Genomic DNA, 61,032 nt, shown 5'->3' with positions numbered 1-61,032 from the left:
TTGTTGCTTCGTTTTCATCATGTTTGGCCACTGATTTGGGTGTGGCCGAGGCCCATCCATCTTGGTTTAAGTCCATCTTGCATTTTGTATGCCATATAATCCATGTTGTTGCATGTTCGATCATTGCATTAAGTATGCCTTGTTCATAACATCGCGTATGTTAGTGCATTGTGTATGTATGCCATATAATCCATGTGCATTGAGTATGCCATTGATTAGTTCAGAGCATTATGTATGCCATTTGCGTGCTTGCATGTCATCCTTTGCATGTTTACATCACTTATTCACATCACATTTAGGATTGCATACTAGAGTTTCATTTTGTACATGCCATGCCATTCTATTTGTTGCATTGTGCTTGGAGTAGGGTTTAGTCCAAACACAGGAAATGAGGAATGTTTCATACTCCAAGTGATCAAACGTGACTGGATTCCCGGTCACCGACACTCTTGACCATCCATGATGGAGTTATTGGTTTTAGTTGTTTATATGTGCATTCATGTCCCATTGTGTCGTGTAATCCGACTCCTCGGCCATCATGCATCGAGATGCATGATTGGTGGCACGAGGATCGAGTACTACACTCCCAAGAGCTTGTGCAATGATGGGGAGAGTGGTCATGCACACATATGTTGAAAATACTTTGCCATGCCCCTTTCTCGCTCTCTGTTGCAGCAAACCGGAAACCAGCAGCAAAAATTGGTCGGTAGTATCCCTACAGCATGGTGGAGTTTCAGCCTTTTGGAGTTTTATTTAGTGTTTTGGGACCAGTTGCAAACAGAGGCAAATCGGGGCATCGCAATGGATTTTCCGGCAAGGCGACTCGAGCATGCATGCATTCCATGTCATTCAAGACCGAGCTGAGGCAGTCCATTTTATATGTTTTGCATGCTAGCTTATTTATTTTAGTTAATTTGTTAATTAATTAGGGTTGTGTAATAATTAGCTGTAATTCGTTATTCATTCGGTTGTGTATTATTTATTCGGACCCCCCAAGGAGGGCAATGTTGTAATAAGTGTGCGTGTGTGTGATGCATGTCTTCCAGCCCCACGTCTTTCTCCCTTTTATTTACCAGCTTCTGATGGTTAGTTTTAGGGCATGTTTCAATTAGCATCCTTATGCTCGCATGATTGCATCCATTCATTTGTTTTGCGTGCACCGGGCTCGGCGTATCATACTAACTGCATTGTATTTCAATTCCAAGTTGAATACGTGTATCAGTTGTTGCATTTCATATGCCATTTTAGAATAGCTGAGCCTATCTTAGTTGCATTTTTGCATGTGTTGCATTAGGCATTTCAGCATAGTTAGAAATCATGCATGATTTCTAATTAGCTTCTTTCTTTGGCTTGGAGTACTCGGTAAGTATATATGCTTTAGCATCCTTGCATGCATGTGAGTGACTGCCATGATAGCATGTTTACCATGAGGCTATTTGCTTATGTGATATAACTGCCTGAATGCTTGTCAGTGAAGGTTGAGTTATTTGAATTAGAACAATTCACCAATTGAGAGTTTTAAACCCACTTAAGAGTGGCAAAATCATGTTTTCTTAAGCCCACTTGAGGGTGGCAAATCCACGTCTTAGCCTACTTGCGAGTAGCACCATCAAACCATCTTTCAAATAAACAAATATGAAATGTTTTGTTCCAACTCAAATGATCCAGTCTATACTTGTAAGTTGTGTGCATCACATAGTAATTCTAGACTAATAACTGAAATCAGAGCACATAATGTTTTCAAAACTCGATATCATGGTTAGTAGAGGCCGATCTTTGATCGGGCGAGTGAGGGTGCTCACGAAGTGACCTTCCCCAATCGTACCCAAGTTCCCGAGCCGAGGCAACTTTGGTGATGATGGACACGTGGCCTTAGGCACGAGTCAGGGTTTCCTAAATTCCTCCAAAATAAAATATTTAGGTGGTGACTCTCTATCTAGCAAAGCAGTCCATGTTTGGTACTTCTTTCTAAAAATCAATTTTTCAAAATGATTTTCCGGATTTGGACTCTTTGATGATTCATCGATCTTGCATTGAACTCTGCGAGATTAGACACTGGACCGTGACATTGAGTCCGAACTGTAGTAAACCCAAATGAACAAAACGGGATTCCCTCCCAGGACGTTCGGGGACGTCTACAGTTTCTGGCGACTCTGCTGGGGAGTTAGAGGACATGACTCGAACTCATGATATCTTGTTTTGATTACACTTACGTGTTCTTTGCGTTGCATTTGCATTGGTGCACCTAGGACACCATGTTTGCCATCTGCTATTCCTGAACGGTATGCCGGAGGCTGCGTGCCATAAGGCTGACCGGTTACAGGCTCTGCCACGATGGGAACACAAACCCCGGTTTTTACCGGGGCACCATTTTTGACCATTCGACCTAGTGCATATTCGGAATTCATAATGACCATTCCAAGCTAGGACAGGTTGCTTACCCGATTATAGGTTGTTTGAAACCACTGTGTGCATAGTAAAATTTTAGCTCCTGACAAAATAGGACAGGGAAACCCTATCCCAACATAGCGGTGTTTTGGCTCTCACTTGCTTGCTATGTGCTTTTAGAGTGCGTCTCTACAGGAATGCATATATCAGTTTGCAAGTCTAGGTATCAGGCCTGCGGGCATCGGTATCAGTGTTTTGAGAATCAGTTATATCTGCGGGTATTAGATTTAATTTTGGGGCAGAATTCAGTGAAGAGTACAGTCATTCAGCTTTGCTCATATCTATTCTGGCGAAATTGGGTTGAGATGCTGCTTGTTTTCTCTTTTGCTAAGGTAGTCTTGGGAACCATAGCTTCAGAAAGCTTCGATATCCCCAGGGTACATTGGACTTGTGCTGATAGACTTTTTCAGGTCAGAGATTCAGTTTAAGGGCAATCAGTTTTACTTTGCCAGAGGCAGGGTAAAAAGGCCAGTCAGGCACAGATCATCAGTTTAACAGTCTTCGGATCAGTGATCATTATCCACCTCACCTGTGTGCAGTTGGGCTGAGATATCTGTTTCCACCTCAGAAAGGGGATACACACTTATTTAGTTAGATCAGCAGTTTTCAGTTAGCATGGAAGAGATGATGCGTCAGCTTTAGGAAAGTATGAAAACCATGCAGCAGGACGCTGTTCGTCAAGCAGAATTTGCCAAACAACAGGCCGAGGTCATGGCTCAACAGGCAGAGTTAATTACCAAGCTATAACAGCAAACCGGAACATCCGCTTCACACCAAGCTCCTCCCCCACCAAGAGTGCCAATACTCGAGGAGACAGCTAATGTCCAGGAAGATACGGACATTCCAACAGGGCCGGCTCCGCCTCCAATCCTACCCCAGCTATCCAAAGCACAGACCAACCTACCGGATTCTCTCTTTGAGTTCAAGGTGGACCCCACGGCACTAAAAGTAAGCAAGCTTGAAAAGTTATTCAAGAAATCTCAGGGTGTGAAGTCCATTTCGGACATAGAGGATGGATACACCGATTCGGCGGTGACATTACCGGACCGGTTCAAGATGCTACATATCGATCGTTTCGATTGTTCTGGAGACCCAATAGTGCACCTCCATCTATTTTCTGATATCCTAAGGCCAATGGGTTTGACCACAGCCCAAAAGCTGTCACTATTCGGTCGAACCATGTCTGGGATATCCACAATCTGGTATGCGAAACTGGAGGACTCTGTGAAACAGAACTGGGAAGAGCTGGCTGAGGCCTTCATTGCTCAATACTCCTACAATACACAGATCGAGGTCACAACTCGTGATCTCGAAGTCACCCACCAAGAGCCAAAGGAGAGTTTCTCAGAGTTCGTGACGAGATGGAGAGCAAAGGCCTCAATGATGACTACAAGGCCTTTCGACAAAGATCAGATCAGGATGATTGTTCAGAATTTGCATGGCAAGTTGCTGCAAAAGATGGTTGTTCTACCCCTGTTTACCTTTCTAGCCCTTCATGAAATGAGGGTTCAAATCAAGGATGCCATCAAATAAGGGATCTTTGTGGAAGATGATGAGCCTTTACAGAAGAATGTTGTTCTCAGTTCCAATGCTACTACTGATGGTAGCACAGCTGCAAAACGCTCAGAAGTAGACACTATCACCACTTCCCTCAATGGCCAAAAACCAACCACTTCAAATCAGCCCCAGGCCCGAAAGTTCAATCCTCTTTACATGAGTCTCTCCCAAGCTTTGAAAAAGCTGTAAGAAGAAGGGCACCTAGAACTCCTAGAACCCCAACCCCTTCCAAATCCTCTTCCACCAAGATATGACCCAGCTAAATGCTGTGCCTATCACCAATAACACAGTCATGATATGAACCGTTGTATCGGTCTCCGTCATAAGATTCAGGATCTTATTGACGAAGAGACCCTAGCTCTACCCAAAGGAACTCAGGTTAGTACTGACCCGTCACCTCGCCACCTCAACCTCATCCATACACTACCATCCACCTTCGACCCCAGCATATACATCACCCGGCCTATCTACCCAAACCTAAGGTGTTCATTCCAGAAAGCATGGACTTATGCATGATGGGTGCACCTGAACCCCAATTATCTCAAACCCGTGAACCCACTACTTTTGAGTGGATAAGAATGAGTGAAGATCTTCAAAGAACTGTGACAAATCTGGCCTCCAGGACATTGCCTCCCTCATCAACCACATCACATGCTAGGAGTCTCACGACAAAAGGCTCCCCAATCTTGGGACAGGTGGTATTTGAAGAAGGCCAATCCCTTGGCAAAGTGGAGGCCATTGGTAAGAACAAGGTAGGGGCAAGCATTGATCCCCATGAACACCTTTTGTGGGCTGTGGAGGCTTTGAAAGCGGAAGGGCTAAACAAACAGCAAGTGCTCGCAGTTGTTGCAAAAATTGTGGAGGATACTTTCGTCACTCAGAATGAGAGCAGTTCGAAGCAAGGAGAAAACCGGGAGAAGGGTCGTCGAACCAGAAATGATCTTTTGAGCTCTAATCCTGCACTCGGAAAAGATCGGCAAACTAGGCCAGCACCTACCAATCCCTTTGCTGGTGCGTCCAGCAAAAATCCAGAAACTTTGAAGTACCGATCCCGAGGTCAGAGGGTCTTCCATTCCCTCTATATGCCTTTGTCCAAAGCTCTCCAAATCCTTGTTGGACAAGGCCACCTCAAACCCCTTGAGCCTCGGCCTCTCCCAAATCCTCTTCCGACTACGCATGATGCTGCCCAGTACTGTGCCTTCCATCAACAAACCGGTCATGGCACCAACAATTGCTTTCGTCTTCGCCACGAAGTGCAAGATTTGATTGACAACGGGGTCATTACCGCGCCAAGCTCGGCAAAGTCTATCGGCACTGGATCGGTGAACTTGGGGGATAATGTGACCATGTGATCGGGAGATGAACCAGCTGCGGGTGGCTCTCGATTTACTCCAGACGTAGGAATGGCACGCACTGTTTTGAGCAATATGCAAATACTAGTTTTTGTACTTTCTGACTTGGGTATTGGGTCAGTTTTGTTATTTTGTATATAGTCAGTCCTTTTGTACTGAGTCAGTCAGGTCTGTCTTGTTGTATCGAGTCAATCCTGTTGCGTTGGAGTCGGGTGATTCCGGGGGTGTTACCTCGAACATCACTATCTTGTTTTGTGTTTGTCTTTTTACTTTCTTTTGAGTCTGTTTTTGCCTTGGAGCCAGTTATGCCAACAGATCTGAATGAAACAACAGTGATTTTCACACTCTTGTGTTTGCTTCTGCCTTGTGCCAGTTGTGCCAAAAGTTTGAATGAAACGACAGTGCATTTTACCTACTCTTTTGTGCCCTTAAGTCATTGTATTGACCTAAGTTTTTCAAAACTTTTCGAACAATGTGTTGAAAACAAAAAGGAAGGAATTCCTCGGGATTTGCAAAAATTTGATCAAGTGAGAGAAAGAGAGGCATGCTAAGCCCTTAATGAATGAAATCATGTTTGTTAATGTGAGTACTGAGAAGGATCCTGGCTTGATCCAGATTGGTTCTACATTGTCTTCAGCGCGAGCGACTAGTCGCTTTCTTAAAAGATTTCAAAAAAATATTTTGCGTGGTCCTACAAAGACCTGTGTGGAATCACTCTTGAGATTGTGCAGCTTAGGATCGCTCTCAGCCTCGAGACTCAACCCCTTTGTTTCCAAACCTTGAACCTTAATTCAGAATGCTCAACAGTCAACCACAATGTAAGGCCCTGTGGCCGGATCAGAAGCAGCCCATGAACTAGGGGTGAGAATATCAGATGTGATCAAAGGAAGCTTGCGAAGCTAGATCAAAAGCAGCCCTTGAACTAGGGCCAAAAATATCAGTTGTGCTCGAAGAGTAAAAAATGGGGTCATTGCTCAAGCTAATGAAGATCGACAAGAATGCCAAATCCCAGAAGGGAAGAAAGAAGAAAGTATTGCTAAAAGATAACCGAGTTCCTATCCACAACACTAGGGGCAAATTCAGCCCCCCATTAGATGGACTCCAGCATCGTCAGCGAATAGCAGCCATTCTCCTGGATTCAGATGGCTTCAAGATCTTAAAACCATTGGACATGGACAATGCTACACTTTTACCCTTGAGAGGCTCACTGGGCTGAAAACCCAGAAGGGCAACCCAGGCAAAAGTTAGAGCAAGAAAAAGAACAAAAAGAACAAAAAAAATAAAAATACAAAGAATGAAAAAAAGAAAAGAAGAAAAATGAAAAAAAAAATGAAAAGAAAAGATGAAAAAGAAAAAAGAAGAAAAGAAATGAAAACAATTGAAAAGAAAAGAAGAACAAAGCTCGCAAGGTTGAAAACCCAGAAAGGGCAGCCTTGGCAAAAGTTAGAGCGCAAAAGGAGATGTTAATACTCGAGTGTACCTTATCCCCCGAACTACGTAAGGCTTGATTCCCATCTTTGGGATACGTAGGCAACTTCATTCTGAAGTCCGTAAAACACTTCAAATTCGACTGTGTCCATGCGATGGTTCTAGTCATCTTTGTCTTCTCTATATCCGAGAATTTGGTTGTAATTGTCACTGTGAGGACTGGTTGCCATGTGCTGCGGCGTTATTTAGACTAGGGGCAACTCTCCGTTGCCATGTAGTGCTGCGGTGCTATTCAGACTAGGGGCAACTTTCAGTTGCCATACAGTGCCGTTCAGACAAGGGGCAATTTTCCATTATTTTGGATCTAAGGTTGTGCATCTCAAGAGTAAATCCTGCGTTGGTCGAGCAGTGGCCATTTGCAAAAATAGTTTTTGAGAACTTTTAGTGAGGTTGACTAATTCTCTCTAAAATTATTCTGTTTTTCTAAAACTGGACCATTTCTTGGACCCAAAAAAAAAAGAAGAGGGAAAATTTTCAGTGCTCATAACCTGACTTGCATGATTTCAAATCAGAAAATCGAACAAGCATGTTAATCTAACTCTCATGTTGGTCAAAATTGTTTAAGCAGAATGTCAAAAAATAAAAAATGGTCAAAATGATGAACTAGGGGCACAGTTGAGTCAGGTTTTCTATCTTTTCCCCTTTATCAAACGCACTTGCCAGAAAGGGCATCATACCTGCCGGAAAAGGGTACCACTGAAGCTAACCGCAAAAGGGCAGAAAGCTCTCACATCCTCTAAGCAGCGAGGTATCGAGCCAAGTGCGAAGCACGAATTAGAATGGATCAAGATATTCCACTCCCTCATCTGGATAGATCTGATCACATCCAAACTCCCCAGCAGAGCATCGTCAACCGATGTCAGCTGCAGATTTGCTACACACCCAGTTGTAACGCAACCCCTCTGTGGGAGAAATTCACTATTGTGAACAAGAACAAGAATATGGTAGAATACTAGGGGCAAGAGCCCACAACTTCCTACTTATCCATCAACCATCCAGGGGAGGGATAAAAACTGAGAGATTGAAGAATAGAGAGATGTACGCTGAGAGAAAAAGTGAGGAAAAGGGCTTTTTCAGAAAAACAGAGCTTGATGGCCGAGTGATGTAAGAATCACAAGTGAGAAAGGGTGGGAAACAATACCCGGAGAAACTGGCTCCTCGTGCACCGAGAGGTCTCTTGCCTTTATAACACAGCTGAGTGTTGTGTTTGTGTGTTTTTGTTTGTTTCGATTCTTGCTGTGAGTCGTTTGAGTGTCAATAGATGTGTTTAGGTTGTTTTACCTTGTTTTTCCTTTGATGAGTTGTGTTTAGGTTGTTCTACCTTTTGTTTTCCGTTGTTGAGTCATTTTGGCTGTGGTCAGTTGTAGGCTCAATACCCAATTGAGAACTTATTCTCACTCTCAATTTCAAAAAAACCATTTTGTGCTCAGAGCGCCGTGCTGTTCTCCACATTTGTACAAAACAGGATTTGTTCTTTCATAAAACTATGCAGTTCGACCCAGGTCACATGAGAACAATAGAGCAAGGACCTATCTGAAGCTATATAGATTCCAGACTGCAAAGCAACAGAAAAGAGGGAAACTTCAGAGCATCTGAGTGTGTTTCAACTTCTGCAAGTTTCGTCATTGCACCTCGTCCGTCCAGAATGAGCAGTGTGCTATTATGGGCTGTGTGTTCAGAATAAACCGAGTACTGTGTTACGAGCTGCGTGTTTAGAATGAGCAGTGTGCGGTACGAGCTGTATGCCAAATAAACTAGAATGCTGTGTTTTGAGCTATCTGTGTTAAATGAGCAATGTGCTGTATGAGCTGTGTGTTCAGAGTAAACAGAATACTGTGTTGATTGTTTCAATACCAGAGTGGCAATCAGAAGTGCTCTCCTTGAGGACCATTCTCCGTCAGAGTTACCTTGGCTTTGCAATGAGGGAAAGTTGTGAGTATGATCAAGAAGAAAATGGCGTTTGTGGTTTCTGCATGCAGAAGCTACCCCTTGTCAGCATTTCAGGACCTTTGTACTGTGAGTTGAAGGTAAGTGTTCGAACAACACAATGGAGGGGAGATCCCCGTTAGAGTAAAGCGGTTTACCGCCACTCACTCCGTGAGGTGCTTTCAAAAGTGCCGCTTTGTTTGTTTATTGCATTCCCTAAACATCATACTCTACATTGCTTGTAACATGTACTGTATCATCGCACTTATTGCGTTTATTTGCATCTTGTGTTGTCTTGTACCATTTATCCTTTTACGTCGAGCTGCGTTTAGGATCGTTGTCCTCTGGGACTTTCTCAGATTGCGCCGAGCACGCGCCTGATAGTTTATTTTCGGACCTCCTCTCACGATTTCAGCGTGGTTTGAGTGTCCCTTTCCTTACACGATTTCAGCGTGTTTGGAATTCATCTCAGGTTGTGTCGTGTATGCACCTGGGAGTTTTGTTTTCGGACCTCCTCTTACGATTTCAGCGAGGTTTGAGTGTCCTTTTCCTCACACGATTTTAGCGTGTTTGAAATTCATCTCAGGTTGTGTCGTGTACACACCTGGGAGTTTTGTTTTTGGACCTCCTCTTACCATTTCAACGTGGTTTGAGTGTCCTTTTCCTCACACGATTTCAGCATGTTTGGAATTCATCTCAAGTTGTGTTGGGCGGTTGTTTTTAGACCTCCTCTCACGATTTCAGTGTGGTTTGAGTGTCCATTTCCTCACACGATTTCAGCGTGTTTGGAATTCATCTCAGGTTGTGTCGTGTACGCACCTGGGAGTTTTGTTTTCGGACCTCCTCTCACGATTTCAGCGTGGTTTGAGTGTCATTTTCCTCACACGATTTCAGCGTATTTGGAATTTATCTCAGGTTGCGTTGTGTACGCACCTGGGCGGTTGTTTTCGGACCTCCTCTCATGATTTCAGCGTGGTTTGAGTGTCTCTTTCCTCACACGATTTCAGCGTGTTTGGAATTCATCTCAGGTTGTGTCGTGTACGTACCTGGGAGTTTTGTTTTCGAACCTCCTCTCACGATTTCAGCGTGGTTTGAGTGTCCATTTCCTCACACGATTTTAGCGTGTTTGGAATTCATCTCAGGTTGTGTCGTGTACGCACCTGGGAGTTTTGTTTTCGAACCTCCTCTCACGATTTCAGCGTGGTTTGAGTGTCCTTTTCCTCACACGATTTCAGTGTGTTTGGAATTTATCTCAGGTTGCGTCGTGTACGCACCTGGGCGGTTGTTTTCGGACCTCCTCTCACGATTTCAGCATGGTTTGAGTGTCCCTTTCCTCATACGATTTTAGCGTGTTTGGAATTCATCTCAGGTTGTGTTGTGTACGCACCTAGGCGGTTGTTTTCGGACCTCCTCTCACAATTTCGGCGTGGTTTGAGTGTTCCTTTCTTCACACGATTCCAGCGTGTTTGGAATTCATCTTAGGTTGCAATGTTTTGCATCCCTTCCTCATTGTTATACACCCTTTCAATTGCATTGTTTTGCACGCTCCTTCTTTTTGAAACACCGGAATACGTCCCTATATTTCTCCCTTTTTTGGTTTAGAGCATTTGGAATACGTTCCAATGCTTATGCCATTCCGAAACACTAGGACATGTCCCTATGTTTCTCCCCTCCACTTGCCTTGTTACGCACTTTTTACTTGCATTACTATGCATGTTTCTAATGATATTGTACTTGTTGAGTTTCTTTTTTTTTTCAAGCACGATATTGTGTGTACGTTTCATTCGAAGCTGGAGCAACCAGACGAACCGGACGATATTGTATTCTCCGTGTGAGACGTAACGAGAATTGTAATTCTCTTACATCCTTACTGCATGAAATGTAGTTTTGCTTGGTATTCTTACTTAAAACTGTTGCATTTATTATGAATATTCGCTTTATTACAGTTTGCTGCTTTGCATAATCGTGAGTTACGTTCGCCTTTATGCATGTCGTTTTGCATTTTGCCCCTGCCTACGGGCACGCCTGCGGGCCCATCTCTTGTTTATCTCGCCTGTTTGTCTAAGTCTTCGGCCTTGTCAAAAATGGGTCGTCTCTGGGCTTTGACATTCACTCCCGTCACTTATGACTTTCGAGTTTTGTCAAAGAGGGGCAACTATAGACACCCCATTTTTGACCGACCTTAAGACTCAGACATCATCAATTGAGCGCTTGGTGATGGCGCATGTTGTGCTCGTTCTGAGGTTAGGGAGTCCCGGCTGAGAGCCTTGCCTATAGATTTCGGGACTCTTTTGTGTTTTGCCTCGGTTTGCAAACCAGGTTCTGCTTTCTCTTCCCGAAGGGAGGGAGAGGTCTCGTAGACCATCTCTCAGTGGCCGTAGACTATTTTTCGTGGTCGAAAACCACTATTCCCGTTTGGAGACCAGTTTCTAGTTTTCGTAGCCGTCGGTTGTGCGCCTCGGTTCGGGATCGCTTAACTTTCTCCGTTTGCTCCGATTTTTGGCACACACCTTGTTTCCTCTCTCTAGAGGGACACTGTGGCCTGAGAGACCACCTTCATGGTCGCACGCCACTTTCGATGCTTAACAGTCAATTTTCGGGGCACCCGGCTGCGCGTTTTGGCCCCCGAACCCTCGTTTTGCATCCGTCTTGGTTCATTTTTGACACAGACCTTGTTTTCATTGTTTGGAAGGTGGTACAAGGGTGGGAGACCACCTTTTCACCTTGGAGACCACTTTTCTCCTGCCGGTTGATTTTCTTGTCAGGTAACTGGTCTCCCTCATTTTTGGGCCACAATTGTTGGTCTCCTACCACACCACTAGCTTGCATTTAGTTGGGAGAACACCAAATGGGGTTGCCGACCAGCTTTCATGGAGTTGGACTTTTTGAACTGGTTGGCCGACCACCTAAAGTGGCTGGCCGACCACCTGAACTGGTTGGCCTCTTTTCTCCAGTGTTGTCTTAATGAGTTGATTCCAGCTGTGCCAACTGGGAGACACAGACTACATCCTCCATACACGTGTATGGAGGATCTTTGCCCTTGTTTTTTAGCTTCTTGGAGAAGCTTTGGTCTCTTTTGGCTATAAGAGAGGCCCTCCTCTCCCTTGGTTAGGGTTCAGAAATTGGTTGAAGGAAAAATATATCTCCTTCTCTATATCTCTACACTGAGGCTTAGAAAGTGCTTGGTTCTTGCACCTTTGCACACCACCTCTTAGCGTAACACCTCCACCACCAAACTAAGCTTATTGGAGGGTCTTGAGAGGTCCTAAGGAGCCGCATTTTTGGTCCATAAGCTGCTGGAGTTGCTGAGCTACACGGGTAACAACCTATTCCCTCTTTTGAGCTTTATTTTGCACCATCTTTTAGCCATACTTGCAAGAATTTTTGAGCTTTGGTGTAAACTAAAAAAAGTCTTTTTTTGAGGTCCTTAACATGTTTGTTTAAGATCATTTTCCTGTTGGGGGTCATCTACCCCCTCGCATGCTTCATTTCACCTTGTTTTGAGCCATGCATTAAGGCCTTTGTTTTGAGCTTTGTTTGCCCTTTTGACCATTGAAATCTAGCAGATTTTCAGTGGTTATTATGTGTTTTTGAGAGCCAAAATCAGAGAGGGGTGACCCTCTCTCTCCTTGTTTTGATTTCTAGCATATTTGGCCTAACAAAGGAGCCCTCATTTGCACACCTCTAAGCCTTATTTCAGGCCCTTTTCAGTGACTTTTAGGGCCTGCATAGGCTCTGTCCAAAGTTGGTTTTGTCACCTTGGGTGTGTCTCTTGCATGTGTAGAACAACCCCTCTTATAGCCTATCAAAGGGGCATATCATTCTTGCATGCATTGATCATGTTTCAGTGGGTTTTTGGGCTTTATTTGGCATGTCATACCTCTGAATTTTTCTGGTTTAGTGACCTCTTGAATGCTTCATATACTTGTAGTGTAAACCCTCTTCACTAGCTTGTATTGCATACTATTTTGGTCTTTGATTCTAGCACTTTTTGGCCATGCCTTAAATTGATTTTATGCATTTTTTGGACTGCCTGAGCTCCGTTTTTATGCCTCACGGTCGAATGATGCTTGCTATGCATGGTTGTAGTGTAATACCCTTGCCTAGCCTTGAGTTTTGAAGCCTATTGCATGCTTATATTGAGGTGCTTTCATGTTTTGGGGCCATTGAGCATGTCATTTCAGAGCCTATACTTGTGCCATATTCCCATGTTTTCCATTCTTTAAACGTGTTTGAGAGTTGTGCATGAATACCTCATTTATGGACCATTGCATGAGCTTCATTTCTATGCATTTTGAGCCATCATTTTAGACCATTTTCCCACTGTCTTGGACTTGCATAGGGACTGTTTGGGGCTGGTTGGGTCATTTGAGCATTGCTTTGTGTACCTCTAGTGCAATGCACTTCACTAGTTTCGGTATCCGGGCCATCTAGCATGCATTGTGTGAGGTGTTTACATGATTCGGGACCATCTTGCATGTCATTTCAGAGCTGGAAAATGTGTGATTGTATGCCATATTTCATCCCTTGCCATGCTTTGGTAGAGTTGCATTTGGTGCCTTAGGTTTGGTCCCTTGCATTTGTGCATGTTTGCATGTGTGTTGTTGCTTCGTTTTCATCATGTTTGGCCACTGATTTGGGTGTGGCCGAGGCTCATCCATCTTGGTTTAAGTCCATCTTGCATTTTGTATGCCATATAATCCATGTTGTTGCATGTTCGATCATTGCATTAAGTATGCCTTGTTCATAACATCGCGTATGTTAGTGCATTGTGTATGCATGTCATATAATCCATGTGCATTGAGTATGCCATCGATTAGTTCATAGCATTATGTATGTCATTTGCATGCTTCCTTTGCATGTTTACATCACTTAGTTACATTACATTTAGGATTGCATACTAGAGTTGTATTTTGTACATGCCATGCCATTCTATTTGTTGCATTGTGTTTGGAGTAGGGTTTGGTCAAAACACGGGAAATAAGGATTGTTTCATACTCCAAGTGATCAAACGTGCCTCGATTCCCAGTCATCGACACTCTTGACCATCCATGATGGAGTTATTGGTTTTAGTTGTTTATATGTGCATTCATGTCCCATTGAGTCGTGCAATTCGACTCCTTGGTCATCATGCATCGAGATGCGTGATTGGTGGCACGAGGATCGAGGACTAAACTCCCTAGAGCTTGTGCAATGATGGGGAGAGTGGTCATGCACACATATGTTGAAAATACTTTGCCATGCCCCTTTCTCGCTCTCTGCTGCAGCAAACCAGAAACCAACAGCAAAAACTGGTTGGTAGTATCCCTACAGCATGGTAGAGTTTCAGCCTTCTGGAGTTTTGTTTAGTGTTCTGGGACCAGTTGCAAACAGAGGCAAATCGGGGCATCGCGATGGATTTTCTGGCAAGGCGACTCGAGCATGCATGCATTCCTTGTCATTCAAGACCGAGCTGAGGTAGTCCATTTCATATGTTTTGCATGCTAGCTTATTTATTTTAGTTAATTTGTTAATTAATTAGGGTTGTGTAATAATTAGCTATAATTCGTTATTCATTTGGTTGTGTATTATTTATTCGGACCCTTCGAGGAGGGCAATGTTGCAATAAGTGTGCGTGTGTGTGATGCATGTCTTCCAGCCCCACGTCTTTCTCCCTTTTATTTACCAGCTTATGATGGTTAGTTTTAGGGCATGTTTCAATTAGGATCCTTATGCTCGCATGATTGCATCCATTCATTTGTCTTGCATGCACCGGGCTCGGCGCATCATACTAACTGCATTGTATTTCATTTCCAAGTTGAATACGTGTATCAGTTGTTGCATTTCATATGCCATTTTAGAATAGCCAAGCCTATCGTAGTTGCATTTTTGCATGTGTTGCATTAGGCATTTCAGCATAGTTAGGATTCATGCATGATTTCTAATTAGCTTCTTTCTTTGGCTTGGAGTACTCGGTAAGTATATATGCTTTAGCATCCTTGCATGCATGTGAGTGACTGTCATGATAGCATGCTTACCATGAGGCTATTTGCTTATGTGATATAACTGCTTGAATGCCTGTGGGTGAAGGTTGGGTTATTTGAATTGAAACAATTCACCAATTGAGCGTTTTAAGCCCACTTGAGAGTGAAAAAAATCATGTTTTCTTAAGCCCACTTGAGGGTGGCAAATCCACGTCTTAGCCTACTTGCGAGTAGCACCATCAAACCATCTTTCAAATAAACAAACATGAAATGTTTTGTTCCAACTCAAATGATCCAGTCTATACTTGTATGTTGTGTGCATCACATAGTAATTCTAGGCTAATAACCGGAATAAGAGCACATAATGTTTTCAAAACTCGATATCATGGTTAGTAGAGGCCGATCTTTGATCGGGCGAGCGGGGGTGCTCACGAAGTGACCTTCTCCAATCGTACCCAAGTTCCCGAGCCGAGGCAACTTTGGTGATGATGGACACGTGGCCTTAGGCACGAGTCAGGGTTTCCTAAATTCCCCCAAAATAAAATATTTAGGTGGTGACTCTGTATCTGGCAAAACAGTCAATATTTGGTACTTCTTTCTAAAAATCAGTTTTTCAAAACGATTTGCCGGATTTGGACTTTTTGATGATTCATCGGTCTTGCATTGCACTATGCGAGATTAGATACAGGACCGTGACATTGAGTCTGAACTGTAGAAAGCCCAAATGAACAAAACGGGATTCCCTTCCGAGACGTTTGGGGACGTCTACAGGTTACAAGCAGAATGGAAAACAACGAGAAGTTAGAATGAATAAAGGAGGCTTGAAGTAAATTACAGAGAAAGAAATGAGAGAAATTAAACAGAAACAACTAAACAATTATGTCATCAACCAACAATAAAAAAATTAAACAGAAAGCAATAAATTGTAAAATAATTAACAAAAAACCGTAAACTAGTAAAATTAACAGAATAATAAATTAACAGTGAAATTAATAACAAAATTAAAACAATACCAACAACAATAATCAAAGGATAGATAACTGAAATATAATAATTAATTGACAGACATATAACTTACAATCGTAAATTGTTTACTAGAAATAAATTGAAAGCCTAACTTCAAAATACATAGCCTCAAAATACAATGTGAATACAATTTTTTGAGAGTAAAAAGCAAGAGAGTGAAAAGCAGGTAGATTCTTAATGCTTTTCCAATTTTTTCCTCCCTTTTTTCCCGGACTAGAGAAGCTCTTTTATAGGCCTAGCAGATAACTGTGATGCTTGTGACTTTATGAGCTAGAAGGTAGGAGGCACACTGTGAGGCTTGTGACTTCAAAAACTGGAAAGTAGGAGGCACATGGTTGCTGTGGGCAGTTTTAGTGATTGATGGAAAGCTGTCTATCTTTTACTCTCTTTTTCTTTTTTTTTTTTGTGACTGCACAGTTGATTGATGGAGAATTAATAACTCGTGACTACATAGTTGACTACTATTTATATATATTTATATATCATTTAATATATAGATAATATGCTTATTATATAATTTAAATAAAGAAAAACGAGCAGAGTTTGGCGAGCCGAGCTTTTGCGAGCTCGAGCTCGAGCTCGGCTTGTTTGCTAATTGAGCCTAATAAACGAGATGAGCCGAGCCCTTAATGTGCAGAGCCGAGCCGAGCCGAGTTTGTTCATGAACAGCTCCGTTCATTTGCAGTCCTACTTATATGTGTGAAATTATGATAACATATTCAAACCTTATACTTTCTTTTTCCTTTCTCTATCCTTTTCATGCACAATTTATAATTTATAACATTAATTCAATTAAATCACAATTAATCATATTTTTTTAATTATTTATTGTAACTCTTTACTTTTTAATCTAATTTTAATTTAGTAATATTTTAGATCAAATTTTAAATATTATTTATTTTATTTTATATTTTAAAACCCATCATTAATTAAATTTATCTTTTAGATAAATTGTTAATTATATTTTAATTTAATTTAATTTTAATAAACATCTTAATCTAATTTTGAGTTTGGAAAAGATGAGGTTAAAACTGTCTTTCAGTTGTGTTAATTTTATCTTATTAAAAAAAAATCAAATCCACTCCTTAAAATGGTGTGTGTGATATTTAATTATTTATTTATTTTTAGATCGGGAAGAAAATTTTCATTACAAAACTAATAAACAAAACGGATTAATCTGGTATAGTGGTAACAAAAGATCTCACAAAGAGATACCAAACTTTCATAGGAGGAAGAATCCTGGTCTCCATAGAGGAGGAGAAAAAACCCTCACAAAGAAAGAACACAACCTCCAAACAGAGAGGATTATTATAACAAATAATTTAAAAGTAAAAAAGAAAATTGAAAACAACTAGATCCAAGTCGCAAAACCCATCCCAAGCTCCATTAAAAAAAAAAACAAAAATTTATTACACTTTAATGAATTTTTTTTAAAAAAAAAATTTGTACAAATTTTATATTTTTTAAGTCTACCAAAATTAAGTAGATCCAATAAGTAATTTTTTTTTATTTTATAAAAATCGCTAAAACTATAAAAATACAAATTAAAAATTCAAGAAACTATTTTTAAAAATTCACCAAACATAAATTTTCTTTCCTTTATATTTTTTTCATTGATGTTAATTCTGTTAGGAAAAAAAAAATAAAAAATAAATAAATAAATAAAAAATCTGTTAGGCAAAACTCAGTTCATAAATTCTCAAATCAAATATGGCAATAAACGAACATCTTCCAAAAGATTTCAGTCTTCCAATCTATAACTAGGGTATAATTCATTAATTAGACTTTGTATTTGATTTTCATTAGGGCAAATTACATATACCCCCTCGAGGTTTGGCTAAATTACAGATACCCCCCTGAGGTTTCGGAAATTACATCCCGCCCCCTGAGGTTTGTATTTTCATAACAATTTGCCCCCTGAGGTTTATATTTCATAACAAATTACCCCCTAATTTCTTATGCAAATATAGCATTCAGGGGGGAATTCGTAATTTCTCAAACCTCAGGGGGTATCTGTAATTTAGCCAAACCTCGAGGGGTATGTGTAATTTGCCCTTTTCATTATTATGATTATAATTCATTAGGATTCATTATAAAATCATACATGAATAAAATATATAAATAAAACAAAAATTTGCGTACTACAGCTGTTCCCTCAAATCAAATATGGCAATGAAGAATATCTTCCAAAAGATTTGAGTCTTCCCATCTATAACTAGGGTATTGCTCTCTCTCTAGATTGTATCATCTAATTCTCTTTCACTCTACTTGTGTCTGTTGGTTGATTTGCAAGTGCTTCGTTTATCACGATGGAGGATGATGAAAAGGGTAAGAAACCCATGAAGCGAATTGAGAACAAGAAAGCTCTGAGAGTTACTTACAAGAAGAGAAAGGACTGTGTTATCAAGAAGACAATGGAGCTCTCGATTCTCTGCGGTATCAATGTCTTCACACTCTGTTTCGGCCCCAATGGAAAGGTCGACACGTGGCCCCAAAACCCAAACGAAGTGAAGGCTCTGATCAGGATGTACAAAGATTCTGCCAAGAAAAGCCCGGTTAGTAAAACTTGTGAATCTTCTTTTTCTGATTGTTGTTTGGGTGCTGAGAAAGTTGCCAAGAAAGTTTTGGTGGGGAATGAGGATGGTTATGGTTGGCTTGATGGGTTATCAGCAGAGTCGGTGATGAGTTTCTTGGGAAAGTTGGATTCAAAATTGGAGGTTTTGAAAGAATTGAGTTCTTGAAGATGGTGAATGAGCAGAAAAACAGCGTAGTGGTAATGGGGAAAGAAACAGAGAATTCAACTGAATTTTACCAACCACAACAACAAGATACTCAACTGAATTTTGAGATGGAGAACCTTTCAATGTTGCTTGACCTTTGTTACCAATACCAATCTAGCATTTTTTGATCTGTTGAGAGAATTCATACCCTTTTGTTGTTTTAGATTTATGGGTAAGCTTTATAATTATACTAGGAATTTAGGAAAGTATTGGAGAATATCATCGTATTCGTACCCGTATTTTATTTGAACTTTATATTTTTGTCATTAGCTATGTAACTTTTTTCACGAATTTCCCCCAAAACAGTTGGTGAATGTATAGAGGTCTGTCTCAGTTTTGTCCAGCTAGGGGTCTAGCATTCTTTAAATATGATAAATATGATGTATACACATTTTATTTATTTGGTGATCAACATCTGTTTGTGTCACTTTCTACATTGCCTCATATTATATGCATAACTGCTTTAGTGCAATGTTTTTTATTTTTTATTTTTTAGTGCAATGTTGATGGAGAAGTTGAGTTTTTAACCAAGCAAGAAAGGACCCATAATTTTCAATCACTTTCACAACTTCTACAATGGATTGGAATGAAGACATAATACAGATCTTAGGATCATTGAATAATCATAATCAATAAATATCAATGACAAATATTCAGTTGATCTGTGTTTGTCTTGAAATTTAAAAACAATATAATTAGTTTCATTCTTTTGATATAATTATATTAATCTGTTTTGAGGTTCTAATTTACGTCACTTTCATCAAATTTTTGTCAATCGTATAAATAAAGAAAAAATAATATTATTATATATTTTTTATTAAAATATATATTTATTTTTATTTATTTCAGTAATTATATAAAAAATGTAATAGTAATTATATATTTTTTTAAAACCTCAAGAGAGAGGAGAGTGTAATTTATCATAAAACTTAGAGGACTGACTAAGACCCCCTCAAAACTCTCACCCCCACCACCCCCACACACACGTGGGGGTTGGAGATTGGGAGAGAAGAAAAAAAAAAAAAGAAAAAAAAAAAAATGGACCAATCAAAAGTAAAGGGGGTCAAAGCGGGTGGGGGAAAAGGGGTTTTAAACATTTTTGTAAAACTTATTAGTTAAAAGAGTGATCAATTGTAATGACCCCAAAAGTCATCTTTATTTAATTAGGGGTTAATGTGTTTTAATTCAACTATATCTATTGGAATTGAGAATGCTTTTATCTTATTTTGGGGTATGGATTGAGGTGGTGGTATGATGGTAAAGTAAGATTGGACCAAAGAGTATAATCCGGATAGTTATTCTACGATTAGCCGTCACTGATTTGCCCTTTTCTTTTTCTACACTTTGAATTTGAATGTGAGGTTAGAACCATTGGAAAGCTTATTTCCGGGGCTTCAATGTGGACACAAGAACAACCTAGAACAGAGTCCCGATGAGAGAGTTATACCCGTTTGAAGTTTTTACATCTGTGCTAGAAGCAGAGCCACACGTGCGGGGAGTAGCGCCGCATGTGCGGGCTGTGCGGGACAACAGCTCAAAAACGAGATTTTTGGCTCATTTCTTACATTTTCTTTTCCTCTCTTCTTCTCCCCTCTTCCATGTCCGAAACCCTAGCTCCCAAAACCTTGATTTCCTCCACTTTTATCAACAAATCCACCATGGATCTTGCATCAAGGATAGAGAACAAGAAAGGGTCAACATTTCCAACCGATTGAAATTCGAATTTTTGGAGGATTCTTCTCAATCTTTGCTCCTTTGCTTGATTCTTGAGGTAGGGGTCCTTATTCCCTTTCAATATTTGCATTCATGGATGGAATTATGGAATTTTGTGTATATACAAACAAAATCTATAGTTTTGAGCATATTATGTCCAACTTGAGAATTGAGGGTTTAGAGTTGGAGATGTTGGAAGTTAAATTGGTGGGTTAAAATGATGGATTGTGACTCCTAGATGTATAATCATGGGGAAAATTGGAATAAAAAATAATGGGTTAATAAGTTTGTATTTTTCTTGAAATTTCAATATTTTCTTGAAATCCTAGGTTGGCCCAAATTGAAAGTAGAATAATGAAATTGATATATTGAATTAGATATGTACAAGTTTAATTGGAATTTGGAAATGTTTGAAAATTATGTTTAAAATTTGCGAATGAACTTTGTTATGAACATTGTAATTCATGCTGTAATGTGAAGGGAAAATTGGGGAAATAATCTATTAATGATATGGATGATATGAACTCGGTTTTGGAATATTGAAATGGAATTCAAGGATTTATTTTGAATTATGTTAAATTACAAATGGTGTTGATGAATTAAGTGATATCGACTTTGTTGGATTATGTTGTGTTGACTCATAGTGAATTGATTGGTGTTGTACTATGATGAATTATGTTTGAATTATGTGAATTGTGTAGGGTCAGCTACAAGGGCGGATCAAGCACCTGAATGCTGTGAGTAGTAGTACAGAAATGTACATCTTATTTATCGTTGATAATTATTGTCACTAACACTCTGTTCTTTGTAAGTGTTATCAACGTTTATGACAAGTGGAAATCAATATGAATTTCTATGAATATGGAAACATTTGCGTACGTCGGTATGACTTTGGAACCCTTTTGTTCTGTCAATAACAAGTATTAAACCTCTGTTATTTATCATTATATTATGTACTTCTTAAGAATAAATGGAGCTTATGTTCATCCATGAATAATGATACCTGTATGAGTCCAAGATTATTTTGTTGTGTTACGTATGGACTCGAGGTCGTTTAGAATCTATGATATGAAAACAAAGGTTTAACATCATTATGTAACCCACGTTAGAATGTAAACTGTTCTGTCCTTGCTAAGCATGCTCTATGTTTTGATATGTTACGTTTTGACTTAATGAACAGTTGACCATAAATGTAAAGTATTCATGGCATCTGTAACACACGGCCCTTACCCGGGGGTAATAATACCGTGGTTTAAGTAATTAAGTTACAAGTTTATTTACGTTACAAGTTTAAGTATGTTACAGATTTAAGCATGTTACAAGTATAGGTATGTTACAAGTTTGCGTATGTTCTAAGTTTACGTACGGTACAAGTTTAAGTATGTTATAAGTTTACGCATGGTACAAGTTCATGTATGTTACAAATTCCAGTATGTTACGAATATGACTTTTGATTTCTGCTTATGATTTAAGTATAAAAAAATATGTATGATTTGATTCCGTTTATGATATGACATGATATGTACGGTTTGGTCTGGAAAACCTATTAATTTCTGGTATGGAGCAAAGTGCTATACGGAACTAAGTGCTGCAGTGCGAGTTACCTCTAGAATCTGTATGGGCCACCTCTTGAGTCCATACATATGTGAAAATTATGAGGCTAAAAGCCATTCCATGAAAGTTATGAGGCTTATGGCCATCTATATAAGTTGTTATGAAATGAAACAAAGTGCTACACGGAACTAAGTGCTACAATGTGAGTCACCCCTAGAATCCGTGTGAGACACCTCTTGGATTCATACACGCATGTTTCAAGGGCTTAATGCCAAACTTTGTTTCAAGGGCTTTTATGCCATATGCTTCAAGGGTTTTTATGCCACATGTTTCAAGGGCTTTAATGCCACATGCTTCAAGGGCCTTGTGCCACCATGTTTCAAGGGCTTATAGCCACCATGTTTATGTTGCAAGATTGAACCTAAGGCCATTATGTACTTAGCACAGAATCAGACTAACTATGTGAACTCTACATCTTTATATGCATTGCTATGTGTTATGTTTCAAGTTAAGCATCGTTTTATTTATGTGTTACTATTCACTGAGCCCGGCTCACTCTCTGTTATGTCTGTTTCTGTAGGTCGCCAATTAGGTGATCAGTCCGAGCCGTGACGCCGCTTTCTTTTGTCAACCTTCGTATGTCCAGGCACTATACACAGCCATTGATTTTGTTAAGCTGATAAGATATTGGCTTGCTTTTCGAATGTCTATCTAAGTGTGATGTATATAGCTTTCGTGTTTTTGTCTATGCCCAATGATAGGGCTGGGTCGGTATATATGTATGTATATAATCGATGTTCAGGTGTATGTTTTAGATTTTATTTGTTTGTTAAAAGTTTGTGATCCTGGCATGATAGTAGTAGCTCGATGGAGTTTGTTTCCAGTGTCAAATTTTGATATTTAGTGCTTCCGTTTAGGCCCCATATACATAGATATAAAATAGGTTAAGTGTCCGTTTCTGAAGTGGTCATGCCCAAACTTCTAGGGGCGGGTTTGGGGTGTGACATCAATAGTTAAATGTTATATTTGTCTCCCCTTGTAGACAATTACCAATTTTAGTCGAGTAATTACCGTATATAGATGGACCAGACAAAGAGTTTGGTGGCAGTGACCCCCCAAACTTCACAAAAAATATTATTTGGCCAATCCTATTTTAAGTATTTATAAAAATAAGGGCCTATACAAAATTTATAATGTTTTATTTTGGTCCCATGAAAATCTATATAATTTTAATTTGATTCCGCCAAGATTTATATAATTTTATCCCGACATCATAAACTTCACAGAAATCTAATTCAACTCGTCTTATCAACAAAAAAAGATTAATTATTGGATGTAATGTTGTATCTCCGTAAATATAGACTTTTTACCGAAATACCTTTTTAAAAGGCAGTATTTCAAACAAATGTTGTGGGTGATAAAATATTGGCCCAAACCCAAAGCAATTAGGCAAGGCAAACCAAAATAAAAGGAAGGCCCAAGTAAATTTCTAAGGAGCCCATTAGAGACAATTGGAAATACAAAGACGCGTGACTAGGAACGTAAGGAGCAATGAAGAGTACAAGATCTCCTTCTGAAAAAGATCTGCAAAATGAAAGAGGAACGTCAGATTTATCTTCATCCAACGGTGGAAACATCAAAGCAGTAAGTACAAGAGTATAGATTAGGCCTACTAGACGGTAAGTCTGTCCGATCAACCTCATTCAACAAACGTAACACTTGGCAAACTGGTTACTAGCATCTGACATAATGTAAGCCGTCTATAGGAGGATGATCCAACGATCAAAGTCAAAGGCAACTTGACCACTTGTTTGACCAAAGCCAGGAGTGGCCAGAACCCTCAGATCAAATATTGATCCAACGAATGGGATTCAAGTCAGGAAAATTATAAAAGGCGAAACAGGTGAAGCAAAAAAGAACATACCATAGGTAATCCAAGAACCCTCTTTTAAATACAAATTCTTATGGCAGAACAATATTCTGACTTGACCGTCTGAGGGCCCAATCGACCAATCCTGATCAGAGGTTATCACTGACATTTGGGTTTCTTTTGGTAGAGTAAAAGAAGGGACATATCATATCGCTTTCTATATATAGATATATATATGTGAAATTACTGTAATACTCTGAAACCTTATGTTTTCTTTTCTCTTTCTCTATCCTCTTTCATACAGAATTTATAATTTATAACATTAATTCAATTAAATCACAATTAATCTTGCTTTTTTAATTATTTATTGTAATTCTTAACTTTTTAATCTAATTTTAATTGAATTATATTTTAAGTCACTATTAATTTTAAATTCTTAATTATTTATTTTAATATCTATCTTTTAAATCTAATTTAAATTTAGTTATATTTTAGATCAAAATTTAAATATTATTTATTTTAAAACCAATCATTAATTATATTTTAATTTAATTTAATTTTAATAAACATCTTAATCTAATTTTGAATTTGGAGAAGATGAGGTTAAAACTGTTTTTCTATTGTGTTAATTTTATCTTATTTTAAAATATATAAAAAAAAATCAAATCCACTCCTTAAAATGATATGTGTGATATTTATTTATTTATTTTTAGATCGAGAAGAAAATTTTCATTACAAAACTGATAAAAAATCGGATTAATATTGTATAGTGGTAGCAAAAGATCTCATAAAGAGATACCAAAATTCCATAGGAGGAAGAATCCTAGCTTCCATAGAGGAGGAGAAAAAACCCTCACAAAGGAAGGACACAACCTCCACACGGGGAGGATTGTTACAACAAATAATAAAAAAGTAAAAAGGTAAATTGAAAACAACTAGATCCAAGTCGCCAAAAACATCCAAAGCTCCATTAAATCGCAACCTTCAACTTGAAATCTGAAGACCCTACCTCTGCAAGTCAAGATGATGGAACATTGAGGTTGAGGTGGTTGCCTAGCATGAAACGAACGCGTTAAAAATCGTCAATTTTCATATTGTGAGAAGATCTGAAACCAGATCTTAAAGTTTTGGACGTGATGATGAAAGTTTGGGCGCAAGCAAAACATCAAATCCGGAAGATCGAAAAGAGGGAGAGGCAACGCCAACACAAGTGGCCAGAGACAATCTAAAGGAGATAAGGTAGATCTAGTGAGAATGGATCCATGAAGGCGGGAAGGTGGCAGCGCTGAAAAGGGTTAGAATGACAAGCTTCCAATATTATTAAATAAAAAGACAAAGAAAAGGAGAAAAAATGGGTGGAAGGTGGAGAGAAGAGGTTAGCGGCCAGAACCACTCCCACCTCTGGCAGCACATCCAGCAGAAGGCTCAGAGAGAGACGCTCTTCCTACTAATGACTGAATTAAGGGAAAATTACAAATACATCTACTAAAGTTTGCCTAGTATGAATTTTTCATTGTAGTTTTTGAAATTACAAATACCTCGTTTGTAGAATTTTTTATTTAACAAAATTAATTAAAAAAAATAAAATTTTGAATTACTCTCTTATGTAACAATAAAATTGCCTGAATTGTTAATTGGTTTAATGATTATTATTAAAAAGAGTAAGTTGTTATATGAATAGAAACTTGAAGGGGCATAATGTAATTTTCAAAATCACATGAGATAATTCATATTTTAAGCAATTTGTAATTTTCAGAATTACAAATGACATTTTAGTCCAAAACTACATTGGAACGTTCTGGTTAATATATAAATCATTAGAGGGTAAAGCATTCCAACCACAAATTACGAATTTTGCCCAATAAATAAAAGGCCAATATACACCGATATTCTATATTCCAACCACAAATTACGAATTTTTCCCAATAAATAAAGGGCCAATATACACCAAAATTCTTTATATTTAGCTCATGTCATTTTGGTCCTTATAATTTCAATTAATTTGATTTTGATCCTAAATTTATAATTTTGTCTCAATTTTATCTAATTAATTACAATTGTTAGTGTTTGTCATGAAAAATGAGCGTATAAAGAAAATGAGTTATGATTTTATAAGCAAAATTATGAACTTGTTAACCTCAATCAACTCAATACCTATTTTTCTTCAAAAATCCTAACTGACATTATTAATTAGATCAAATTGAGGTAAAATCTAAAATTACGAATCTCAAAATCGAACTAATTAAAATAATTAGGAACAAAATTTAAGAACACCAAATGTAATTTGGCCTAAATAAAAAAACACAACTTCTTCAATATTTTATTTCCTTTTCCCAGCAACCAACTAGGGAGCATTCATAACATTTACAAGAAAACAGAGAAGTGATTCCAAGCAGTACCAATTAGTTTGTATATGTATATATATAACTAGGGTATCATTTATAGTATCTAATTCTGTCTTTTACTTGTGTTTGTTGCTTGATCTGCAAGTGATTTTCTTTATTGCTTCGTTTATTGCGATGGAGGATGATAAAAAGGGAAAGAAAATTCAACAACCCATGAAGCGAATTGAGAACTGTTGAGTTTGATACACTGGTGGACCCAGAAATACAACCTTTATTGATAATACTCTAGTACACAAAATATTTGTACACAATCACACACTAATACACTTCACTTATCCACTCACACATATATTCAAGCACTTACACTTTGTTTCTTCCTCACACAAGACCTTGAGATTCCTCACACTAGATATTGCTTGGCCACTCACTTTGGAGTCACTCAATTGTCCAATTGTCCAATTTCTTAGTACATGCACTCATCTCATATTTATACTAGTTAAAGAATTTTCTAGAATACACTCATACTTTCCCTACACTCTAGAACAATATAAATTACTCTAGTACATATTAAAGCTTTATATTCTTCTCTAAAATATTGTAGAACCTTCTGGAACTTTCTAGATTTCTCTAGTTTTCTTCAAACTTCTTTAATGTTCCGGAACCTTCTAGGATATTCTAGAATCTTCCAGATTTCTCTTGGTCTTTCCAGAATCTTCTAGGTCTTTCCGAAGTATTCTAGATTCATGTGGAAACTTCTAGAATATTCTAAAGAGAAGATTCTAGAGAGTGAGGAGAGTTAGTGATGACTCTCAACACTCTTCCTCAGCACTAATTCTCTTTTCTGGATTATGTGATCATGCCATGTTGTTTCAGAAACTCTTCGTGATTATATTTCCACCCTAGTCCTTTGCCACAATAAACTATCTCTATCTCTTTCAATATTGACTTCTCTATTTTAAAGTGATTTATTCTTCCATGGAATACCACGTCCTTGGCCAGCTGTAGGATTCTCATCCTCCAATTTAGATAGCGAGTGTCACGTTTGAATATGTGTTGATGCATCAATATCTTCTTTTGTTTTCTTCCTTCAATTGTTAAATTTTCTTGTTTCCTGAAATGTTATTGGTTCCTTTATATCATCCATCTTAGCAAAGGTTGCATCAACGTACCTTGGATTAGGTTGGCATTGCCTTGTAGCTATTGGATATTGCAACTTTATCACTTCCTCAACTACTTCTTCTTTTGTTTGCTCCCCTAACTTCTTTAGTAGGTGAGCTTCTGAATCTTTAAATGTTGAAGACTTAGACTCAATTGCAAGAATCAACTTATCTGTGATAGAGTGTGCATCCACTTCCTTGGTAACTGCATTGCACCGCTCATGTACGCTTTCATTGAAGTCTATCTCCTCTTCTGAATCTGCTTCAGTAACCACGAACATTGCACATGAAGCTTGGAAATCCCATTCTTCTTCACTCTCATCTTGGTATCAATTAGATGTTACCATATTACCTTCAATTGGTCTTCTTCTTGACCGACATTCTTTTGCGTAGTGGCTAATCTTGCTATATTTGAAGCACTCTATGTTGCATCGTCCAAATCTAGTAACTCTTTAATCATTTTCATCCTGTCGAACTCCCCCTCGTTGATAACTTCTATCATCTTATGATTGTTCATCTTCTTCTTTCTTTGATTTTCCATTTTCTTAGCACTTCGGTCCATCTTTTTTCTTGCTATTGAATAACGTCTCTTCTTCACTTTTATTCTTCAATGTGACTCCAGTCATTTGCTTTGCTAGAGTTTCTTGATTTGCCAATAGACTTTCGAGCTCGACCAACGATGGTTGAGTGGACCATCCTCTAACAGCGGCCATAAGCCCACTATACTCTGGTCTTAAACCTCAAGTAATAATGCGCCTCATTCTTGACTCGCTTCGGGATCAAGTTGTGAAATTTCATTGCAAAGAGTCTTTACCTTGAGAAAATATTGGCTGATAGTCATTGATCCTTGTGTCACCGTTGCAAGCTCGTTCAAAAGATACTGACGTTGTGCATCGTTTGTCTTCGAAAATAAAATTCGAAGCATGTTCACCAATAATCATAATTATAATAATTTAATTTCTCCATACCACCGATGAAGTTTCTGAAATCCGCCATAACAACTTTGCTCATTGACTTCAACAATCTCTTGTATCAATCTCAATCGCTCTTCGTGTCAGTCCCCGAACGACCAAGCTTTGATACCAAATTGTTGAGTTTGACACACTGGTGGACTCAGAAATACAACCTTTATTGATAACACTCTAGTACACAAAACACTTGTACACAATCACAAACTAATACACTTCACTTATCCACTCACATATACATTCAAGCACTCTCACTTTGTGCCTTCCTCACACAAAACCTTGAGACACCTCACACTAGATATTGCTTGACCACTCACTTTGGACTCACTTTGGGCTCACTCTTCTTTCACTCAATTGTCCAATTTTTTAGTACATGTACTCATCTCATATTTATACAAGTTAAAGAACTTTCTAGAATACACTCATACTTTCCTTACACTCTAGAACAATATAAATTACTCTAGTACATATTAGAGCTTTCTATTATTCTCAAAAATATTCTAGAACCTTCTGGAACTTTCTAGATTTCTCTAGTTTTCTCCAAACTTCTTTAATGTTCCGGAACCTTCTAGGATATTCTAGAATCTTCCAGATTTCTCTAGGTCTTTCCAGAATCTTCTAGATCTTTCCAGAGTATTCTAGATTCATATGGAAAATTCTAGAATATTCTAGAGAGAAGATTCTAGAGAGTGAGGAGAGTTAGTGATGACTCTCAAAACAAGAAAGCTCTCAGAGTTATGTACATGAAGAGAAAGGACTGTGTTATCAAGAAGACAATGGTGCTCTTGATTCTCTACGGGATCAATGTCTTCACACTCTGTTTCGGCCCCAATGGAGAGGTCGACACATGGCCCCACAACCTAAATGATGTGAAAGCTCTGATCAAGATGTACAAAGAGTCTGCCAAGAAAAGCCCAGTTAGGAAAACTTGTGAATCTTTTTTTCTGATTGTTGTTTGGGTTCTAAGAAAGTTGCTAAGAAAGTTTTGTTGGGAAATGAGGATGGTTATGGTTGGCTTGATGGGTTATCGACAGAGTCGGTGATGAGTTTCTTGGGAAAGTTGGAGTCAAAATTGGAGGTTTTGAAAGCAAGAATTGAGTTCTTGAAGATGGTGAATAAGCAGAAAAACAAAGAAGTAGTGGTAATGGGGAAAGAAACAGAGGAAACTTGTTGGTTTGATGATATGAATGCGATCAACAATTTGCAAAAAAAACAGAGGAGTAATTGTAGTGAGGAAAGAAATAGAGGAAGCTTGTTGGTTTGATGATACGAATGCGATTGACAATTTGCAAAAAAACTGAGGAGTAATGGTAATGGGGAAAGAAACAGAGGAAGCTTGTTGGCTTGATGATACGAATGCAATCAACAATTTTGAGGACTATCTTGCAATGTTGCTTGAGCCTTATTACCAGCCACAGCCACAACAACAAACAAGTAAATTGGATTTTGAGATGAACAATTTTTGAAAGTTGATTGAGCCTTGTTACCAGCTGTGGAGATGTGGTTTGGAAATACTCTATGGATCCTGTAGGACGCTCTTGATCCTTAGCTAATCACCTGAAAAGGAATGAACACTTCGGTCAGGGGTGCCGGAATTAGCACTCCAACGGATAAGTTAGTGCATACTCTTTTGGTTGCTTGTAAATTAAGTTTCTTAGGTTTGTTATCACGTACCTCTCTGTGGCTGATGTTCCTCTATTTATACTCCCCTCTGGGCCTCAGGGTTGGGCCCACCTTTAATCCACCGTGTAATTGTTTACTCGGCTCATTCTCTTGTAAAGCAATTCCCACTCGGCTCCTTGCTTAACTGGTTCTTTGGCCGATTAGGATGCTCGGCTTTTGATTCATACAAGACGGAGCCGAATATAATATATATCCTGATCTTCTAAATGTTTATTCGGCCTCTTTGTATCCCCTGATATTCGGCTCCCACAATTGCCTCCCAAACACCCCACTAACAACAGTTAGCTGGCGTGTTTGGTTTCGAACTTGAGTAGTCAGAGCCGAAATTCGCCGGTTAACCTCATTCCAACACGAGTGTCAGAACGCACACGCTTTTCGATCATCATTACAATTTCCCACCCCTTTGTACGCTTCTTTCATTTATTGTAATTTAAAATTTTATTGTCCATTTGAATGTAAGTTTTTTGAACACTCAAAGCTCCTAGTCTGCCTTTCGATACACCTTTTCCATTTTGCGACCTCTGCAACCTCCTTCCATTTCTCATTGTCTCCTCTGCTTCTTGTAAGTTTTCTTCATCTTTATTACGAATCCCATTTCCTTATTCGTTTTTAGTTTAGCGTATTCCTTAGACTGGCTAGGATGGCAAAGCATTTGAAAGATCTCCTTTCTACAGATCGAATTTCTGGTTTTCGACGCCATTTTCCATCCCCGATGTAGACACCCCATTTTTGACCGTCCTCAAGACTTGGACGTCACCGTTTGAACACTCGGTGATCATCCATGTTTGTGTTCGTTTTGAGTTCCCGAAGGTCTCGGCTACGCGCCCTACCTTAGAATCTCTCGACTTGCCTGTTTTGTATTTGGTTTTCCACCAAACACTTGTGTTTTTGCTTCTGAGGGTGGGAAATGGCTTGTTGGCCATCCCCACACCTCACCGGCCATGGATTGAGGCCACCGGCCATGTTTTGTTTCCATCGGCCAAATGTTTGGTCGATCAGCACTCTTTCTGGTCGGCCAACCATTGGTTTGGTCAATTTGTCATTTTTGGATGGCCGAGAACTGTTCATTTTCTTTTGGCAGATATTTTATGCCAGCTGTGATAGCTGGCACCCACTTTTCACCCCCTCCCTACACGTGTATGGAGGGATTTCCCTCTTGCTTAGCTTGCTTTGTAAGCTTTGCAAGAGTTGGAATTCTATAAGAGGAGGGCTTCTCCTCCCTCCTCAAGGGTTCCAAGAAGTTCCAGAGGGCTCTGAGATTAGGGTTAGGGTTTGTGTATCTATATATCTCTATATCTCCCTCCCTTTTGCCGTTGTGTGTGTATAAGGTTGTTTTGTCCTTAGTTTTGTACTAAGACACCTAGTGTTACACCATACCTTGGTTGCTGAGGTGCCAAAGGGTTGCTCTTGGAGTTTTTAAGCTAGTTTTGACCTAAAGAAGGTGCTGGGGTGGTCTTCTTGAAGAAGGTCTTCTTGAAGAAGGTCTTCAAGGGTAAGAACTTTACCCCTTTATTCCCCATTTTTGCATAGGCTTTTAGCCATCCTTGCATATGTTTTTAAGCTTAGTGTATAACTAGTAAAATTTTTAATTTTGAGTCCTTAAAATAGTTGTTTAAGGTCAATTTGGTGTTTGGGGTTATTTGACCCCTCTTAGGTCTTCTTTGGCCTCATTTTTGTGCACTTTTTGTGAGCTTTGGGACCACCTTGTATTGGCCTCCTCACCACTGAAATCCAGAGGGATTTCAGTGGTGGGGATGGTGTTTTGAGGTCCTAAGAAGGAGAGGGCCATCCCCTCTCTGTGTTGTCTTCAAAATTTGTCATTTTTGCCTCATGTGTGAGCTCCTTGTTTAAATTCATGTTGGCCATGTCTTAGCTGGTATTTGTGGTTATTTTTCCATGATATAGCACTGTTTTAAGTTGGTTTAGACACACCATGCATGCTTTGCATACTTGTCTTGTAATGCCATGAAATTGCCTTAACATGCTTTGTGCTTTGAGCCTTGTTTTCAGCATGATTTTGGCTTAGCTTCGTGAAGCTTTTATGCATGTTTTGATGTGCTTGAGGTCTGATTTTGGTCATTTGGGTTATCCATGACTTTCTTTGTATAGCTACCATGCAATCCCCCTTTGTAGGCCTTGGGTGTTGGATCCTCTAGCATGCTCTACTTGCATCATTTCAGTGGTTTGGCACCATTAGTTATGCCATTTCAGTTCATATAGCATGCTTGTATACTTGCATTTATGACTCCTTTGATGCTTCAAAAGGTTTGTGTCTTATGCTCCATGTTTGGACCATTATGTATGCTTTCATGTGTATGCCATTTAGATGCCATCTAAGTGTGTTTTGGGCTTTGTCTCGACCTACATTGGGACTATTTTGAGTCCCCTCGACCCTTTGGGACTCGCCTTGCATAGCCATGGTTTAAGCCCCTTTGATAGCTTTGAGCCTTGAACCTTGCTTGCATGCTTTGATTGTTTTGTTTAGTTGGTTTGGCACCATCCTCAACATGATTTTCAGAGTTTATCATACTTGTGTTTTGTCCATGTTGTCCACTTTTAAGTGTGCTTAAAAGTCCCCTTTCTATGCTTAAGTTTTGGACCATGTGTGCACGAATGCTTGTGTGTACATTTGCCTTGCATGTTGTCACATACTCGGTCTATTGGCACGTTGTTGCATGTTCAAGTGGTGTTGCATTTGGCATGCATCTTGTGTTAAGTTACTTTACATGTTCCTATGCTAAGTCCCCTTCACATGTTGTTGCATGTTGGTCATTAGCGTTATTATTACATGTCTAGCATTCTTGTTTGCTTAGGTTGTGTGACTAGTGCTCATTACTCACTTGCACGCTCATATTGTATACTTAGGTTGCATTTTGCATACATGCCTTGCCTCTTGAATTGATTGTGATAGAGGTTAGGCCTATTGTTTGTTTTGGTTTGCATTTTATTTGACACCAAAATGCACAACTCGATTTCTTGGGCCATCATGCATCAGAATGTGTGATTGGTGGCTCGAGAGTTGAGGGCCATCCTCCTTTGAGTCATGAATATGATAAGCAGTGTGGTGGTGCAAACATTTGCTTTGAAATGTATTGCCATGCCTTGTTTGCCTTCTGCTGCTGTCAAAACAGGATTCTGCAGGAAGATATGGTCGACCGACCATTCTCAGTGCCGGCCGACTAAATATCTTTGGCCGAGAGCCATACCAATGGTCGATGATCAGTTTCCCTTGGCCGGTGGTGTTTTCTCCTGGTCGGTGACCATCCATAGTGATCAGGAAGTGATTCTAGAGCATCATTGAGACTTGCACAATTTTTAGAGGAGCAGAGTAGGGTAAACAGAGGCAGCTTGTGCATGGCGACGGATTTCCGAGCAAAGCCGAGCACACATGCATTTATCCCTCTTCCCGAGGCCTCTTCACTGATTTCTCAGCTTAATCAATTTGTTAATTAGTTAAGCGGTTTTGTAATTATTTAATTAGCTTGTTAGTTAGTTAAATTTGTATTATTCTTTCAGTCCCTCCCTCGAGAGGGCGAATTTGTAATAAGCGTGCGTGTGTGTGATGCATGTCTTCCAACCCCACGTCTTTCTCCCTTTTACTTACTTGCTTTCAATGGTTAGTCTTAGGGCACATTTCAATTAACATACTTATGATAGCATGTTTGCATACATTCATTCGTATTGCACGCACCGGGCTCGGCGCATCATGCTAACTGCATTTTATTCCAATTCCAATTTGAATACATGTATCAAGTTGCATTTCACATGACATCTTAGAATAGCCGAGCCTATTTCTAGTTGCATTTTGCATGTGTTGCATTAACCATCTTAACATGAACTAGGATCATGCATTTGATTACTAACTAGTTTCTGTTTTGGCTTGGAGTACTAGGTAAGCATTTACGCTTTAGCATCCTTGCATGTGTGTGAGTGTTGTCATGATAGTATGCTTACCATGAGGCTATTTGCGTATGTGATGTAACTGCCTGAATGCCTGTGGGTGAAGGTTGGATTGGTTGAATTGAGACAATTCATTGAAATCCGTATTTTAGCCTACTTGTGAGTAGCAAAACTCAAACCATTTTTCCGAACAAACAGATATGCAATGCTTTGTTCCAAATTAGGCAATCTAGTCTATACTTATTTTACTGTGCGCATCCCATAGTAATTCTAGCTAATTAATTGGAATTAGAACACATGTGTTTTCAAAAATGAGATATCATGTTTAGTACTGGCCAATCTTTGATCGGGCGAGCGGGGGTGCTCATAGCTGTCCTTCCCCAATCGTACCCAAGTTCCCGAGCCGAGGCAACTTCGGTGATAACGGACACGTGGCCTTAGGCAACGAGTCAGGGTTTCCTAAACCTCCCAAAATAAAATATTTAGGTAGCGACTCTATATCTGGCAAAGCAGTCCATGATTGGCACTTCTTTCTAAAAATCTGTTTTCAAAACGATTTGCCGGATTTGGACTCTTTGGTGATTTATCAGTCTTGCATTGCACTTTGCGAGACTAGATTCAGGATCGTGACTATTTGAATCCAAACTGTAGCATGAGGCCCACGGGCGCGTCTACAGTTTCTGGCGACTTTGCTGGGGAGTTTAGAGAGCTTGACTCGAACTCATCATATCTTGTTTTGAGTACACTTACGTGTTTCTTTGCATTGCATGTGCATTGGTGCGCCTAAGTCACAGTGTTTGCTGTTTACTATTCCTGAACGGTTTGCCGGAGGCTCGCTTCAAGAAGCATGCCGTAAGGCTGACCGGTTTCGAGCTGTGCCACGATGGGAACACAAACCCCGGTTGTCACCGGGGCACCCTTCGGACCATTCGACCTAGTGCATATTCGGAATCCGTAAGTGACCATTCCAAGCTAGGACAGGTTGCTCACCCGATTATAGGTTGTTTGAAACCGTTGCGTGCGTAGTGAAACCCTAGCTCCTAACAAAATTGAACTGGGAAACCCTACCCCAAAATAGGGGTGTTTTGGCTCTTGCTTGCTTGTTATGTGCTTTTTGAGTTGACCTCTACAGGGGATGCATATATCAGTTTGCAAGTCTGACTATCAGGCCTGAGGGTATCAGTATTAGTGTTTTGAGGAATCAGTTATACATACGGGTATCAGATTCAGTTTTTGGGACAGTGATTTTGGGGAACAGTGATCAGTAGTAGAGTACAGTTATTCAGCTATGCTTGTGTCTGTTCTGATTGGGCCGAAATGCTGCGTGTTTTCTCTTTCAGTTCAGAGTTCTAGTTTAGAATAGCCAGTGTTCTTCTTTGCTGAGGCAAGACAGACGTCTGATCCGTCAATCACCGTTCAGTTCAACGAACTTATCATGACGCAAAGTTCAGAGGAAATTGTGGTTATGGCAGCCGCATTAGACCAAGGAATCATCTTGCAAGATGAGACCAATGTTGATGTACCGCATCCGCCTAGGTCGCCTGTCGCACACCCGATCTGGACACCCCAGTTGTTTTAAGCTCGTCAGCCCACCACGTTTGAGTTGATGGGAATGATTGGTGACCTTCAGAGGTCTGTGGCTGATCTTACCTACGGAATGTCGGCTTTGCCACCAACCACATCGTATACTGGGAATTTTGTACCGCAGGAGCCCCCGCTACTAGGGCGAATTGTGATCGAGCTCAACCAACCTGAGGTTGTTTCAAGCTAGAGCAATGACGTGTCAACAACAATCGGGTTTCACTCTAATATAGCAACCCAAACCCTCGATCAAGCTGAGGCTAGAGGCAAGAATAAGATGAAGGCAGACGCTGATCCCATTGAACAACTGCTGTGGGCAGTCGAGGCTTTGAAAGCCGGGGGGTTCAATAAACAACAAGTATTCACAGTTATGACTAAGACTGTGGATGATGCTTTCCCCACTTTAACCGAGGGCAGTTCAAGCCAGGTGGAAAATCGGGATAGACCCTGTCATGCCAGAACAGTTCCCTCCAATCCCAGCCCTGCACCGGGAAAAGATTAGAAAGCCAAGGCAGCACCTGCCGATCCTTTTTCGAGTACATCCAGCAAAGGTCCACAGACTTCGAAGTATCTACCCCGAGGGCGCAGAGTCTTTCACGCCCTCTACGTGCCTTTGTCTAAGGCACTTCAAATCCTGGCAGAAAAGGGTCATCTCAAACCTCTTGAGCCTTGGCCTCTCCCCAGTCATCTTCCAGCAGGCCGTGATGCTACTCAATACTGTGCGTATCATCAGCAGTCTGGTCACAACACCGACAACTGTTTTCATCTTCGCCACGAAGTGCAAGATTTGATTGACAATGAGGTCATCCTCCTGCCAAGCTCGGCAAAGTCTGTCACCGTTGGGTTGTTGGATTTTGAGGATAACGCGAGTATGTGATCAGGGGTTGGACCACCTGTGGGCAGCGCTCGGTGTATTTCAGATGTGGCGTTTGGCACTCACTATGTTGAGCATTTGTGAATGCAGTTTTTGTAATTTCTGGCTTGGGTGTCGAGTCAGTTCTCTATTTTTGTTTTGAGTCTGTCTCTTTGTCTTGAGTCAGTCTTTTTGCTTAAGGGCCTGTCTTGTTTTATCGAGTAAGTCCCATTGTATAGAAATCCGGTGATTCCAGGGTTGTTGCCTCGGATATCATTATTTTGTTTTGCAATTATCTTTTTGCTTTCTTTTGAGTCTGTCTCTGCTGTGGAGCCAGTTGCAACCAGGAAATCTGAATGAAACAGCTGCGACTATCATGTTTTCATGCTTATTGCTACTTTGAGCTAGTTACGCCAGAGGATTTGAATGAAACGGCAGTACATCTCACCTGCTCTTCTACACCTCGAACTCATTGCATTGACCTAAGTTTTTTTTTAAAACTTTTTTTAAACACTGTGGTGATGAAAACGAAGAGGAAGGAATTCCTCGGGATTTGTAAAACTTTGATCAATTGAGAGAAAGAAAGGCATGCTAAGCCCTTAATGAATGAAATCATGCTTGTTAACGTGAGTACTGAGAAGGACCCTGGCTTGATCCAGATTGGTTCCGCACTGTCTTCAGCGCAAGCAATTAGTCGCTTTCTTAGAAATTTTCAATAGATGTTTTGTGCAGTCTTGTGAAGACCGGTATGGAATCGTTCTTGAGATTGTGCAGCCTAGGATCTCTCTCAGCCTCAAGGTTCAATCCATTTGCTTTCAAGCCTTGAACGTGCATCCAGAATGTTCAATGGCCAAACCGCAATGTGAGGCTTGTATGGCCAAATTCGAAGCAACCCTCGAACAAGAGGCACCAAAGTCAGATCAAGAAGATCAGATGTCGTCAAGACAAGCTTGTGAAACTAAATCAGAAGCACCCCTCGAATTAGGGGCAATAGTGTCCAATGCGCTCGAAGAGTCGAAGATGGATCCTTCCGCAAATCAATACAACGGCCGTTCTCCTGGATTCAGATGGCTTCAAAATCCTAAAACCATTTGGCATGGACAAAGCTACACTTTTACCCTTGAGAGGCTCGCTGGGCTGAAAACCCGGAAGGGCGACCCAGGCAAAAGTTAGAGCAAAGAAAAGAAAAGAATACAAAAAAGGAGAAAAAAGAAAAGAAAAGAATACAAAAGAAAGGAAAAAAAAAGAATTGAAAAGGAAAGAAGAGCAAAGCTCGTAAGGTTGAAAACCCGGAAGGGCCTCCTTGGCCAAAGTTAGAGCGTAGAAGGTGAGGGTTAATACACGAGTGAACCCAAACCGGAACTACGTAAGGCTTGATTCCCATGTTTGGGATATGTAGGCAACTTCATCCTGAAGTCCAGCCACCAACACTTTCAAAGTGACTGTGTCCATATATTGGTTTTGACCATCTTCGTCTTCTCTTCATCCGAGAGTTCGGTTGCGATCATCACTAATGAGGACTGTTTACAGTATGCTGCGGCGTTATCCAGACAAGGGGCAACTTTCTGTTGCCATGAGTCACCATTCAAACAAGGGACAACTTTTCATTGCCATGCAGCTCTTTTCAAGCAAGGGGCAATTTTCCTTCGGATCCGAGGTTGTGCATCTCGAGAGTAAGTTTCATGCTCGTTGAGCACTGGCTGTTTGCCAAAATGGTTTTTGAGAATTTTTACTGAGGTTGACTAATTTTCTTAAAAATTATCCCATTTTTTTTAAAACTGGACCATTTCTTGGACCCAAAAAAGAAGAAAAATTTTCAGTGCTCATAGCCTGACTTGCATGATTTTCAAATCAAAATTCGAACAAGCATGTTAATCTAACTCTCAGTTTGGTCAAAATTGTTTTAGTAGAAAATCAAAACAAAAAATGGTCAAAATAATGAACTAAGGGGCACAGTTGAGTTAGGCTTCCTGCCTTTCCCCCATCGCCAGCATACTTGCCAGAAAGGGCACAACTGGAGCTGTCTGTAAAGGGCTGAAAGCCCTTTCACCCTCCGAGCAGCGAGGTATCAAGCCAAGTGCGAAGCGCGAGTCAGAATGGATCAAGGTACACCACTCCCTCATCCTGAGCATCGACTAGACGTCGCCAGAAGAAGTAGTTGCGAGCTAACAGTGTTGGGCATAAACCCACAACCTCTTGTTTATCCATCAACCACCCAGGGGAGGGATAAAAAAACGAGAGATTGAAAAACATAGAGATGTGCGTTGAGAGAAAAAGTGAGAAAAGGGCCTTTTTAGAAAAACAGAGCATGAGGACCGAGCGATGTGAGAATCACAAATAAGGAAGGGTGGGGAATAATACCCGGAGAAACTGGCTCCTCGCGAACTAAGAGGTCTCTTGTCTTTGTAACACGTCTGTGTGTCTTGTCTTTTGTTTTGTCTTGATTATTGTTTTGAGTCATTTCGAGTGTTTCTCGATGTGTTTAGGTTGTGTACCTTTTGTTGAGTCGTGGGGCCGCTCAATACCCGGTCGACAACTCATTTCTCAATTTCAAAAAATCGTTTGTGCTCAGAGTGCTGTCTCATTCTCCACATTTGTGCAAAGCAAGATTGGTTCTTTCAATAGCCGCAGGGTTCAACCCAGGCCATGTCAAAACAGTAGAACCAAGACCTATCCGAGACTATGTAAGTTCCGGACCGCGAAGCAAAAGAAAAAAGGGAAATTGTGGAGCATCCGTGTTTGTTTCAACTTTTACGTACCCCCCATTTTTGCATCCCGTCTTTTCAAGATTGACTTGTTTGTTCAGAATGGGTTGTATGTTTTGAATAAGCAGTGCGTTGTGTGGGCTGTGTCCTGAGTAAACCAAGCGTTGTGTTGTAGGCTCTACATTCATAGAGTAGTGGGTTGTATGAGTTGTTTTGACGTTAGCTGGTTCACTACTTGGTTATTACAGTGTAAGTGTTCCAATTTTCAGACAAAAGATCAATCTCTTTACATTGTTATGTGATATAATGCAATGCAATGCAATGCGATGTATGAAATGTACAAATGCAACACTTTTTCAGACAAAAAGTTTGTTTCATTCCATCATTTTTTCAAGTACATAGTTTTGAGGAAAACAAAATCTGCCCACGGCAGTACAAAGTGCTCAAAATACTAGCTAAAAGGAAAAGAAAAAAAAAAAAAAAAAGAAAGGCAACAAAAGTCTGGATCAATGTCAACTGGTCTCAGGCCTGAGGGTCTGTCCTCGTTCTCTTCCTGGACGAAGGTCTAGGAGCATTATCGCTAGCTCCAATATCTAAGCCCGAGCCCGAGTCATCTCCGGTCTCCTCCTCGGACGACTCTACCTCCGCTTCCGACTCTGCCTCAGACTCATCATCGTCAGGGATCGGTGCCCGAGAGCTGCTCCCAACATAAGTGTGCCCCGCTTTGGTGCGGGGATATACTGTGCCTCCTCACCCTCCTCCTTGAGCAGGAATAAAAGGTCCAGCTAGAGCACCTCCTGCAGCCGGAATCTGGAATGGAGGCTGAAAAACACAAATGGAAAACGCATCAGCATGCTATGCAAAGCAGAGTATGAATACTGTGAGCAGTGTATCAGTACAGAATGCAGTGTGTGATTACAGTGTATGAATACTATGAGTAGTGTATGAATACAGAATGCAGTGATTGAGTGCAGTGTATCAATGCCGTATGTAATCCTGTGAATGCTCTATGGGATATAGCGTATCGAATGCCGTGAGGACCGTATATCAAGTACTGTGTTGATGGTGTGATGCATCAGATTGTGCAAAGTTTGAGATGATGGTCGAAAGAACATACCGGGATACCGTAAATGGCCAGCAGGTCGAGGCTCCGCTGCAACATCCCCATCACGGAGGCGGTCAACTCCAAAGACTGGTGAGTGTACTCGGCAGAAGTCTGCAAGAGTGTTGGAAACATCAGTATTCTGCAGAATATCAAACGGAATGAAACGAAATGACGGTACAGAATACAAAAAGCAGTAGTACATACCGGGGGCAAGTCGTAGAACCCGACTAACTCATGATCAGTCGGAGGGGGAGCGATGGGGATCTGATAAGTCTCCCCACCCTACTCTCTGCATGTCATCATCGTAGGCAACGCTGGCCATCCAGCTCTCTGCCCTCTCCGGGGCCCACTCCTACCACGGGCCCGAGCCATCCTCGGTGCTCCTACTCCTGCTCCTGCTCTGGCTCCGGCCACTGGCGCCACAGGCCTCTAACTCTCAGCTCAGCGAGCACTACCCAAAGGCCTCATGATATAGGTCTGGACGTACTCTGCATAGTTGCCCTCACCTCTAAAGCCCCCCGAGTCCCAACCAATCGTATAAGTGGCCATCTCCCATGGGGTGTATCTCTCTGTCTGCCTTATGGTCGTAGAAGGCAGCTTCGGAACTGTCTGCTCGGGCACACCCAAGGTCTGTCGCAAGAAGCGCTCGCCCAGGTACCAGGCCCGACAAACCGGGCCCTCTAGAAAAATCCTGAACTGGGAGGTCTCCTGAGCGCCCTCATACCGCTCCCGTACTGCAATGGGCAATGAGGCCTACAGCTGCCAGGTGATTTGCAAACAAAATACAGTTTGTTATCTACGGCTATCGAAAATGCAATGCAAAACGAAGCTTAAATGAATTGTAATGTTTGACATACCTCTACCGCGATGATGGTATCGAAATAGCAACGGAAGAATATGAAAGACTCCCGTGGTCTCCGCTCGCACCTCACGTCAAAGTGGTGGGAGAATGGGATCATGGTAGACATCTCCTCCTCTGGTACTGGGGCAAGCCTCGAGAAGTAGGCGTAGACCCAAAACTACAGGAGTGTAACAGAGCAAATACCAGTATGCTTATCAGATAAAAGCAGAATACAGAATAAAGCAGAAATTGCAGAACTGTGTATTGTGCAGAGTGTACAGTGTGTGCAGTATACAGTCAGTAAGTAAAGCAGATCGTATGTTTGCAGTATGCGCAGTGTACAGTTAGTTGGCTGCAGATTGTGCAGTATGTGAGGTGTATTGTGCAATGTGTGCAGTGTAAAGCAGATTGCATGTTTGCAGTGTGTACAGTCCATAGTCAGTTGGCAGCAGATTGTGCAGTATATGAAGTGTGTTGTGCAATGTGTGCAGTGTGTAAAGCTGGGTGCAGTATATAACCCGTGTGGCAAAGACCACAGTGTGTACAGTATACAGAGTATAGAGAATGTAAAGCAGAAATGTAAAACAGAAGAAGAAGACGTACCTTTCAAGTCCGCCAGTAGCCATCGAGCAGCTATCCACTGAGGCGGGGAGGATGAACTCATATAGCCATAGAGGGTGGCTAAGCCGGCACCACCCCAGTCATAAAGATGGATCCTGGTCACGTCAACCAGTGCACTCAGCAGACAAAGGGGCACAGTGTTCGCCTGGTCGGCAAAGAGAGTAGTTCCCAGCAGGAACATGAGGAAGCCGCATGCATACTGCTCCACCTCCTCTTGAGCCATCGGTGCCTCCAGAGCCAAGGAAGGCTGAATCCTGAAGTGGTCCTCGAACCACGAGTGCCTCACAAATCCCGGGCGGGCAAGAGGCGGCTGAACGCCAAGCAGGTACATCTGAGCGGCCTCCCACTCATCTATATCTGTATCGAAGGGGGTCGGATCACCCCCTACCCTGATGCCGGTAAGCATTGAGAAGTCGAAGGGAGTCATCGTCATGTCTCCCATCGTCAAAAAGTGGAAGGAGTCTGTGGTGTCCCACCACCTCTCCACCAAGGCAACAAGAAGAGGCCTGCTCGCCGTAAGGCGCGAGAGTCCTCTGCAAAAAGTGCCAAAGCCGGCCTGGTCGACGATGTGGCGAACCGCATCGGGCAGCTCCATGTACCAAGCCTTGGCAGCAATATTCCCATACCCCCGGAAGGCATGGGAATTCCCTTGTGGTCAAAACAAACATTTGCGAAGTAGTGTTACAATTACAGCGCTGAAAGCACTCAGAATTGATGAAAATACGGCGTGTGTGCACGTGTTCATATTCAAACAGGTATCGGGTGCAGGTGTGCTCACAGTGAACTACAGCATGTGATGTATCAGTGTGTTTGAGTGGTTCATTGAAAATACAGCGTGTGTGCGCGTGTTCAGATTCAAACAGATATCGGGTGCAGGTGTGCTCATAGTGAACTATAGCATGTGATGTACCAATATGTTTGAGTGGTTCAGTGAAAATACAGCGTGTGTGCGCGTGTTCAGATTCAAACAGATATCAGGTGCGGGTGTGCTCGCACTGAACTACAGCACGCGATGTATCGGTGTATCCGGGCCAAACATTTAAAGAACAGAATCAATTATTGCAATTATGTATTCTACTTTGCAAAAACTGAAACAGGGAAGAGTGTACCTCAGAAGCGCCGTAGGACAGATGTTACTCTAGCTCGCGCAACAGAAGCTCCGGTGGCGCGCCTCGTGCATGGCTCCTGAAGTGGCGAAGGCTGTCAGAAGGAAGCATGTGTATCGCCGGCCTGTAGGTCGCTGGGTCAAATGGTCGAATGGTCAGCCTCGGGGTCCATATCCTGCCCCGGAGGAGTCCCGCCTCGTGGAATATCATCCGCCATGCCAAGAATGGTGTGAAAATGGCCGGAAGTGTGCAAACTGGGTGAGAATGTGAAAAGTCAATTGAAAAGTCAACCCCGAGAGGGTGAAAAATGGACAAAAAGCTCGGAGTGTGGAAAAAACACGAGAATCAAGGTAAACTCGAGGGAAACAAACCCCGAGTGGTGAAAATCGAGAAAGAGACACCGAATTGGAGATTTGTTTGGTTCAAAATGTTCGAAACGTGAAGGAGTTCGCGAATCTAACGATGAAATGGACCTGAAAACCAAGGAAAGACGGGGATCAGAAGTAGGGAAATAACCTAGAGAGAAGGGGGAGAGATTTTTGACTAAGAGGCAAGTGAAAAGAATAGGGTTTAAGCCCTATATTTAAAGACCCGTGGCCGAAAGGACAAAACTGCCCCGATACAGGCATTTTTGGCCAGTCGGCCACATTGTTGGCCGGTCGGCCAAATTGTTGGCCGGTGACCTTGTTTTTCGGCCGGTGGATGGCCGGTGGTCTTCCCCAGTGGCCGGTGAACCTCCTACACCCTTGTTTGGGTCTTTTATGTGGTTTGGGACCTTCTTTGCTTAACATAGTGCAAGAGAGTGCATTTCCGAAGCTTAACCGGTCTCCGTTTTGACCTCGGACCGTGTCTTCTGTGTGCCATCCTCGAATACGTGCAAGGTGTATCCTTTTCGTATCCTTTTGTCTCTTGAGAGGCTCAAAAATTGCTTTACATGCGTTACATTACAACGTTTTGTCGTAAGCGCGCGTTAGTTATACGACATTTCACTCGCATTGTTATGCACACACCTTGTGCGTTGTCGCGCACGCCATACTTGCATTGTTATGCATCTTCTTTAGGTCGCATCATCATGCGCACCCCACATGCATTGTCATGCATGATCCTTGTCATGCGTTGTCATATGCACCTTACATGCATTGTTATGCATCTTCCTTATCTCGCATTGTCATGCGCAGTTCATTTGCATTATCATGCATGTTTCGTTCTAATTGTCATGCATTTCAAAAAAAAAACAAAAAACAAAAAACAAAAAACAAAAAAAAACAAACATGCATTATCATGCATGTTTCATTCGCATTGTCATGCATTTTTCTTTCATTCGCATTATCATGCATTTCAAAAAAAAAAACACAAAAAACAGAAAAAACAAGCGTGCATTGTTATGCGTGTTTCATTAGCATTCACTGTAAATATTGCATTGTACATAGTTTACATGCATTCATTGTAAATATTGCATATTGTATATATCGCATTGTAAATAAAGCATTGCATGCATTTACTGCATCACATCCATCTATGGCTTGCGCCTTTCCATGTTGAGCTTGGTCTGGTATGTGCCCATACTTTTCACGTTGAAGCACAGTTATGATATTATGTTTACGCACCTAGTGTTGTGGGTGACGGCACCGTTTCTGTGTTAGACGCGGCTTGTGTGTGTCCATGCCTTTCCTAGGCAAGATACGGTTTGGCCACGTGCCTTGTCCACTGCATTCATTACATTGTAGTGTAGTTTGTTGCATCCAGCATTTAGGATCACAATCTTTCCCGAGCAGAGCATGCCTCACTTATATCATCCCACCCAATTACTTGTATCTTGTGTTCCGTCTATACACATATAGTTCTGCATGTGTACGCGCCTATTCCACTGATGGGATTGTGGTTTGAGGGTGTCGGCACCTTTTCTATGGTAGACGGATTTTGCATCTCCATCATCTTTATGATATTTGTGTGGTTTTGTACTGTTTATGGTTTGATCATCTCGAATGCATTGCATATCATTTGTATTGTTTATACATAGTTTTGTAAATATTGCATTATCATGCATCCATTCTGCATTGTTATGCGCCACGCATAGGTTGCATTGTCGTGCACCCCTTCACTCGCGTTGTCACGCAGTTTTAGATTGCATTGTTATGCATGTTGCTAACGATATTGTACCTGTTAAGTTTCTTTCTTTTCCAGGCACGATATTATATGTATGGTTCATTTGAAGCTGGCACGACCTGACGAACCGCACAGGTACTGTATTCTTCGTGTGAGACGTAGCGAGAATTACATAATTCTCTTACATCCTTTCTACATTGTAATGTAGTTGGATTTGTGTTTGATTGCTTAAACTATTGCATTTATTGTATGTATATGCTTCATTACAGCTTTCTTTGCATGATCATAAGTTATGCTCGGCTTTGTGCATTGTTTTTGCATTTTGCCCCTGCCTTCGGGCGCATATATTTGTCTGTAGCTTGTATGCTTTGTCTAAGTCTTCGGCCTCGTCAAAAATGGGTCGTCTCTGGGCTTTGACATTCACTCCCGTCATTGTTACGACTTTTGAGTTCGGTCAAAGAGAGGCAACTGTAGACACCCCATTTTTGACCATCCTCAAGACTTGGTCGTCACCGTTTGAACACTCGGTGATCATCCATGTTTGTGTTCGTTTTGAGTTCCTGAAGGTCTCGACTATGTGCCCTGCCTTAGGTTCTCTTGACTTACCTGTTTTGTATTTGGTTTTGCACCAAACACTTGTGTTTTTGCTTCTGAGGGTGAGAAATGGCTTGTTGGCCATCCCCACACCTCACCGGCCATGGATTGAGGCCACCGGCCATGTTTTGTTTCCATCGGCCAAATGTTTGGCCGGTCGACACTCTTTCTGGTCGGCCGACCATTGTTTTGGTCAATTTGTCATTTTTGGCTGGCCGAGCACTGTTCATCTGCTTTTGGCAGATATTTTATGCCAACTGTGATAGCTGGCACCCACTTTGCACCCCCTCCCTACACGTGTATGGAGGGATTTCCCTCTTGCTTAGCTTGTTTTGTAAGCTTTGCAAGAGTTGGAATTCTATAAGAGGAGGGCTTATCCTCCCTCCTCAAGGGTTCCAAGAAGTTCCAGAGGGCTCTGAGATTAGGGTTAGGGTTTGTGTATCTATCTATCTCTATATCTCCCTCCTTTTTGCCTTTGTGTGTGTATAAGGTTGTTTTGTCCTTAGTTTTGTACTAAGACACCTAGTGTTACACCATATTTTGGTTGCTAAGGTGCCAAAGGGTTGCTCTTGGAGTTTTTGAGCTGGTTTTGACCTAAAGAAGGTGCTAGAGTGGTCTTCTTGAAGAAGGCCTTCAAGGGTAAGAACTTTACCCCTTTATTCCCCATTTTTGCATAGGCTTTTAGCCATCCTTACATCTGTTTTTAAGCTTAGTGTATAACTAGTAAAAGTTCTGATTATGAGTGCTTAAAATAGTTGTTTAAGGTCACTTTGGTGTTTGGGGTTGTTTGACCCCTCTTAGGCCTTGTTTGGCCTCATTTTTGTGCACTTTTTGTGAGCTCTGGGACCACCTTGTATTGGCCTCCTCACCACTAAAATCCAGAGGGATTTCAGTGGTGGGGATGGTGTTTTGAGGTCCTAAGAAGGAGAGGGCCATCCCCTCTCCTTGTTGTCTTCAAAACTTGTCATTTTTGCCTCATGTGTGAGCTCCTTATTTAAATTCATGTTGGCCATGTCTTAGCTGGTATTTGTGGTTATTTTTCCATGATATAGCACTGTTTTAAGTTGGTTTAGACACACCATGCATGTTTTGCATACTTGTCCTGTAATGCCATGAAATTGCCTTAACATGCTTTGTGCTTTGAGCCTTGTTTTTAGCATGATTTTGGCTTAGCTTTGTGAAGCTTTTATGCATGTTTTGATTTCCTTGAGGTCTGATTTTGGTCATTTGGGTCATCCATGACTTGCTTTGTATAGCTACCATGCAATCCCCCTTTGTAGGCCTTGGATGTTGGATCCTCTAGCATGCTCTACTTGCATCATTTAAGTGGTTTGGCGCCATTAGTTATGCCATTTCAGTCCATATAGCATGCTTGTATACTTTCATTTATGGCTCCTTTGATGCTTCAAAAGGTTTGTGTCTTATGCTCCATGTTTGGACCACTATGTATGCTTCCATGGGTAGGCCATTTAGATGCCATCTAAGTGTGTTTTGGGCTTTGTCTCGACCTATATTGGGACAGTTTTGAGTCCCTTCGACCTTTTGGGACTCGCCTTGCATAGCCATGGTTTAAGCCCCTTTGATAGCTTTGAGCCTTGAACCTTGCTTGCATGATTTGATTGTTTTGTTTAGTTGGTTTGGCACCATCCTCAACATGATTTTCAGAGTTTATCATGCTTGTCTTTTGTCCATGTTTGTCCCCTTTTAAGTGTGCTTAAAAGTCCCCTTTCTATGCTTAAGTTTTGGACCATGTGTGCATGAATGCTTGTGTGTACATTTGCCTTGCATGTTGTCACATACTCGGTTTATTGGCACGTTGTTGCATGTTCAAGTGGTGTTGCATTTGGCATGCATCTTGTGTTAAGTTGCTTTACATGTTCCTATGCTAAGTCTCCTTCACATGTTGTTGCATGTTGATCATTAGCATTATTGTTACATGTCTAGCATGGTTGTTTGCTTAGGTTGTGTGACTAGTGCTCATTACTTGCTTGCACGCTCATATTGCATACTTAGCTTGCATGCTTAGGTTGCATTTTGCATGCATGCCTTGCCTCTTGAATTGATTGTGATAGAGGTTGGGCCTATTGTTTGTTTTGGTTTGCATTTCATTTGACACCAAAATGCACAACTGGATTTCTTGGGCCATCGTGCATCGAAATGTGTGATTGGTGGCTCGAGGGTCGAGGGCCGTCCTCCTTTGAGTCATGAATATGATAAGGAGTGTGGTCGTGCAAACATTTCTTTTGAAATGTATTGCCATGCCTTGTTTGCCTTCTGCTGCTGTCAAAACAGGATTCTGCAGGAAGATATGGTCGACCGACCATTCTCAATGCCGGCCGACTAAATATCTTTGGCCTAGAGCCAAACTAATGGTCGATGACCAATTTCCCCTGGCCGGTGGTGTTTCCTCTTGGTCGGTGACCTTCCACAGTGATCAGGAAGTGATTCTGGAGCATCATTGAGACTTGCACAATTTTCAGAGGAGCAGAGTAGGGTAAACAAAGGCAGCTTGTGCATGGCGACGGATTTCCGAGCAAAGCCGAGCACACATGCATTCATCCCTCTTCCCGAGGCCTCTTCACTGATTTCTTAGCTTAATCAATTTGTTAATTAGTTAAGCGGTTTTGTAATTATTTAATTAGCTTGTTAGTTAGTTAAATTTGTATTATTCTTTCGGTCCCTCCCTCGAGAGGGCGAATTTGTAATAAGCGTGCGTTTGTGTAATGCATGTCTTCCAACCCCACGTCTTTCTCCCTTTTACTTACCTGCTTTCAATGGTTAGCCTTAGGACACATTTCAATTAGCATACTTATGATAGCATGTTTGCATACATTCATTCGTATTGCACGCACCGGGCTCGGCGCATCATGCTAACTGCATTGTATTTCAATTGCAATTTGAATACATGTATCAAGTTGCATTTCACATGACATCTTAGAATAGCCGAGCCTATTTCTAGTTGCATTTTGCATGTGTTGCATTAGCCATCTTAACATGAACTAGGATCATGCATTTGATTACTAACTAGTTTCTATTTTGGCTTGGAGTACTAGGTAAGCATTTATGCTTTAGTATCTTTGCATGTGTGTGAGTGTTGCCATGATAGTATGCTTACCATGAGGCTATTTGCGTATGTGATGTAACTGCCTCAATGCTTGTGGGTGAAGGTTGGATTGCTTGAATTGGGACAATTCATTGAAATCCGTATTTTAGCCTACTTGTGAGTAGCAAAACTCAAACCATTTTTCCGAACAAATGGATATGCAATGCTTTGTTCCAAATTAGGCAATCTAGTCTATACTTGTTTTACTGTGCGTATCCCATTGTAATTCTAGCTAATTAATCGGAATTAGAACGCATGTCTTTTCAAAAACGAGATATCATGTTTAGTAGTGGCCGATCTTTGATCGGGTGAGCGGGGGTGCTCATAGCTCACCTTCCCCAATCGTACCTAAGTTCCCGAGCCAAGGCAACTTTGGTGATGACGGACATGTGGCCTTAGGCAACGAGTCAGGGTTTCCTAAATCCCCCCAAAATAAAATATTTAGGTAGCGACTCTGTATCTGGCAAAGCAGCCCATGTTTCGCACTTCTTTCTAAAAATCTGTTTTCAAAACGATTTGCCGGATTTGGACTCTTTGGTGATTTATCAGTCTTGCATTGCACTTTGCGAGACTAGATTCAGGACCATGACTATTTGGGTCCGAACTGTAGCATGAGGCCCACGGGCGCATCTACAGTTTCTGGTGACTTTGCTGGGGAGTTTAGAGAGCTTGACTCGAACTCATGATATCTTGTTTTGATTACACTTACGTGTTTCTTTGCATTGCATGTGCATTGGTGCGCCTAAGTCACAGTGTTTGCCATTTCCTATTCCTGAACGGTTTGCCGGAGGCTCGCTTCGAGAAGCGTGCCGTAAGGCTGACCGGTTACGAGCTCTGCCACGATGGGAACACAAACCCCAGTTATCACCGGGGCACCCTTCGGACCATTCGACCTAGTGCATATTCGGAATCCATAAGTGACCATTCCAAGCTAGGACAGGTTGCTCACCCGATTATAGGTTATCTGAAACCGTTGTGTGCGTAGTGAAACCCTAGCTCCTGACAAAATAGGACTGGGAAACCCTACCCCAAAATAGGGGTGTTTTGGCTCTTGCTTGCTTGTTATGTGCTTTTTGAGTTGACCTCTACAGGGGATGCATATATCAGTCAGGCTTGAGGGTATCAGTATTAGTGTTTTGAGGAATCAGTTATATCTGCGGGTATCAGATTCTGTTTTTGGGGTAGTGATTTTGGGGAACAGTGATCAGTAGTAGAGTACAGTTATTCAACTATGCTTGTGTCTGTTCTGATTGAGTCGAAATGCTGCGTGTTTTCTCTTTCAGTTCAGAGATCTAGTACAGAATAGCCAGTGTTCTTCTTTGCTGAGGCAAGACAGACGTCTAATCCGTCAGTCACCGTTCAGTTCAACGAACTTATCATGACGCAAAGTTCAGAGGAAATTGTGGTTATGGTAGCCGCATTAGACTAAGGAATCATCTTGCAGGATGAGAACAATATTGATGTACCGCATCCGCCCAGGTCGCCTGTCGCACACCCGATCTGGACACCCCAGTTGTTTTCAGCTCGTCCGCCCACCACGTTTGAGTTGATAGGAATGATTGGTGACCTTCAGAGGTCTGTGGCTGATCTCACCTACGGAATGTCGGCTTCGCCCCCAGCCACATCGTATATTGGGAATTTTGTACCACAGGAACCCCCGCTACTAGGGCGAATTGTGATCGAGCTCAGCCAACCTGAGGTTGTTTCAAGCTAGAGCAATGACGTGTCAACAACAACCGAATTTCGCTCTAATGTAGCAACCCAAACCCTTGATCAAGCTGAGGCTAGAGGTAAGAATAAGATGAAGGCAGACGCTGATCCCATTGAACAACTGCTGTGGCCAATCGAGGCTTTGAAAGCCGGGGGGTTCAATAAACCGCAAGTATTCGCAGTTATGACTAAGACTATGGATGATGCTTTCCCCACTCCAATCAAGGACAGTTCAAGCCAGACGAAAAATCAGGATAGACCCTATCATGCCAGAACAGTTCCCCCCAATCCCAGCCTTGCACCGGGAAAAGATCAGAAAGCCAAGGCAGCACCTGCCGATCCTTTTTCGAGTACATCCAGCAAAGGTCCACAGACTTCGAAGTATCTGCCCCGAGGGCACGGAGTCTTTCACGCCCTCTACGTGCCTTTGTCTAAGGCACTTCAAATCCTGGCGAAAAAGGGTCATCTCAAACCTCTTGAGCCTCGGCCTCTCCCCAATCATCTTCTAGTGGGCCATGATGCTACTCAATACTGTGCGTATCATCAGCAGTCCGGTCACAGCACCGACAACTGTTCTCGTCTTCACCACGAATTGATTGACAATGAGGTCATCCTCCCGCCAAGCTCGGCAAAGTCTGTCACCGCCGGGTTGTTGGATTTCGAGGATAGCGCGAGTATGTGATCAGGGGTTGGACCACCTGCGGGTGGTGCTCGGTGTATTTCAGATGTGGCGTTTGGCACTCACTATGTTAAGCATTTGTGAATGCAGTTTTTGTAGTTTCTGGCTTGGGTGTCGAGTCAGTTCTCTGTTTTTGTTTTGAGTTTGTCTCTTTGTCTTGTGTTAGTCTTTTTGCTTAAGGGTCTATCTTGTTGTATCGAGTCAGTCCCATTGTATAGAAATCAGGTGATTCCAGGGTTGTTGCCTCGGATATCATTATTTTGTTTTGCAATTATCCTTTTGCTTTCTTTTGAGTCTGTCTCTGCTGTGGAGCCAGTTGCAACCAGGAAATCTGAATGAAACAGCTGCGGCTATCATGTTTCCGTGCTTATTGCTACTTTGAGCTAGTTGTGCCAAAGGATTTGAATGAAACGGCAGTACATCTCACCAGCTCTTCTGCACCTCGAACTCATTGCATTGACCTAAGTTTTTTTTTTAAACTTTTTTTAAACACTGTGGTGATGAAAACGAAGAGGAAGGAATTCGTCGGGATTTGCAAAACTTTGATCAATTGAGAGAAAGAAAGGCATGCTAAGCCCTTAATGAACAAAATCATGCTTGTTAACGTTAGTACTGAGAAGGACCCTGGCTTGATCCAGATTGTTAACGTGAGTACTGAGAAGGACCCTGGCTTAGAGTACTAGGTAAGCATTTACGCTTTAGCATCCTTGCATGTGTGTGAGTGTTGCCATGACAGTATGCTTCCCATGAGGCTATTTGCGTATGTGATGTAACTGCCTGAATGCCTGTGGGTGAAGGTGGGATTGCTTGAATTGGGACAATTCGTTGAAATCCGTATTTCAGCCTACTTGTGAGTAGCAAAACTCAAACCATTTTTCCAAACAAACGGATATGCAATGCTTTGTTCCAAATTAGGCGATCTAGTCTATACTTGTTTTGCTTTGTGCATCACATAGTAATTCTAGCTAATTAATCGGAATAAGAATGCATGTGTTTTCAAAAACGAGATATCATGTTTAGTAGTGGCCGATCTTTGATCGGGCGAGCGGGGGTGCTCATAGCTGACCTTTCCCAATCATACCCAAGTTCCTGAGCCGAGGCAACTTTGGTGATGACAGACACGTGGCCTTAGGCAACGAGTCAGGGTTTCCTAAATCCCCCCAAAATAAAATATTTAGGTGGCGACCCTGTATCTGGCAAAGCAGTCCATGTTTGGCACTTCTTTCTAAAAATCTATTTTCAAAACGATTTGTCGGATTTGGACTCTTTGGTGATTTATCAGTCTTGCACTGTACTTTGCGAGACTAGATTCAGGACCGTGATTATTTGAGTCCAAACTGTAGCATGAGGCCCACGGGCGCGTCTACACCCGACGATGTACATCTATCACTCATGGCAGACAGCACCCTTGATATGGAGAGGGCAGATGAAAGCACAATCATCTTCCCTCTCTTATGAATTACTGAGGGCGGAGTCTGTTTCCCCCTTCACCCATTTCTTAGGGCCGTTCTTCGCCATTGGGGTCTAATCCCTTCCCAACCTAATGTAAATTTTTTTTGAATCATAATGGGGATTATAGAGTTGAACCGACGTCTTAAGATCAATCTTGGCATACCTGCTATTCGGCATTGTTATGCCTTGGCCAAATCTTCTGGCCGACATGAGTACTATTTCCTCAGGGCCAAGGACACCGACCATCACTTGGGGACTATGCTTGCCAGCTTTGGCATGCGAGTTGATGATGTCATGGTTGTTGTACGAGGTAACTAGGAGTTCGGCGAAGGCGAAGATCGCCTAGATTCTGTACCTAGACGGAGAGGCGAACCAGGTGGCTTTATATCTCCTTGCGTTTATCTACCCTCTATTTATTCGGCTTTCTTTTCGTGTTCTCATGGTTTTATTTGTGCAGGAAATGATTTGAAGAAAACTCTGGTTTCAGCCGACGACGCTGCGCTTGCGGAAATCAAAACCGCACTCCAGTTTTTCGGCTGTCCAAACCTCCAGAAGCAAGGGAGGGCATCCCATATACTTCTGCAGTACGAGCCAACTTATACAACATTTTCGGCCGTAGACAACATTCTAATTCCGCAGGGCGAGCGGCAACTCATTGCCCTTATCTTTCCTCGCTTCAAGAGCCTTAGGAAGATTGGTTTGGAAGCTTCTGATTCGGAGCAGGCCGAAGAGCTAGTGGCCGAGGAAGTTGCCGAGCAGCCGAGTTAGTCCGCTTTGGAAGCCGAAGAGGTTGATGAGGCTCTAAACTTGGCATTTGAAAAAGCCGGCCTTAATCCATCCAACCTTCCATCCACTTCAGGTCGAGGGGACGTCTCTTTTGAAGACATTTTTATTGATTTAGGAGATCTTCCCAGCTTGTATCCTGAGAACATGGTGGGGGAATCGCTTATGCAATTGGAGAGGAGGAAAAATGCCGAACGGATGGCAGCCCGGAGGAGGGCCGAGACCATCCGTTCTGAACCTACTGCCACGATTGAGTCTTCTCTGCCTGTTATTGCGGAAGAAATGGCTCAAATTGAGACGGCCGAGATGGAGCAGCCAGTCAAACGGTTGAGTCAAATGAATGATTAGAGGGGGGAGAAATGTCCCGCCGAAAGTGATGTCGGCTATGAGGAAATCCCTACCGACAAACGGCCGTGCATAAAGGAGTCAGACTCGGTTGTGGACGAACGGCCGCGCATAGAGGAGTCGGACTCGGTTGTGGCATTTGTGGTTCAACCAAGGATAAAAAATGTGCCGATTTCCTCTGATGCATCGGCTCTTAAAGATCCGGCCGTAGCCTTGAGTATGGCTTCGTCAATTTCCCTGTCGACTGACAGGGAAACTTTTCGGACGGAACCAGACTTGCTAGCAATAGCATTAGCCGCTCAGTCGGCCATACTAGAACATGACTTGATCCTTGTCTGCCGTTTTCCGCCTATATTTTTATTTATTTATTTATTATTTATTATTATTATATATATATGTATTTTTATTTTTATTCTAATTCCCTGTTTTGTAGACGGCTGGAAGGATATCCTAGATAGGCCGCCGTCAACATGATGCTATTGAACAGATTGGCTTTCTGAAAATGGAAATTGAAAGTGAGAAGGGCAAGGCCGCGGAGGCCTCTTGTGAGGCCCCTGACTTTCTTTGTAAACCTTATTAGGTCCCTAAATTTTGAATTATTATAATAAAGCTCTTAGTTCGTCGATTAATCGCAAATTAAGCCCTAGGACTGAAAACGCATCACGGGCGAATCAATACAAACCCTAATCGATCCTGGAAGCTTAGAAATCACTTCTAACACTCTAATATTAACTACTTAACTCTCAAATTTTAGATTAATCGCTCTAAACCTTAACTTTCAATTTTTAGAGTCATCGTTCGGTTATTTACCTTTAAATTCAAAGCAAGATAATACAAACTGAATTATTTTACACTTGAAATAGATACTTTAATTAAACCCAAGTCCGCACATTTTTATTAAATCACAAATTGACCCCAAACAAGTACTATTATATATTTATATATATACACTTTTACCCAAAAATCTTTTTTAATAATATATTTTACAATTTCTAAGATTTGTACAAAATATATATATATATATATAACATGTCCATCAATTCACCATCACATGGCTAGCCATCATAACCCCCCTAGACTATAATCATTGCACTTTAAAATCTCTTCAAATCTTGGAACAATAATGACTTTGGTACCTATAAAGATTTGCTATATATATGTGTGTACTTCTAACTAGAAGATATTTACATTAGTCCTAGACCTAACTAGATCATAATTAAATACCTCATTAAGGTTCTAATCCTCTTCATTTCATTACATTTAATGTGAAGCCCTAGAAAAATGTATTTTCTTTAAAAAAAAATAATAAAAAATAAACCCTTACATTTGAATTATTTCCTTAAAGCCCCTCAGTTTCTTAAACTATTTCGAATCTTGCCAGATAGCATTTTTAATTTTTATCGGAACAGGAATTACACTAGTCGGTTTAGGTTCCCTAACCTAATTTAATTTAATTCTACATAAGTAAGGTTCCAATACATGAGTTTAATTCCAAACCCTCACTTCTTTATTTAAATTCTAAATTTACCCCAAACTAGTACTTGTACCTTGTACCTTGGTATGCCATCAATCTTGCAATATATATATATAGGTATATATACACCTTGATGGATGTGCCTAGGACCAAAATTAATTAAAATAACAACCCATCACACTTCCCCAAGACTATGATTAAGATATTCTAGGAAATCCAAACCTAGTGACCTAGACCTAGGTTGCAAATCTCAAAACTAGTTACCTTTCAACTAAAGATCAACTAATTGATGCCAAAACCTATGATTTGGCACCTTAGTTACTCCTATCCCATTTGACACCAACCAAAATCCTAGCTTTCCCATCCATTTTCAACTAAAGGGCTTTTATGTCCTTTTATCCCAAATTTGCCTATATATACCACACCCTCCCTAGCTTGCAAACATACACACAACACACTCACTCACACACACATTTTGGTTAGAGAGAGGGAGGAGAGCAAGGAAGAGAAGTCTAGAGGAGGAGAGGGAAGAAGAAGAGAGTTTCTTGTGCAAAGTTAGAAGGTAAGCCACCAACACAATCTTCTCTTCATTTTCTTTTCTAATGCATGTCCTTTTAAAGATTTTAAGTGATGTTTCAGATCTGTTATTATCATGTTCTTATGTTAAAAATACCAAGATTTGAGTATTGTTTCCATCTCTCTTGTATTTTCCTCATTTTGGCACAAAACCATCTTCTTTTTGTACAAATCTCTCAACTTTTCAAGGGTACTCTTTCAAACAAATTTTCTGAGTTAAACATGTGATAGTTAGCATATTTTCTTCACAAAATAAATGAAACTTTCCCATGGTGGAACCCCCTTTTTTATAAATTTCCTTGTTTTGGGCATTCCACCTTAAAACCTATTTTTTTCAGTCAACTTTCAAAAATTCCAGACAAATGTAAAAAAATATTCTGAACCTCTATTTTATGTCAAAACCTTCCTTAAGGAGTTATCTTTCAACTAAAATTGGTTTCATCGAAAAACATTGAGTGGTTTGCAAGAAAATCAAGTTTTCGTAACAGTCGACAGATCTGGGCAGATTCTGGACAGATTCTGGAACAGTGCTAGACTATTTCCTAAATAACATAAAATCGGGAAAAGCAATCCCATTTCCGAAAGATGTTCTAGGAACTAGATCAAATTCTCTAGGAACCATAAGGAAAACCGAGTCCGGTGGATGAACCTAAGTAGTCCTTCCATATTAACCTTCATGTGATGTAAATCTGGAAATTTGTTATGTTTGGATGTTTTATACCCTTGTATTCATGAAATTGTCTAATGGCCTATTATCATATCTTGGCATAATGTTGTATGGGTATGTTATGTTAATTATCTTCTTATCTTGAGGAGGCATGCTTATGTGAATTTTATTTTATCGTTTAGTTGAACTAACCTTGACTTAAAACACTTAATTCAACGGGAAACCTAATTGGGAGGGTATTGGGTTTTCAAGCGCTTGAGAAATGAAAAAGATGAGAATATGTGTCATCTGGATTGTTGGGATGCGTTCCCTAGTTGAAGTTAAAGTCTTGCGCAAGTGGTTTTCGGAACCCTTGAACGGAGCGGTTGTATTCGGACCCTAGGTGGTTTGGTGTGAGGAGGGATTCGGGCAAGGCCCTATTTCACCATCTCTTTTAAGGCCCTGTGGTTGATGCTACGCAGTATATAACCGTTGGTAGGCATCCGAGGTTAGTTCTGCAACAAAGCAGCAAAAGAGGGGGCATACCGAATAATCCGCGTCCGATTCTTGTGGTTCGGAGGACGAAATCTCTTTGGGGGATTTCTAGTTGCTAACACCTAACCTAACCCTTTATTTATTTATTTATTGAAGTATCATGCTTTACTATTTGACGTTATAATTGTGATTATGTATTGGACTGGGAAAAAGGGGTGGGGTGTGTGTGTGTGTTTACTGGGCATTCAAAGCTCACGGCGTATCATGCCAGGTGACGAAGAGGAACTCATAGCTGGAGATGTTGAACCTGAAACATTTGAAGACTTTTGGTTATCCTAGAAAAAAAAAAAGTTAGGCGTTCTTTTTGGATATTTTGTAAGACTCATGCGAAGATTTAAATTTTCTTTTGGGATGTAATGTAATGGAACGAACTTTTGTAATAAAGGATATTCATGGCTATTATGTTCTATATATTTACATGTATGAACCTTATCGTTGCTTATGAGACCTTGTGTTAATACCTTTTAAGATCTGTCAAAAGGATAGTGCGCTGCCTAAGAAAGCTGGACTTAGAAGGGAGGCTAATCTGACTCCTCCGGCAATCTGGGATCTTACTAGTTATTGACCATAGGACTCATTAGTGACTCTCCTTTGACTGCAACCAATGGTGTAGAACCGGGGCGTCACACCTCTCAAAGAGCCAAGCACGAGGCAACGAGAGCGGTGGAGGAAAGTGTAAGGGCCGATGCCGAGGCAGAAAAGGGAAGGAGTTCTAACCGACTCGGATTGGCCGCCGAGGAGAGGGCAAATGCGATCGAGGATGTGTTTCAGTTAGCCAAGGAGGTGATTGCCAAGATAGAAGCCGATTTGGAAGAATCAACGAAGGGGAAGGAAAAAGCTGACTCCAAGATTTCCAAAGCGTTCCAGGTTAGGAATGACGCCGCCTTGGAGAACTATGTAGAGCAAGTCCCCAAGTTTGAGAATCGGGGCTTCAAACATGGCTGGCTCAAAGCCCTTGCTGCCGCGAATATGACATTGGCCCAGCCGATTCTATTCGAGCAGCTGGACGTTGAGTCACTGGAGTTTAACCCTGAAGATTGACTAGAGTGACATTTTGATTTTTGTTAGGAATCTTCCATGCATGGTTGTAACTTTTTGTTTAGTAGATTTCTGTTAGTTTAAGGTAATTTTCATGTATAAAATGGCTACTATCTATTACTCAATTTAATAATGAAAATTTCCTTTGCTTTTCACTATTATCTGTACTTAATTTTTGTTATTAACGAAAATTTTTGCTTTTCACTACTTTGGATAAAATGACTACTGTCTACTGTGCGTGCTAGCTATCGATCCGATAGGATGTAGGATCATGAGATGAGTAAATTAAACATCCCACTGAATAGCTGCCGATTAGATAACAGTGTATCTTGGCAATTCAGCAATTTAGCCGTCTTTCAATTTAGCTGAATGAATTCATGAACATGCCCCAGTTAAACTGAAACACTGAATATTGGCTCAAGGCCTTGATATTTGGCCGATTAAATTACCAAATCCTTAGCCACTTAGATTTACGAATCCGTCCTTGCCCCAGCTAAGGAATGAACTGGTACGCCGAATATCGGTGGCTCATGGAATGTCTGGGGCACATGATTTAATCGGCTCAAGGCCTTGATATTTGGCCGAGTAAATTACGGAATCCTTAGCCGCTTAGATTTACGAATCTTCCCTTGCCCCAGCTAAGGAATGAACTGGTACGCGGAATATCGGTGGCTCATGGAATGGCTGGGCACATGATTCAATCGGCTTAAGGCCTTGATATTTGGCCGATGAAATTACCGAATCCCTAGCCGCTTAGATTTACGAATTTGCCCTTCCCCAGCTAAGAAATGAACTGGTACGCTGAATATCGATGGCTCATGGAATGTCTAGGGCACATGATTCAATCGGCTTGACGCCTTGATATTTGGCCGAGTAAGTTATTGAATCCTTAGCCACTTAGATTTACGAATCTGCCCCTACCCCAGCTAAGGAATGAACTGGTACGCCTAATATCGGTGGCTCATGGAATGGCTAGGGCACATGATTCAATCAGCTCAAGGCCTTGATATTTGGCTGATTAAATTACTGAATCCTTAGCCGCTTAGATTTACGAATTTGCCCTTACCCCAGCTAAGGAATGAACTGGTACGCCGAATATCAGTGGCTCATGGAATGGCTGGGGCACATGATTCAATCAGCTTAAGGCCTTGATATTTGGCCGATTAAATTACCAAAATCCTTAGTCGCTTAGATTTATGAATCTGCCCTTGCCCCAGCTAAGGAATGAACTGGTACGCCGAATATCGGTGGCTCATGGAATGACTGGGGCACATGATTCAATCGGCTCAAGGCCTTGATATTTGGCTGATTAAATTATTAAATCCTTAGCCGCTTAGATTTACGAATCTGCCCCTGTCCCAACTAAGGAATGAACTGGTACGCCGAATATCGGTGGCTTATGGAATGTGAGCATTGATGAGATCACCTCGGGAGCGCAGCCCTCGTAATCAATATGTGGGGCGGGGGCTACGTGCATAAGGATGCCATTGTTGCATTATAATCCAACAAATTGGGAGAAGAAAAAAGAAGTGTGGACGACTGTGGATCTCTAGAAGACTACTCTTCAATAGCAGGGGGGAAGGTAGGACACTCGCAGAGCTGGATATAGAGATGAATCGGGGTGGTGAGCCTGCACGCGCAGTGAGTAGGACGTCGAGGGAGCGTGAGAAACTCCAATCCCCACGTCACCGAAGTAGGTCCTCTCGAAGAGAAAATCAGCAACAAGGTAGCTTCCCTCGTTCGAGAGGTGAAACCAACGCGACACCGCGCCCATTGAGTTTTTCGGTGTTTTTTGGGAACAAACCAATGACGGAGGCAAATTCCATCATCCGCGACCCAAATGTAGCAGTTGAGTTTGCGCAACAGATTTTTCTGTTAGAAGTTCAGCAGTCGATGGCGGTCAACCAGATTTCGAAGTGCTTCGAGAAGGCGTTCATGGAGCGGTGAAAGGGCTATACACCGCCTATGAAATCGGCATGCGTCTACGTGCCACGCGATGAGAGATAGAGCTGAGAGATGAACATATTCAAAACTTAGAGGCCCGCGTGGAGAAAGTCGAGCGTGAACTGAGGAAGGCCAAAACTGTCGAGAATCTGTTGGCAAGGGAGGCTAATCCGATTGTGGAGGAACGGGTTACCTAACGGCTTTTAAGTCATGCGATTGCCGATCGAGAAACGGCTAGCATGTTCGCGATAGAGGCTACCAAGACCAGGGCCCATGAAAAAGGTTTCCATAACGGCCGAAAAATTGGGATGATAAGACTAAGGAGAAACTCACCGAGGAGGTCTGCCGATGCGAGAATTGTGGATTTAAACACGGGTGGATCAATGCTCTGCAGTCTGCAGAGGCTCTCCGGGCAGCGGGCATTGATTTGGTGTCGCCGCTATATCAGGGTCACAATTTTCTCTTCGCGGGTTTCGAAGTTGAGAAGAGCGACGACGAAGGTGGTGCCGAATAAAACATATTGTAACATTTTAACGCATATTGGATGCGAATCATGTATTAACGATCAATTTTTAATGAAACATATTATTTTAAATGCTTGCGTGTTATTTCAGTCTATGTTTATAAATCCAGCTATGATTATCTTCATTTTATGCCAACTTCGTTTATGCGCGTCAATCATAATATTGATGAAGAAGGCTCCGAATTCAAATGCTCTTCATGGAAAGCATGGTTGGCACGACAGGCATTCCGAATTTGGAGGCTTGTTCGGCCCAATCGTGAATTTTGCGATGACACGTTTGGGGCTTCGAATTCGGAGGCATTTAATTGACCAATCATGATATCCACGAAGGGCGCTCCAAATTCGGAGGCTTATTCGGCCCAAATGTGTCTTGTACGTTTTGGGCTCCGAATTCGAAGGCTTTTAACTTGGCCAATCGTGATATCCACGAAGGGCGCTGCGAATCTGGAGGCTTATTTGGCCAAAACATGTCTTGCACAGATGGGGCTCCGAATTCGGAGGCTTTTATCTTGGCCAATCGCGATATCCACGAAGGGCACTCCGAATCCGGAGGCTTATTCGGCCCAAACATCTCTTGCACGGATGGGGCTTCGGATTCGGAGGCTTTTAACTTTGCCAATCGTGATATCCATGAAGGGCGCTCGGAATCTGGAGGCTTATTCGGCCCAAACGTGTCTTGCACGGATGGGGCTCCGAATTCGGAGGCTTTTAACTTGGCCAATCGTGATATCCACAAAGGGCGCTCCGAATCCGGAGGCATATTCAGCCCAAACATGTCTTGCACGGATGGGGCTCCAAATTCGAAGGCTTTTAACTTGGCCAATTGTGATATCCACGAAAGGCGCTCCGAATCCGGAGGCTTATTTGGCCCAAACGTGTCTTGCACGGATAGGGCTCTGAATTCGAAGGCTTTTATCTTGGCCAATAGTGATATCCACGAAGGGCGCACCGAATCCGGAGGC

General features: G+C 41.4%; 1 protein-coding gene across 1 annotated transcript; it reads left to right on the top strand.

Moving 5' to 3' along the window:
- The first annotated feature begins 18,069 nt into the window (after nt 1-18,069).
- Nucleotides 18,070-18,501, top strand: LOC114316499 (agamous-like MADS-box protein AGL82). The gene has a single exon (XM_082908394.1). It carries the CDS (start codon nt 18,070-18,072, stop codon nt 18,499-18,501), a length of 432 nt encoding a protein of 143 aa, XP_082764520.1.
- Nucleotides 18,502-61,032: the final 42,531 nt, after the last annotated feature.

Source organism: Camellia sinensis, chromosome 15 (assembly GCF_055761805.1).
Source record: "Camellia sinensis isolate YWXY chromosome 15, ASM5576180v1, whole genome shotgun sequence".
Lineage (NCBI taxonomy): Eukaryota > Viridiplantae > Streptophyta > Magnoliopsida > Ericales > Theaceae > Camellia > Camellia sinensis.
Note: the sequence above shows the minus strand (reverse complement) of the source record. Positions and strands in the feature narration are given on the sequence as shown.

Bases quoted from the DNA above. Each gene is read 5' to 3' on its own strand.
- LOC114316499 (XM_082908394.1), top strand. From the start codon at position 18,070: ATGGAGGATGATGAAAAGGGTAAGAAACCCATGAAGCGAATTGAGAAC.